General features: G+C 37.5%; 1 protein-coding gene and 1 pseudogene across 2 annotated transcripts; both read left to right on the forward strand.

Annotated features, from left to right (window-relative positions):
* The first annotated feature begins 29,739 nt into the window (after positions 1-29,739).
* Positions 29,740-54,425, forward strand: FAM174A (family with sequence similarity 174 member A). 2 transcript variants are annotated; one of them, XM_090279009.1, is made up of 3 exons: positions 29,740-30,382; positions 42,538-42,672; positions 54,079-54,425. In XM_090279009.1, the coding sequence occupies exons 1-3, from the start codon at positions 29,943-29,945 to the stop codon at positions 54,080-54,082; spliced, it is 579 nt and encodes a 192-aa protein (XP_090135135.1). In that variant the 5' UTR covers positions 29,740-29,942; the 3' UTR covers positions 54,083-54,425. The 2 variants fall into 2 exon arrangements, with proteins under 2 accessions (XP_090135135.1, XP_090135137.1); XM_090279011.1 differs by lacking the exon at positions 54,079-54,425 and having other exon boundaries at positions 42,538-42,676.
* Positions 54,426-67,911: 13,486 nt separating this feature from the next.
* On the forward strand, positions 67,912-68,648 carry LOC150008757 (sugar transporter SWEET1 pseudogene; annotated as a pseudogene).
* The last annotated feature ends 3,441 nt before the right edge of the window (positions 68,649-72,089 follow it).

Genomic DNA, 72,089 nt, shown 5'->3' on the forward strand with positions numbered 1-72,089 from the left:
GGCAAATATGTAGAAAAAAGAAAAGGAGGGCGAAAGGGAGGAAGAAAGAATTCACCATCTCATTTTGGTATTGGCTCTCAAGTCAAGCTTATAGCAACGAGAGCCAATGTGATTTCATTAATGCTCTGTTTAGTCCAGGGAACTGTTATTTTCTTCAAACAGAATATGGTTGAAAGTGATAGTAAATATCCAGAGTCCAGGAGCAGTCCTGTTTTCACAGGAACCTGGCAGGAGATATTCCCATCAGGGCCACTAGAGAACTGGAAATGGGCCTAGACTCTGCTCCAGTCTCACTCCCAGTCCCAGTTCTTGAACAGTCTTGCTGACCCAGGTCTTGCTGAGATGCATGCCTGCCAGTGCTCCAGGAGACCAGCGAGCCCACCCAAGGCCAACAGCAGATCCTACATGGACCTGTGTCATCTTCAGTCTCTCTCAACTCTATAGTTCACAAGCAGTTAGGCCCACCCAGAGACCCACCAGAAGACGTGCCCACCTACACCCTTAGAGGTTAGCCTGCCAACCTCGGTCTGACTGCATATCCTGGAATGGCCCTCTAAATCAGCTGCAACCCCTGCCAGCCTTGGTCAGGAAACACTCCTGTTCGTACAAAAGGTCTGGCAGGAGACAAGTGCATCTTGCTTGCCTCAAGAGCAATGTGTGCAGAACTCAACCCTGACTGTGGACCCCAAAAGAGCCTGGGACTCAGCTTCTGCCCCTCTCAGCCATAGTATGGATCTAGTCCTGCCCACCCAGGGACACAGGCATGGACCTGACAAGGAACCACACATGTATATACACCTAGTAAAGGCTAGCTGTCTGAAGACCTAACTGCAGACCCTGAAGTGGAACCTTCTCCCCGCACCACCCTATTGAATAAGATCCTGGGAGTGGTCCCTTGTTCCTAGGACCAGGCATGATACATGAAAGCCTGAGAACTCTGGAACAAGCCTGCCAACTGCACACTCCACTGCAGACACAACAGAAGCTTCATTGAATGCAAATATTAACTAAAGGGAGAACCGAGGGAACAAATAAACACCAATACAATAATAATAGGGGATTTCATTATCCCACTTTTAACACTGGGTAGACTATCCAGACAGAAAATCAATACGGAAACAGTCAACCTGAATAACACCATAGATCAAATCAACTAACAGACATATACATAACATTCCACTCAACAGCACCAGAATAAAAATTCCTCTTGGCACATGGAACATTATGAGATAGAGTATATGTTGGGTCACAAAGAAAGTCTTAACTCATTTAAAATGACTTCATATCAAGTATCTTTTCTAAGCACAATTATATGAAAGTAGAATCCAGAACAGGAGGAGAACTGTAGAATTCACAATACATGGAAATTAAGCAATATACTCCTAAACAGTCAATGAGTCCGAAAAGAAATTAAAAATACAGTAATGCGACAGAACCCCTGGGCTGCCCCGATTGAAACAGAACCCACGGGCTATTTAGTTAGGGGCCCGATGGCCCGCCGCCAGAATCATAACTCTCGATATCAGAGTTTGGTGAAAAGGAAAAAGAATTGTTTATTTACACATAGTCCTACCTCCCCCTCCCAGACCTGGCCAGTCTTAGGAAAGTCAGAAACACCGTTCCCCTACCTCCTAGGCACAGTTCAGCTTTACCAGTAGCTGCGAATCACTCAGTTCTGATTGGGGAGGTCCTTTCTGTGCTGTGGTGCCCTCCAGCTCTCAATGCAGGACCGCCTGGATTCTCAGCCTCCTTGCAAACTGCCTTCTTCCTGTAAACTGCATGAATCTCCTCAAAACTGCATGGCGAGAGCTTCTTCCTAAAGCAGCCTAGAGACCCCTTCTCCTCCAAGCCACATGGAGGGAGCCCACGAGAGCCAGAGCCAGCCTCTTAAAGCAGCCTGGAGACCCCTGCTCCTCCAAGTCACATGGAGGGAGCCCACGAGAGCCAGGGCCAGAGAGCCAGCGAGAGAGAGCCAGTTCCGGAGTGCTAGAGAGCAAGAGAGCCAGCCAGCCAAATGTCCACAGCTGCTTTTCTCTTCCTGACTGCCTCCTCTCCCTCACTGCGTCCTCTCACGCAGTGGGTGTTGCAAACAGTTCTGACCATTCACAGAACCCCGTGTAGGCTCTGTAGGCTTCTTCCGTACCAGCCCACAGTCCAAGATCCCTTCCATCTTCCTGACCCTTGGAAGTAAAGCGGATCTTTGCAACAATGTTGCCAGCCACTAGCCACAGGCATGCAAGGCATCCTGAAAGCTGCTTCCTTTTCCCTATCTCCCAGCCGCAAACTCTGGGGTTTGTTTTTGGACTCCCCTGTTTCTATAACAGTAAGACATACAAAAATTAAATAAAAACATAGCAAAACTTATGGAATGCAGCAAAAGCAGTTTTAAAAAGGTAGGCTATAGTGTTTTTTTGAAGAGCTAAACAAAATGGACAAAAAGATAGGCAAGAATAACCAGGAAAGAGAGGACACAGATAAATAAAATTAAAAATGAAAAAAGAGACATAAATATACTACATAAATCTTTTCTAATCTTATATCTGATAAGGGGTTAATATTCAAAATATATAAACAAATCCTACAATTCAATAGGAAAAAAACTCAAATAATTTAATTAGAAAATGGGAAAAGGATATCAATAGATAGTTTTCCTAAGAAGACATACAAGTGACCAACAGGTACATGAAAAGAGGCTCAATGTCACTTATCATCTGGAAAATGCTTATCAAAACCACACTGACATATACGTCACACCTGTGGGAATGGCTATTAAAGACACAAGCTATAACAAACATTAGCAAGGATGTGGAGAAAAGAAAACAGTGTGTACTATAGATGGGAATGTAAATTGATATAACCATAATGGAAAAAAGGTATTGACATTTCTCATAAAATTATAAACGCAACTACCATGTGACACAGCAACTCTACAGCTGGGATGTATCCAAAGGAAATGAAATCACTGACTGAAGAAATACCTGCACCCCCATGTTCCCTGCAGCATTCCTCACAACAGCCAGGAGATCAATAGATGAATGGATAAAGAAAATGTGGTATTCAGATATATCCATATATAAATATATATATATTTAGTTATTCAGTTATTTATTTACTATGTTATAACAAGGAAGAAAATCTTGCAGTTTGCAACCACATAGGAACAGACTAGACTGGTGGTTGCCAGGAGCTAAGGGGAAAGGAAAATGAGAAAATGTTGGTCACAGAGTATAGACTTGCAGTTATAGATGAATGAAACCTAAGGGTCTAGCATACGGCATGGTGACTATAGCTACCAACCTGTATTGTATAGTTGGATTTTGCTGACAGAATAAATCCAAAATATTCTTATCATACACACAAAAAGTAACTATGTGAAATGATACATATAGCTAAATTGCAGGGAGTTATATAAAGCAATTAGGATTTGGGGTAAGAGTTAAAATTGGCTTCATCTGCAGTTTAGAGGTTTTCTTACTACTAAAATATATATCATAAATCAATAATTCTAGCTTCAGAAGTATTATGCACGACCTTGTAAGATTGTTTTAAAAAGGTTAGAGTAGTTGAAAACTAATTATTGAGTTTTCCTTAAAGCTATAAATCTGACTTTATGCAAGTTATCATATCTTTAGAAAAAGAGATAGTAGATAAATGGACATAAGAACTCCAAGATTTTAACTGCTTTAACTGGCTTTCAGAGAAGAAGAAATTATCTCAAGAATAGAAATCAGGTGATTACTAAGAGGGAGGGGATGTTTCACTTGAGCAAAGGCCTTTGGAAAATGTATATTAAGAAAAAGTCTATCTAATGAGGTCTATCTGACCTTTATGACCATAATATTGGTTATAGCTGAATTTCAAATAGGTTTACTCTATATCTTTTTGTTTTGGATTTGATTAGTGTTCTATGGTTTGCTTCTGCAGTTAGTGAAAAGTAAAATGGAATAAAAATATTTTGAATAAAAAATATCTGATAGTAAATAGTTAATAATGGCCTGATGGTTAACACGTCTTGTTATGTATTTAGAACACTCTCTCTTTTAATTTTAGCAACAAAAATGACAATAGACAAGCATAGGGAGGAAAAATATTATTTGGGTGTTTTTACCTGAAGAATTATTGAGTACACGTTACTTTTCATATACATGAACTAGAAATAGCTAAAGTAAACTACTCCTCACTTAGTTATGACTCTAGGAAATAAAATTTTGTGGGGATATTTCCTGAATTCTGTTCAATGACGCATTAATCTCCTGGAAGTATGCTAGTAGTCATTTCTTAGAAGGGTCTATGATCAAACGAGTTTGGGAAACTTGAAATTAAATGAAAGTAAACATTTATTTCACAGCTGGTTTCGCAGAACCATTTCATGTAGTAATGTGCCTTGTGTCTCTCCAAGGTGTGATACAATGTGAAATGTTTCCTGATCTTTCACCCAAAATTGCCATTAACATGTGGCATAATACAGTCTTGGAAAACATATAATGGAAGGTTTCTGCTATTTCTTTGAAGGACATAATACTCTGCAACTGCTGGATTTTGCTCATTTTGTTTTACATTGTTTTGGTTCACCTTTTGAAATTTATATCCTCCAACATAAAATTAGCTTCCATTGTTTTCTTTTTGTTTTCGAGGGATCGAAACAATATATCCCTTTTACAAGCAATATGTTATCTTTATTCTTTCCCAATAAGAGATGTACAGAGCATTTGTTTATTTGTTAGTTTATTTTTTTATTATAAAATTTCCAGGCATGTAAGAAGGTCTAAAGATGATATTCTGAATCCTTGTGGAAGTACTAGCTTTAAGAAATTAAATAGCACAATAAATCTGAGTGTTCCTGGTCTTCTTTTATTCCTCATGCACTGAATGTAAGAGTTAGCATCTCTTGAATTTCGAAATTTCTAATGCCAATCTTTGACTTTGTGAGTCTTTTGTGTGAATGGTATGGTACTGCATATGTCCCTCTGAACTCTTTTTTCTCCCACCTTCATCTTGTGTTTGCGAGTTATGTTAATGCTTTCAAGGAAACCATGATTGAAAAACAAACTTGGGGTGACTGGCAAACTCATACTTGCTGATTTGGGAGTCTTTCCATTATTAAGGCTTAATTATGGCCTAATATGTGGTCAGTTATCATAAATGTCCCCTTTGTTCCTGAAACGTGTCTATTCTCCAATTTTTCAATGCTGTTCTCCAATTTTCAATGCTTTTATCTATTATAAGCTCACATACTTGTTTTGCCTACTTATTTCTCAGTTCCTAAAAAAGTTGTTTTAATATATTCTGCATCCAAGTACATTCAATTGCCTTGACTCACTTTGTCAATTTCTTTTGTAATTATTTCCCTTTTTGCTTTATGTCCATTTTGGCTTGTTTTTAGGCACAAAGTAATTTAGAATTATCGTGCTATGTATTCTTAGGGAATGAGAGTATTAAATTATGTTACAGGCTCCACTTTAGCAATGTCTTTCTCTTTTTTTAAACCTTTAAGTATATTTTGTTTGATAATAATATAGCTATACCTATGTTTAACAAACTGATTTTTAAACATATTTCTGGGTTCTTATGTGTTACAAGTCTCTTTAAACAATACAGCTAGGATATTTTAACACAATCTGAAAATATCTGCCTTGAACTGATCAATTACTTATATTTCTCATGGAGTTGTACTTTTTCCTAATAGTTACTTTTCGCTTTCAATTTACCCTGCTTTTTCTTCTTTTCTAATATTAGAGTGACTTATTTGGGAATGATTGAAATATTTTTACTTTGTGTTTTCTCTACTGACTTGGAAGTTATAGCTAATTCTATTGTTTTCTTTCTTTAAAGATTTTATTTATTTCCTTTTAGAGAGAGGGAAAAGGAGGGAGGAAAAGATGGAGAGAAACATCAGTGTGTAAGAGATACCTTGACCGATTTTACCTCTCGCATGCCCCCAAACGGGGACCTGTCCTGTAACGCAGGCATGTGTCCGGACTGGGAATTGAACCGGTGACCTTTTGCTTCACAGGGTGGCGCCCATTCCACTGAAACACACCAGCCAGGCTTCTGTTTTCATCTTAATAGTCGTTTTTAAACATTTCACATGTTTAACAAATTCTAAAGTTAATATATATGTATGTTCCTTCTGAGCAATTCAGTATGCTTTGATTTCCATTAGTTCCTTCCCTTTTTATTCATTAGTAATTCAGCACATTGGGTTTACACCCCTGCTAGCTGCCAGCTCTTTTCTGGGATGTCTCCAGGTGCAGCAGCCTGTTGGTTAGGGCTTTGTGTCCACTCCACCTCACAGTGTTTCACAGCTGACTGGTGAGGCTGGTGGCCAGGGCAGACATGGAGAAAGTGCACCTGCCTCGGGCTTCCAAGAGAAGCTGAAAAGGTCCCCTGAGGAGGTGGGCCATGTCCAGGAAGGAGCCGGGTGGCTCCCGTACTGACTTTGAGCAGGACCTGGCCCCTGGGACAACAGTGGGGCAGGCGCCAAAGCTCCCACAGAGCCAGTGGCCAGACACGGTGATGTCAGGCAGGTGGGGCCTCAGTGGTATGGGACAAAGGCCTCATGGAGGGCAAGGCAGGTGCCAAACACTTGCTACACAGAGATGCAGGTCCCAGGTGCTAGAAGGTCATGATGGGATTGGCCATTCAGGGAGGCCCCGCCCCTTCCTCTGTGACCTCTCAAGGTCCATTGATGTTTCCATGGAGACATCAGAAGGTCCTGGCTGAAGTCAGTTCAGTGCGTGCTAGAACCCCAGAGGAGGAGGAAGCAAAGGAGAGACTCTCCCTGTTTGCACTCTTATTTGAGTTCGTTTGGCGCACAACTGCCCCTACATGGGCAATTTCCTTTCTCGGATTCGCTTGTTCTTCTGCCGCCTCCGCCGCGGCCACCATCCCTTGCCTGGTGGCCATCACCCTGTCACCCGTGATTATGGCCCACCTGGCTGGGACCACCCTGCTGTCAGCCATTTCCACCCACTATTTCATTTCTGTCATGCTGCTGGTCCATCGGCCTTCGGCCTTGTCCCGAGAGGGCAGTGTCCTCTCCCACAGACAGTGCGTTTCCCTATGGAAGTCCACCGGTTGGTGAAATGGAAGGACCCCCCGCAGAAGCCTGTGCTTCCTGCTTGTACATCCGGGAGGTCTGGAAGCTTGAGACCGGGCCCTATTCGTCATTCAGGTCGCAGATCTTCTGGCCTGCGCTCACCACCTGAGCAGGCAGTCAAGGCTGAGGAGCCGGGACCCTCTATAATCGTCCCACTTCCTTTCCCAAAGGAGGTGGTGGGGAAGGTCCGGGAAGAGTCCCCAAAAGGCCCGGCACACAAGACCAGCCAGGTAGAGGAAAAAGGGCAGGATCATGGGGACAGCCCCCACAGCAGTGGGCATCTGCCCAGCACTCCAGATTCAGTATGTGTAGGGAAGGAGAAGCAATCCAGCAGCAATTCTCCCCCGGCCTCTGCCAGCAGGAGGCCCCGCAAAAGAAAGCAGTCTGGGCCGCTCTTGCTTCCACTGCCACCACTGCGGTGGGATCGAGGTGAGCTGCCCCCGCCTGCTAAACTTCCTTGCCTTGCCATGGACCCAAAGCTGCACACCATGGAAAGATATGAGGGTCCAAGGAAAAAGACTGCGGGGGACAAGACCCAGGTCACTCAGCCTGCTGCTTCTCTGCCTCCACCTGCCTCGGTGCCTACAGGAACCCTTCCCCTGGCCACTCAAATGGGGCAGGCCCCTGTTACTATCACTGCCAGAGCATCTACACGTTTGACCTCTCGGCCCGCTTTACAGGATGATGACACCGAAATGGACACGACTCCTCCGTACTATGCCACCACAGTCGTATCATCTCCAGGTGGCAGTGTAAGATCCATGGCAGTTCACCAAATCCCTGCCATGGACCCCGAGGAGCCTATGGACACCACTCCTGCTCCATAGGAAAACCACTGCCCCCTGTCCTTGCCCTTCCTAATTCTGACCACATACCACCCAGTGGCAACATTCCCTTGGCTAAAGTCACCACCTCTTTTCTTAACTGGGGATCCATCTGGCCACAGCATGGCTGCTGCAGGAGGAGGAACATCCACAACCTCATTGCAGAGTATAACACCTTCCCCATGATCACAGGCACTAGTGTTCACGCTTGCCACCAGTGCACCTGCAGTCCACCTGGCGTACAAGATCTCCGACACTTGCAACAGCCACCACCATGGAGAATACAGGTATGTCATGAGACATGTCTCTTTCCACCTTCTGTCAGACCACTGGGGGCATTTCTGGCTGCATCACAGCCATTATTGTTGCAAGTCTTAGCATCATCCCTGTGTTTAGACACACTTGTAGCTGCACTGTATTTCAAACCTGGAACCTACCTGTGCTGAATCTAGGTGATGCTATGGCAGGTTACAACTTCCCTCCCATGATGGGAGGGCGTGTTCTTCCCACTTTGCATTAGTACAACGGGGGCCCACCTGGCCATGGTGGCTGATTTTTTTAATGACAAAGTCAATAGAGTAATAATTTGTGGTATAATCAGTAGCTTCTAATTCTTTTGATTTGTCCAAAGTTTGTTTAGAGGAAGGTCGTGATGCTTTGGTCATGAGTTCAATCTCTGGGTCCTGCTTTCGGTTTAGAAATTATTGATGAGATAGTTTGATCTTTTATTTATTCAATTACTGAGAAGTTCTGTCACACAGAATCATCTTTGAATACCTATTTGTCTGTTTATTTTTTTAGACAAAAGCATTTCAAGTTGCTACCAACAACATTTTTAAAACCCATAAAATTGTACAATGGAATGTGTTGCTTCTTTGGATGATATCTTTCTTGGAATATATAGTTTTATGGCAAATGTCCTATAAGAAAATAGTTTCAATAAGACCGTTAAGTAATCTAAGTTTTAGTGAACATAAGCCATAACCTCTGATTTTAGTGATATTAATTACATTTGCAAATATAAATTTATGAACTTTTCTCATGAAAGTCAAATTTTGAGTATTGTAAGCTGATAAGGTTTGATTAGTCTCTTTGTGTTCTAGGCAGTAGGTTATGGAGCTTAGGCCATTCTGGGAAAGGAACTGTCTCTAGGGAGAAATTTAGTTTCACTTACATGGGAAATTTCATAGAGAAGAACTTGTTATTCCAATGAAGATTTTGTTTAGTAGTAGTGCATCATAAAACCGGGGGAGTGTTGTTTACCTAGAAGTTAAACTTTAGGAGCTGGCTTAATGTTTATGAGTAAACAAAGATGTACTTTTCTTTGCGTTTTCTCTATTTTGTTACTCCTTTAACATGTTATCTGAATTCCTCTTAGTGGGTTTTTTTTCCCTTTCAAAAAATGTTCTGTTATCCTATTACAGTTGTCCCAATTTTCCCCCCTTTGCCCTCCTGTGCGGAGCCCACCTCTGCTCCACAGTCAATCCCCACCCTGTTGTCCCTGTCCGTGCGTCATTCACATGTGTTCTTTGACAAGTCCCCTCCCCTTATTTCCACCATTATCTCCCTCCCCTCTCCCCTCTGACTGTTCCATGTTTTCATGTCTCTGGTTCTGCTGTGCTCATTCGTTTGTTTTTGCTAATTAGGTTCCTCTGATGGGTGAGATGGTATTTGTCTTTCATTGAATCGCTTATTTCACGTAGCGTATACTCTCCAGTCACATACATGCTGTTGCAAAAGTTAGGAGTTCTTTCTTTCTGCTGCATAGTGTTCCACTGTGTAAATGTACCACAGTTTTTTGATCCACTCATTTACTGATGGCCCCTCAGGCTGTTTCCAGCATTTGGCTATTGTCAATAATGCTGCTCTGGACATAGGGGTGCATAAGTTCTTTTGAATTGGTGTTTCAGGATTCTTCGGGTATAATCCCAGTAGTGGAATGTCTGGGTCAAAAGGCAGTTCCATTTTTTGTTTTTCGAGGAAATTCCATGCTATTTTTGACAGTGGTTGCACCAGTCTGCATTCCTGCCAACCGTGCACTAGGGTTCCCTTTTGTCCACATTCTCGCCAGCACTTGTTTGTTGATTTATTAATGGTGGCCATTCTGACATGTGTGAGGCACTTTCTCATTGTGATTTTAATTTGCATTTATCTGATGGCTAGTGATGTTGAACATCCTTTCATATGCCTATGGTCCCTCTGTATGTCCTCCTTGGAGAAGTATCTGTTTCCCAATAGTTCTGGTGTGTGTGAATTTATTTATTAATTATTATTTTAAAGTACATTTTATTGATTTTGTTGTTAAAATAGTTCCAATTTTTCCCCCTTTGCTCCCCTCTGCCCAGTCCCCCGCTTCCCCCAGCAGTCCCAGCCCTCTTAGTTCATGTCCACGGGTCGTGCATAGAAGTTCTTTGGCTTCACCCTTTCCTATATTATTCTCAACATCCCCCCTGTCTTATTTTGTACTGACCGATTTTGATTATGCTTCTTAGTCCCTGAATCATTTCCCCATTTCTCCAGCTAGCCGCTCCCAGCTGATATCCCTCCAAATGATCCCCATACCTATGATTCTGTTCCTATTCTGGTTTGCTCATTTGGATTTTGTTTTTATTTTTTAGATTCAGTTGTTGATAGTTGTGAGTTTGTTGTCATTTTAGTGTTCATAGTTTTGATCTTCTTTTCCTTAAGAAATCCCTTTGAGATTTCATATAATAATGGCTTGGTGATGATGAGCTCCTTTAGCTTCACCTTGTCTGGGAAGCACTTCATCTTCACTTCATCTTCCCTTGCATTTCAAATGATAGCTTTACTCGATAGAGTAATCCTGGTTGCAGGTTGCCTGTCATCACATCGATTACCGTTTGCCAGTCCCTTCCTGCCTGCAAAGTGTCCTGTGAGAAATCAGCTGATAGTCTTACAGGCAGTCCCCTGTAGGCAACTCTCTGTCTCTCTCTTGCTACCCCCAGGATTCTGTCTTTATCTTCCACCTTTGGCATCTCAATCATGATGCGTCCTGGTGGGGTCCAGTCGGGGTCCAGCTTGCCCAGGACCCTCTGTGCTTCCCGGACCCAGATGTGCATCTCCTTCGCAAAATGAGTTTTCCTCATTTTTTTCAATTCTTGCTTCCTCATTCTGCACCGGTTGACTGCTTTTTTCTGCCTTATATTCCAAATCATTGATTAGAACCTGGGTTTCCTTCCCTTCACCATTGGTTCTGTGTGGATTTTCCTTCGTTTCACTGAGCATAGCCTTCACTTGTTATGTGTTTGTTGTACCCAAGCATATCTGTCAAGCCTGTGAGCATCTTTATCACCAGTGTTTTGAACTCTACATCTGTTAGGTTGTCTATCTCCTCATCTGTTAGGTTGGCTATGTCCTCCTCAATTAGTTCTCCCACTGGAACCTTGATCCGTTTCCTTTTTGGGGCCATACTTCTCTGTCTCCTCATTCTGACAGGCTCCTGTGTTTGATTGCCTCTACATCCCGGCTAGAGCTGTTGCTCCTGTTATGTTGTAATGGGCGGAGCCTTAGGGGTTCTTCAGTCCAGGTCAACCTGTTTCACCACGTTGTGGCGCTGTATGTGGGGGAGGGGTCTGAGGGGGAACAATGCTGCCAGCCCAGCACTTGCCCCTTTTCCAGGCACCTCTCCCACACCCGCACCAGACTGGCGCCCCTCTAGCTGCTGCCCTGGCCATCATTCCCAGAGCGGGTGCATCTGAGGACATTCTAGGACCGCGCGGGCCCTTGAAACAAGCAGACTCTGCTGAGAGACTGGCAGTTTCTGCCTCCACCCCAATCCCGCTGCTCTACACAGTCAGAAACAATGAGGCTTGATTTTCCATGGTGCTGGGACCTTGATCTGTGAGGTCTGGTGAGGAGCTGGGAACGCTCTGCAGGTGTCCCTCCTTGCATTTTAAAACGTGAGTGTGCCCTTTCCGCTGACCCGCCTCTGCTGCCACCATTGCTACCACCACAGCGAGTCCTCTCCACCCGGGCTCTGCTTCTCCTGCGTGTCTGGGTGAGTGTTTAATTCTTCTTTATATCTTTGTTTGCTGGACTTTCCTGTAGTTTGATTTTTTGGAACTTCTGGTTGTTTCTAGTTCTGAAGTAGTTGTATTCCTCCTTTTTTTTTGTTTTTAATTTTTTTTTTTTTTTTTGGTTATTCAATTACAGTTGTCCCATTTTTCCCCCATTGCTCCCCCCTCCCAGCCCATCCCTTCTCCCACAATTATATCCCTCCCTGTTGTCCATGTCCATGAGTCATTCATATACGTTCCTTGACTAGTCCCTTCCCTTACTTATCCCCCCTTTCTCCCTCCCCCCCTCCCCCCTACTGACAACTATTCTAGTCTTTGCCTATTTAGTTCGTTTGTTTGTGTTGCTCTTTAGTTTCCTGTATTGGGTGATATCATATGGTATTTTGCTTTCTTTGCCTGGCTTATTTCACTAAGCATAATTCTCTCTAGTTCCATCCATGTTGTCGCAAATGGCAGGAGTTCCTTCTTTCTTTCTGCTACATAGTATTCCATTGTGTAGATGTACCACCGTTTTCTGATCCACTCATCTACAGATGGGCACTTAGGCTGTTTCCAGCACTTAGCTATTGTAAACAGGGCTGCTATGAACATAGGGGTGCATAAATTCTTTTGAATTAGGGTTTTGGGATTTTTCGGGTATAATCCTAGCAGTGGAATCACTGGTTCAAAAGGCAGTTCCATTTTTAGTTTTTTGAGGTAATTCTATACTGTTTTCCATAGTGGCAGCACCAGTCTGCATTCCCACCAACAGTGCAGTAGGGTTCCTGTTTCTCCACATCCTCGCCAGCACTTGTTGTTTGTTGATTTGTTGATGATGGCCATTCTGACAGGCGTAAGTTGGTATCTCATTGTGGTTTTTACTTGCATCTCTCTGATGGCCAATGATGTTGAGCATTTTTTCATGTGCCTATGGACCTTCTGTATGTCCTCTTCCGAGAAGTGTTTGTTCAGGTCCTTTGCCCATTTTTTAATTGGGTTGTTTGTTTTCTTGATGTTGAGTTGTATAAGCTCTTTATATATTTTGGAGATCAGTCCCCTGTCTCTGATATCATTGGCAAATATGTTTTCCCATATGGTTGGTTTCCTTTTCATCTTGCTGTTTTCTTTTGCTGAGCAGAAACTTTTTAGTTTGATGTAGTCCCATTTGTTTATTTTTTCCTTTATTTCTCTTGCCTTAGGAGATGTATCTGTGAAGATATTGTTACGTGTGATATCTGAAATTTTCTTGCCTATGTTTTCCTCTAGGACTTTTATGGTATCACGGCTTACATTTAAGTCTTTAATCCATCTTGAGTTTATTCTCGTGTGTGGTGTAAGTTGGTGTTCTAGTTTCATTTTTTTGCACGTCCCTGTCCAGTTCTCCCAGCACCATTTGTTAAAGAGGCTCCTCTCACTCCATTTTATGTTACTTCCTCCTTTATCAAAGATTAGTTGACCATAGAGGCCTGGCTTTATTTCTGGGCTTTCAATTCTGTTCCACTGATCTGTATGTCTGTTCTTATGCCAGTACCAGACTGTTTTGATCACAGTGGCTTTGTAGTATTGTTTGATGTCTGGTATCATGATTCCCCCTGCTGTGTTCTTCTGTTTCAAGATTGCTTTTGCTATTCGGGGTCTTTTTTGGTTCCATATGAATTTTTGGAGAATTTGTCCTAGGTCAGTGAAATATGTCATTGATATTTGAATACGGATTGCATTGAATCTGTAAAATGCTTTGGGTAGTATGGCCATTTTGATGATGTTGATTCTTCCCATCCAAGAACATGGTATTTGCCTCCATTTATTTGTATCTTCCTTAATTTCTTTCTTCAATGTTGCCTAATTTTCAATGTACAGGTCTTTTATCTCTTTGGTTAAGTTTATTCCTAGGTACTTTATTTTTCTTGTTGCTATAGTAAATGGTATTTTCTTTTTTGCTTCTGTCTCTGAGATTTTATTGTTGGTGTACAGAAATGCCTTAGATTTCTGTATATTTATTTTGTACCCTGCTATTTTGCCAAATTCACTTATTATATCGAGTAGTCTTTTAGTGGATTTTATAGGGTTTTCTAGGTATACTATCATGTCGTCTGCAGATAATTTTACTTCTTCTTTCCCAATTTGGATGTCTTTTATTTCTTTGTCTTGTCTGATTGCTGTGGCTAGGACTTCCAACACTATGTAGAATAGAAGTGGGGAGAGTGGACAGCCTTGTCTAGTTCCTGATTTCAGGGGGAATGCTTTCAGTTTTTGTCCATTGAGTATGATGTTGGCTTCAGGCTTCTCATATATAGCCTTAATTATGTTAAGGTATGCTCCCTCTATTCCCATTTTGCTGAGTGTTTTCAACATAAATGGGTGTTGTACTTTATCAAATGCTTTTTCTGCATCTATAGATATGATCATGTGATTTTTGTCTTTCATTTTGTTTAGGTGATGTATTATATTTATTGATTTGCGAATATTAAACCATCCTTGCATCCCTGGGATGAATCCCACTTGATCATGGTGTATGATCTTTTTGATGTATTGTTGGATCCTGTTTGCCAAAATTTTATTGAGGATTTTAGCGTCTATGTTCATCAGTGATATTGGCCTGTAGTTTTCTTTCTTTGCTGTGTCTTGACCTGGTTTTGGGATGAGGGTAATACTGGCTTCATAGAAAGAGTTTGGGATTTTTCCCTCTTCTGGGATTTTCTGGAATAGTTTGAGGAGGGTAGGAGTTAGTTCTTCCCTAAATGTTTTGTAAAATTCACCTGTGAAGCCATCCGGGCCAGGGCTTTTGTGTGCAGGGAGATTTTGGATTACTGTTTCAATTTCCTTCTTTGTTATTGGTCTGTTGAGACTTTCTACTTCTTCTTGATTCAGTTTGGGAAGGTTATATGTTTCTAGAAATCTGTCCATTTCTACTAGGTTGTCAAATTTCTTGCCATATAGTTTTTTGTAGTAATTTCTTATAATTGTTTGTATTTCTGAGGTATCAGTTGTGATTTCTTCTCTTTCATTTCTGATTTTGTTTGTTTGGGTCTTCTCTCTTTTTTTCTTAATGAGCCTGGCTAGAGGCTTGTCAATTTTGTTTATTTTTTCGAAGAACCAGCTCCTAGTTTTGTTGATTTTTTTGGATTGTTCGTTTGGTTTCTATGTCGTTTAATTCTGCTTTGATCTTGATGATTTCCTTTCTTGTTTTTGCCCTAGGCTTTGTTTGTTGTTGCTGTTCTAGTTCTTGTAGCTTTATGGTTAAGTTTTTTATTTGAGATTCTTCTATCCTTTTCAGATATGCCTGTATTGCTATGAACTTCCCTCTTAGGACTGCTTTTGCTGTGTCCCATAGGTTTTGGGCTGTTGTGTGTTCATTGCCATTAGTTTCTAGAAATTCCTTGATTTCCTCTTTGATGTCATTGTTAACCCATTTGTTATTTAAGAGCGTGTTATTCATTCTCCATGAGTTTGTGTGTCTTTGATTTTTTTCTCTGAGGTTGATTTTTAGTTTCAAGGCATTGTGATCTGAAAAGATGCTTGATATGATTTCAATTTTCTTGAATTTATTGAGGCTTGTTTTGTGTCCTATTATGTGGTCTATCTTTGAAAATGTCCCTTGTGCCTTTGAAAAGAATGTATATTTTGCTTCTTTGAGGTGAAAAGTTCTATATATATCAGTTAAGTCCATGTGGTTTAGTGTGTTGTTCAATGCCTGTATATCCTTGGTGTTTCTTTGCTTGGATGATCTGTCTATTGTTGATAATGGAGTGTTGAAGTCCCCTACTATGAGTGTGTTGTTGTTGATATCCTTCTTGTGGTCTTCTAGTATTTGCTTTATGTATTTGGGTGCTCCTATGTTGTGTGCATATATGTTTATCAGTGTTATATCTTCTTGATGAATTGTTCCTTTAAGTATTATGAAATGTCCTTCTTTGTCTCTTTTTATTGCCCTTGCTTTGAAATCCGTTTTGTCTGATATGAGGACTGCTACCCCAGCTTTTTTTTCAGGTCCATTTGCTAGGAATATTTTTTTATATCCCTTTACTTTCAGTCTATGTAAATCTTTTGTTTTGAGGTGTGTTTCTTGTAGACAGCAAATATGTGGGTCCTGTTTTCTTATCCATTCCATTACCCTATGTCTTTTAATGGGAGCATTTAATCCATTTACATTTAACGTTATTATTGACATCTATTTATTCATTTCCCTTTTGTATCTCTGTTCCTCTACTATTTTTTTGTTTTTTCTCTTCCTTTTTCTTAGAATATTCCCTTTAACATCTCTTGCAATGCTGGTTTTGTGGAGATGTATTCTTTTAGTCTTCCTTTGTCTGAGAAACTCCTTATTTCACCTTCTATTTTGAATGAGAGCCTTGCTGGGTAGAGTATTCTTGGTTGTAGGCCTTTGTTTTTCATTGCTTGAAATATTTTTGACCATTCCCTTCTGGCTTGTAATGTTTCTGTTGAGAAATCGGTCGATAGCCTTATTGGAGCTCCCTTGTTAAGTTATTTGCTGTTTTTCTCTTGCTGCTTTTAGGATTCTCTCTTTGTCTTGGAATGTTGCCATTTGAACTGTGATGTGCCTTGGAGTGGGTTTTTGGGGGTTCCTCTTGATTGGAACTCTCAGTGCTTCTTGGACTTGCATAACTTTTTCTCTCATCAGGTTCGGAAAATTTTCTGTCACTATTTCTCTTATCAGATTTTCAATTCCCTGCTCCTTTTCTTCTCCCTCTCTTATTCCGATGATCCTTAAATTATTTTTTCTAATGCTATCCTGTAATTCCCTTACATCTTGTTCATATTTTTTCAATCTTTTTTCTTCTTGCTGTATCATTTGAGAATTATTACCTACATTATCCTCTAACTCACTAATCCAATCCTCTACTTCATTTAGTCTGCTTTTGACTGATTCTACTGTGTTTTTCAGTTCAGAGATTGCATTCTTCATTTCTTCCTGGTTCTTGTTGATCGTTTCTATGTCTTTTTTTATGCTGGTGTAGTTCTCTGCAAGTTCCCTGTAATTTTCTTGGAGCTGTTGGTAACTTCCTTGGAGGTTGTCATAGTTGTTTTTGAGGTTTTCGAGCATATTGAGCTTCTTCACCACCATAGTTTTGAATTCCATATCTGACATTTGGGCTATGTCTATTCCATGTACCTCTCTTTCTGGGGATTCCTCTTTTCTTTTCATTGAGAGGTTGTTTCTGCGTCTTACCATGTTGGATTCTTCTTGTTTGTTTTTGTTATTTGGATTTGTCTGCTTTGCCTTCCCACCTTTGTGGTATGAGATTTTTTATGGTAGATCTAGGGGTTTCAGTGGTGCAGTCTCTTTGATCTTCTGAGCCTGATGTTCTTGAGGTACCTTTTATTTCGTTTGTTTATGCTGTCTGGTTATAGTTCAGATTTTATTTTTTGTTAGGATATTCCTTCTGGCTTGTTGATTGAGAGTCCCTCTATCCACTTTATCTCGAATTCTTTTGTGGAGATGCTGTTAAAAACATAAACACACAGCCCCGGCAGAAGATCCGCACCCTCAAAAATATCCCCCACCCTCTATCCTGCTATCATCAGCCAACGAGCCAGTATTAATATAGATGTAGAGAGATTAGAGCTTTTGCACTATAGGAAGAATAGATAAGAGTTGTTTTAGTGAAGGAAAAATATGGTTTTTGAGAGAGGGGATAATAGGTTAATAATAGTTGAGACTGTGCAAGACAGTAGGTAATATTTACGTTGTATGTTAAAAACTATAGAAAAAAAAGGGGGAAGAGTGCAGAATATAGTAGGAAAGTGGAATTATATAGTATTGGATTTATATAGTAGTGATAGTCTATTTATTTAGAGTGAAAGGGAGGCTAAACTAGGCCCACAAACAAATAGACAACAATTGAAAAACAGGGGTAAGAAGGAAAGATTATATAGAACAGATTAGAGATATAGTTTTTTTTTTCCTCTTTCCTTCCCCTCCTCCCTCCTCCCCTCCTCTTTCAAGAAGAAAAGAAAAAGGAAAAAGGGAAAAAGAAAAAAAAAAAAAAAAGGAATGTTTTTACTCAGTTCAGCCTTCTTGTGTCGTCTTCTTTTTCTGCGTCCACAGCTGGTCTAATGTGATGGGTCAGAGATTCCTATTCCTTGCAGCAGTGGTGTGCGCAAGGTGGCCGGCAGGGCACAATGCAAGGCAGCCAAGAGCCCACCTCAGGTCTGCCACGCCGCGCTCCAGGAAAGCAGGCCGCGCCAAGCTCCGGGAAAGCCCTGCAGGTGTTTTTTTGGCTCGAGCACAGGTGCGCGCCCAAAGGGTCCGGGGAACTAAGCTCCGGCCTGCCCCGCCGCGCTCCTAGAAAGCTGGCCGCGCTGTGCTCCGGGAAAGCCCTCAAGGTGTTTTTTTTGGCTCGAGCACCGGTGGGCGCCCAAGGTGTCCGGGGAACTAAGCTCTGGCCTGCCACGCCCCGCTCCTAGAAAGCTGGCCGCGCCGAGTATACCTCAATATTAGTTTAGATGATAGGGAAAATATCCAATCTTCTGAAAATTTGAAAAAAGTATTAGCAGTAGCACAGCAGTTATAATGACAAAATAATAATGGTTAATATTCCTTGCTATGTGCTTAGAACTAGCACTTCTGCATAGCTTTACTGAATCCTCACCAAACACACACACACACCCAAGGCTATATGTTATGTCCTTATATATTTAGTACAGATGGAGAAAACTAGAGGAGTACTGTACTTTTCAAGATCACATAGACAGTTAGCAGTGAAGCTGGAGTTTCATCCAAAGTCTTGCCCCAGAAAACAAACATTTAATCCTCTGTCTGTCCAAAGGCTGTATCTTTGAAAATAAATGGCAGAAAATATATAGATATTTTTTAAAAGCATGAATCTAGAGAAAAAATGATGACGGAAGAGTGAGGGGAAGCTATGTTTGCTTGCTCCCAAGACCTGTTTGTAGTTTAGGCTAATTGTGGACAGAGCATCTCAGTTAACATCTCGATACTGGCAGGAGTTGAACCTTGGCACTGCTTGCAGCAGAGGAGACCATCTCGGAGAGACCAGTCTGGTGAGGATCATGGAGGAGAAAGGGGTGAGACAAGTTCTGGCTGGCTTCATTCTTCGTGCTGTGGCTGGCAGTTCGCAAAGATTTTTTAGTGCCTCTAGGTTTTCCTTGAGAGGAATCAGGGCTGGACAGCAAGGCTCTGCCCACTGGCAGACCCAGTATGGGCCAGGTGGTGTCTGGCTCTGAGAGGCAAGGAACAGTGTATTATTATTACTTTTTGTGGGGGTGAGTGTGTGTGCTTTTGTTTCCCTTTTGATTGCTTTTTGCAGACGGGGAGGAAAGGCTAGGAGCGAGGCAAGATTCTTGAGAAATGCACGCACAGGAGAGCACTAGCCCACTTCCCACCCTAACTCTCATCCAGACCCGGGTGACACTTGGGAGCACCTAGGTCTGCCTTCCCTGGCAAGCAACCGGCCCACCCATGGGATGCCCACCTGCCCCAGCCTGTGCGACGGAGCACACTCGCCCCTGGCTGTGGCCAAATGAGGGTGAAGTGAACTAGAGGTGCTTTGAAAAAGTTTTGTGCGCAGGCTCTGGAGAAAGAGCTGGGGGAGCAGCGGACGATATCCCAGTGCAGAATCATCCCCAGTGCTATGGGAGAAATCTCTTAAGCAGACTATTCCCCTGCAAGTGGTGTCAGCTGGAAGCAGCAGCTCAACAACTGTATACGAGAAGGTCACACCACAAAGGCAGGAAATAAAAGCAGGTCAATCTAAGAAGCAGAAACAAACAGAAGAGCCACTTAAAATGGGCCAATGGAGAAACAACACCCCATCCAAAGGAAAGGAGGAATTCGCAGAAGGAGGGATAGATGAAATAGAGACAAGCAAATCATTAGACATGGAATTCAAAACAATGATAATAAGGAACCTCAATGAACTCAACAAACTCAGAGAAAACTTACAAAGAACTCCTGGGAAGCTACAAAGAACTCCACAAAAGCTGTAAATAATTCCAGGAGAACTACAAAGAACTCTTGGGAAGCTTCAAGTAACTTACTGAGAACTACACCAGCATGAAGAAGGACATAGAAACTATCCATAAGAGCCAGAAAGAAATGCAGAATATAATTTCTGAATTGAAGAACACAGTAGAAGGAATCAAAAGCAGGCTAAATGAAGCAGAGCATGGGATCAGTGAGTTAGAGGACAATGTAGAAAAAAATTCCCAGATAGTGTAACAAAATAAAAAAAGACAGAAAAAGAATGAAGAGGGTTTAAGAGAGCTGCAGAGCAACATGAAACATAACAATATCCATATTATAGGGATACCAGAAGGAGAAGAAGAGGAGCAAGGGATAGAAAGCCTGATTGAAAAAGTAATGACAGAAAACTTCCCAAACATGAGGAGAGAAAAAGTCTCACAAGTACAGGAATCACAGAGGGTCCCAGTGAAGATGAAGCCAAGGAGGCCCATTTTAAGGCACATCATAATTAAAATGGAAACATTGAAAGACAAAGAGAGAATCCTAAAGGCAGTAAGAGAAAAACAGCAAATGACGTACAAGGGAGCTCCGATAAGCCTATCAGCTGATTTCTCAACAGAAACACTACAAGCCAGAAAGGAATGGCAAAAAATATTTGAGCGATGATAAACAAAGGCCTACAACCAAGACTACTCTACCCAGCAAGACTATTTTTTCAGAATGGAAGGTGAAAAGGGAGTTTCCAAGACAAAGGAAGGCTAAAAGGATATATCATCACCAAACCAACACTGTAAGAGAAGCTAAAAAGAATGCTTTAAGAAAAAGAAGAAGAAGAGAAAGGGAGAGGAACACAGCTACAAAGGGAAATGAATAAATATCTGTCAGTAATAACCTTAAATATAAATGGATTAAAAGCTCCAATCAAAAGACCATAGGGTAGTGGAATGGATACGAAAACATAATCCATGTATATGCTGTCTACAAGAGACCCACCTCAAAACAAAAAATCTACACAGACTTAAAGGGAAGGGATGGAAAAAACTATTCCAAGCAAATGTATATGAAAAAAAGGTGATGTAGCAATACTTACAACAGCCAAAACAGATTTAACAGCAAAAGCTATAAAAAGAGACAAACAAGAACATTTCATAATACTTAAGGGAACAATCCATCAAGAAGATACAACTCTTGTAAACATATATGCACGCAACATAGGTGCATCCAAATATATAAGGAAAATATTGAAAGGCTACAAGAAGGATATCAACAGCAACACACTTATATTAGGGGACTTTAACATACCATTGTCAACAATGGACAGATCTTCAAAGCAAAGACACAAAGGATATTGAGGCAATGAACAACACTCTAGATCAAATGGACTTAATTGGTAGATATAGAACTTTTCTCCCCCAAGAAGCAAAATATACATTCTGTTCAAGTGCACATAGAACATTTTTTAAGATAGACCACATGGCAGGACACAAAAAAAGCCTCAACAAATTCAAGAAAATTGAAATTATATTAAGCATCTTCTCAGATCACAATGACTTGAAAATGGAAATCAACATCAAGGAGAAAACTTAAACACATTCAAACTCATAGAGAATGAATAACATGCTATTGAATAATAAATGGGTTAACAATGCCTTTAAGGAATGAGTCAAAAAGTTTCTGGAAACAAATGATAATGAATACCAACAGCCCAGAACCTATGGGACACAGCAAAAACAGTCCTGAGAGGAAAGTTCATAGCAATACAGACCTACCTAAAAAGGATAGAAGAATCTCAAATAAAAAACCTAACCCTACAGCTACAAGAACTAGAATAAAACAACAAACAAAGCTCAGAGTGAGTAGAAGGAAGGAAATCAAGATCAGAGCAGAATTAAACGACATAGAGACCAAACAAACAATTCAAAAGACCAATAAAACCAGGAGTTGGTTCTTTGAAAAAATAAAATTGACAAGCGTTTAGCCAGGCTCATCCAGAAAAAAAGAGGACCCAAATAAACAAAACCAGAAATGAAAGAGGAGAAATCACAACCATAGAACTGCAAAGCATTGTAAGAAATTACTAGAAACAACTGTATGGCAAGAAATTGGACAACCTTGATGAAATGGATCAATTTCTGGAAACATACAATCTTCCAAAGCTGAATCAGAAAGAAGCAGAAAGCCTGAATAGACCAATAACAACTAATGAAATTGAAGCAGTAATCAAAAAACCCCTGGCACACAAAAGCCCTGGACCGGATGGCTTTACAGGCAAATTTTACAAAACATTTACGGAAGAACTAATGCCTATCCTTAAACATTCCAAAAAATCCAGGAAGAAGGAAGATTCCCAAACTCTTTCTATGAAGCCAGTATTGCCCTAATTCCGAAACCAGGTAAAGGGACAACAAGAAAGAAAACTACAGGCCAATATTGCTAATGAACATAGATGCTAAAATCCTGAACATATTACAAAGTCCTATATCACGAACAAGTGGGACTTATCCCAGGGATTCAAGGATGGTTTAATATTCACAAATCAATAAGTGTAATATACCACATGCCCTGGCTGGTTTGGCTCAGTGGATTGAGCGTCGGCCTTGCGAGCTAAGTGTCACTGGTTTGATCTTCCAGTCAGGGCACATCAGAGAAGGAAAACACTGACTCCAAAAAAAACCTCCGCTGCCTTGCGGCATACCTCTTCAGGGGAAAGGCTAAGGGAGTAAACCCCGACAGAAAATCCGGAGCCGGAGTCCCTAAGGCGGTTTGACGTTGTAGTCAACACCGGCAACTCCTGCGGCGCACCTGAAGCCAAGCTGTATTGACTCCGTCTTTCCCTTGGACCCTTCAGCTGCGAAGAGAGGGGGGGTCTGCTGCATGGGCAACAGCAGACCCTCCATATCACCCTGCCCAGGCTCTGTAGCTTCAGCTTCACTGGAGAGGACACTCCAGCGTCATCACAAGATGTCGATTCAACACGGGAGGAGACAGATACCGTGTCACTCCCGAGTCGGACTGCACAGCCATTCTCGGCGGTGCAGATAGACTCTTAAGAAGCTACACCATCGTCTCTCGAGACGGACGGCTGCCGACGACGGCTGCCGACGATGTCAAGGTTTTCTATTTTGGACTCTGATATTTGTGACTCTTGTGTGACTCTGATATACCTAAATATAGTTTTCTTTGCATTTATCTTGCTTACTGCTTCCTGATCTTCTTGGAACTGTAGGTTGAAGTTTTCCAGCTATCATTTTTCAAAAATATTTCATTGCCAAATTATAGTCTGATTTTTCTTTGGGAGCTCCAATACATATATATTAAATTGTATAATATTGTCTTATACATTAATGGGGGTTCTGTTCATTTCTATTTAATATTTAAATTTTTGTTCTTGAGACTGAATCATTTCTCTTTATCTGTTTCACAAGCCACTCTAAATTGGCAAGATTCAATCTCCTAACTCTGTCATATCCAAGAATCTTGTTAGAACTTAATTTTAAGTTTTGTTCAAGTACTACAGGAGTGGGCCTTCCTTTGGATATGGCCTTTCTCATAGAGCAGTGGTTCAGCTTGATTCACACATTGTAAGGGAGTGTTAAGGAGGTCTCTTCAGTGTGTCTGGGTGTGTTTAATACCTCTATTCTGCTCTCACCTCTGAGAATTACTAAGCCTTGAATGGCCATGTCTGTGGTTGCACTGTCTCACTCTCCGGCAGGTTGAGGTAAATGCCCACATGAACTTGATCTTTACACACTCATTTTAATACCACATGGGTTCCAACCACTTCAAAAGTACAGAAATCTGATCTCTGCCTCTTTAGATAAGAGACTTCTGTATTCTGATGGAACTCTAGGTCACTGCATTGCAGCTGGAAAATTTCCCAGAGGCAGAGATCCAGAGAAACTGGGGCTGACCTTCTTTCTTTCCTCTCAGGAGCCATAGCCCAAGTGTAAGTTGTTTTCTTTTAATCCTACCCTTTACTTATGTTCCTACTTGATTATGCAGAGCCTATCCCAAAGGCACTGTTTCTTTTCTTTTTTTAAGTATATTTTATTGATTATGTTGTTATAGTAGTCCCAATTTTTCCCCTTTGCTCCCCTCTGCCCAGTACCCCACTTCCCTCTGCAATCCCACTCCCCTTAGTTCATGACCATGGGTCATGCATATAAGTTTTTTTGCTTCACCCTTTCCTATATTATTCTTAAATTACCCCTGTCTATTTTGTATCAACCGATTATGCCTCTTAGTCCCTGCACCATTTCCCCTTTTTTTCCCACTCCCCCCTCCCAGCTGATAACCCTCCAAATGATCCCCATACCTATGATTCTGTTCCTATTCTGGTTTGCTTAGTTGGATTTTGTTTTTATTTTTTAGAATCGTTTGTTGATAGTTGTGAGTTTGTTGTCATTTTAGTGTTCATAGTTTTGATCTTCTTTTTCTTAAGTAAGTCCCTTTGACATTTCATATAATAATGGCTTGTGATGATGAACTCCTTTAGCTTCACATTGTCTGGGAAGTACTTCATCTGCCCTTCCATTCCAAATGATAGCTTTGCTGGATAGAGTAATCCTGGTTATAGGTTGCCTTTTATCACATTGAATACTGCTTGCCAGTCCCTTCCTGCCTGCAAAGTGTCCTCTGAGAAATCAGCTGATAGTCCTATAGGCAACCCCTGTAGGCAACTCTCGGCCTCTCTCTTGCTGCTTTTAAGATTCTCTCTTTATCTTTCACCTTTGGCATCTCAGTCATGTTGCGTCCTGGCGTGGTCCCCTCTGGGTCCAGCTCACCCGGGACCCTTCGTGCTTCCTGGACCTGTATGTCCATCTCCTTCGCAAAATTTGGGAAGTTTTCCTCATTATTTTCAATTCTTGCTTCCTCATTCTGCACTGGTTGACTGTTTTTTCTTCCTTATGTTACAAATCATTGATTTGAACCCTGGTTTTCTTTCCTTCACCATTGGTTTTGTGTGAATTTTCCTTCGTTTCACTTAGCGTAGCCTTCAGTTCTTCTCATGCATTTGCCATACTCAAGCATATCTGTCAAGCCTGTGAGCATCTTTATTACCAGTGTTTTGTATTCTGCATCTGTTAGGTTGTCTATCTCCTCATCTATTAGGTTGGCTATCTCCTTGTTGCTTAGTTCTCCCACTGGAACCTTGATCCATTTCCCCTTTTGGGGCATACTTCTCTGTCTCCTCATTCTGACAGGCTCCTGTGTTTGTTTGACTCCACGTCCCAGGTAGACCTATCATTCCTCTTATGTTTTAAGAGGCAGAGCTGTAGGGATTTTTCAGTACAGGACGACCTGTTTCGCCACATTGTGGTGCTGTATGTCGGGGAGGGGTCCAAGAGGGAACAATGCTGCCAGCCCAGCACTCACCCCCTTTTCAGGCACCTCTCCCACTTTTGCACTGGACTGGCACCCCTCTAGCTGCTGCCCTGGCCATTGTTCCCAGAGTGGGTGGGTCTGCGGACATTCTAGGACCGTGTGCGCCCTTTAAACAAGTGGACTCTGCTGAGACTGGCAATTTCTGCCTCCAGCCCAACCCTCACTGGTCTGCACAGTCGGAAGCAATGAGGCTTGATTTTCCCGGGTTCTGGGACCATGAGCTGTGAGGTCCAGTGAGGAGCTGGGAACACTCCCCAGGTGTCCCTCCTCACTTTTTAAAACATGTGACTACACTTTCTGCCAGCCCGCCCTGCTGCCACAGCTGCTGCCACCACACCCCATCCTTTTCACCCTGGCTCCACCCCTCCTATCTGTCTGGATGAATATTTCTTCTTAATATCTTTGTTTGCTGGACTTCCATGTAGTTTGATTTTCTGGAACTTCTGGTTGTTTCTAGTTTTGAGGTAGTTGTATTCCTTCTTAGTTGTGGAGGGAGACGCAGTGTGTCTGTCTATGCTTCTATCTTGGCCGGAAGTCCCTGTTCCTTTCTTATTCTTGCTATTCAGTTGTCTCTTTGACACATCAGTTCTGCCTTCACATTCTAGCTTTTAGTATTCTTGGCCTCTTGGTTTTGTAATCAATTCATATTCTCTTTTATTAATTTCATTCCTTTTGGAATTCAAGATATAGACCGTTCCCTAATGTGAATGTTTCCTGCCACTTACAAAGAGTAAGAAATTCCTTCTGTCCAGTGTGACCATTATAGATGAATCAACCTCCTATCTTGGACAAGTAAGGGAATCTTGACACCAGATAATACTTACTGAGCCTTGTTTTCATGAAAATGAAATGCTTATCATTGTAAATTTTCTTATTTTTTTCTGGCTAACATAATTTGGCTAGAGACAGAATGTATTCATCTAAGTATTAAAAAGTCCGGGTTTTTAAGCTAGAAGCAGCCATGTGACATACCTGCCACTAATGAAATTCATGTTAAGGGTAAGGTTGGGCTTTTGTGTAACAGTTTTCACTGAGTTTTGTTTGTTTGTTTGTTTAAAAAAATGACACACATGGCTCCTCGTTTCTTTTTATACCTGGTCCCCGTTCCCCTTCCACTTACCCTGTCTGCACCAGGAAGTTCTGATCTTATACAGTACTTGATGTACATGACCCAGATAGAGTTGTCTGATCCCAGAAGAATGAGAAGTATCTGGTGTAAAACTGAACTTAATCTGTGGGACCAAGCCTAGACAGGGTCAACTTAAATCAGTCAATTGCAGCTTGACTAAAGACATCTGAGAAATAAATGCTTGTTTGCTGTATGACACTGAGATCTTTTGGGTTATTTTTTATGCTACATTATTCTAGCAATAGTTGACTGAGACTATAAGCTAGACTCAAATCATGAAAACTCTTAATTAGGGGAAGATAAAATGTAGCAGGGAATAGCTCATCACTGCTGCTAGCCTGTGTGGATTCACTGCCTCACTCTATTGTTTTCGCTCATGTGGATTTTCACCAAATTGATTACCCTGTATCTCAGTTTCCTTAATTGTAAAGCAGGAGTCATAATATGGGTTCATTTGTATCTTTTGATGAGGATAAAACAAAGATAGTTGTTTAACATTTGATAACACTATATCTGGTACCCATGCTTAATTAATATTCAACATTATCATTCAATACCACTGTGGAATTTAGATTTTACTCAGCAGGCCAGTGGTTTTTAACTATATTTCCATGAAAGACTGGTATGTTTCCTGATAAATTAGAATAAAGATGGTCTTTTTCCAGTATGTAACTTAAGTAAATTGATATAAATTTCATGTTCTAAGAATTTTTCTTCCCTATATGTTTTTAAATCTCAAATGCTTGGCACAATGTTTTCATAAGCCAATAAATAAATGTACAAGTATTATAAATAGAAAAAAATTAGGAACACCAATTATATTTAGTTTGAAAACTTGTCTTTTAAATAGACATTATGTTCCCAAAATTGTCATTTTATATTACACAAACCAAATACAATATTTTCTCCCAGGAAACCTGCTCCTAGTTCCTGTGATGGTATTGAAAATATGTTTCATGATGCCTTACAAATAATATGGTATTCTGAGAAAAGAAAGATAATTTGTGCCCTGGCCAGTGAGGCTCAATTGGTTAGGGCATTGCCCCATAAACTGAAAGGTTACAGGTGTGATTCCCAGTCAGGACATATACCTGGGGTGCTGGTTTGGTCCCAGTTATGGTTCTGGCACCTAAAGGGAGGCAACCCATTGATATTTTTCTTTCTCATTGATGTTTTTCTCTTTCTTCCTCTCTCCCAATGGAAAAATGTCCTCAGGTGAGGATAAAATAATTTGTGGTTCCTTTGCCTATTGTTGAGGATTGAGAATCTTTCGGGGTAAAATCTATTTGTTCATTCTTTGCTTGTCATTTTAAGAGAGACTTGAGCTTGAAAGTTTACCCTGATTGTAATGTATAGAGTTTAATTAAAAGTATATAGAAACGGGAGCTAAGCTGGCTAGTGGATAACCCTAGCAATATAAAAATGATTGTCAAAAGTAGGGAACACAAAATAGTTAATTAATAAAAAAGACATTAGGGAAGTGAAAAAGATTTGACAACACCTGGATGCAGTTAGTGAGGGAAAGGAAAGATTAGTGTAAATGAAAATTACCTTGAGAGTTTAAGAAAAATGCATACATAGTTCAGATTCTGACTTCCCAGATTTCTGGCTCAGACCTAGAACCTGCATTTTTAACAAATCCCATTTCTGATTCTGATTCAGGTGACTGAGAGTCACACTTGGAGAAACTTAGAACATGGCACACTCTAATCATTTGAAACCATGAGTTTGACTCCACTATTTCAGAATTACTTAGCACTTTTCATGTTCCAGTTACTGGCAAGGGTTCCTGCAGATGTGAAGCCAACAGGAAAGGATGATGTCAAGATTTAGGTCTGAGCATCCTATCAAAGAGTGATGCTAGTAATCAAGATAAGGGAAACAATCGTAAAATGTGATATTGTAAGGAATAAAAGATGATGCAGTTTTTTGTTTGTTTTTGTTTTTTTGATGTGTTGCGTACTGGACTTTTTTAAAGGGTGGAAGAGAATGGCATTAAATACCAACCCTATGCCATATGGCTCTGAATAAGGCTGTGAATAAGGGAGATAAGAAATCCAAAAACCCACCTTATTATTGATAAATGCTAGGCTGGAAGCTAAAATTAGAATATGTCAGCAGTGGTCTTCCTCACACTGGAACCCAGCATTAAGATGCCTAGTACCTGCAATTCTACCATGCAGTAGTAATTACATTAATCTGTTACTCCTAAGCAGCTCCAGATGGTACTCTGTCCACCCTACCTGTAATAGTACTTCAAAAAAACTGTTACTGTAGATCCTGTATTTGTCATTTATAACACACATGTCAGCATTCAAAATCAGTCCAATTGTTTATTTTGTTATCTCTATTTGAATCTAAGTGTTATGAAAGCAAAGATCACATCTTATTTGTCTACTCTCCAATAATCACACTTAAGCACAGTATTAAGCAAGTAGAAATTCTAAACAATTGTTGAGTAAGTTTTTTTTTTAAAAAGAACAAATATTAACTTTGGCTTCTTGTCAGGTTTTTTTGTTGGTGGAACTTTGGTTCTTTGTCAGGTGTTTGTTAGTATCTGCTCAGGCCAAAATTCCACGTTAGTGACATCAGACAGGCAAGAAAGACATTATTCAATATTATCATAACAGGGAACAGAACTCTGAGCTCAACAACCAAGAAAAAGTGCCAGGAAGAGATTTTAAGAGTTGAAGTAGGGAGCATCATAAGGTACTTGTGTTTATAAATTGGCCTTATTAAAAAGGAAAAGTTAACTTTTTTCTCCTAGCTGCATGACACAAGGTAGTTCTACAACTTGGAACAAGGTGCCTCCCACAGAAACTGAAAGATAGGGGTGCTGTCGCCTTTGTTGATTGAAGTTCAAAAGGATGATTTCCAGGTTCTTAAAGAGTCCTGAGTTGTAAAACTGACAAAAACTTTTTAAAAAGGTTTATATCTCAAGAGGGCAGAGAATGAGTTTACGATTACAAGTTTTCTAAAGTAAATGCTCTCAGGAAAGGAAGGTCAGGACGTAGAAGACAAGAAACTTGTCTAAAATTCGTACCTGAGCTGAGTGGAACGTCAACCCTGTCTTAATCATTGATTGGCTGTGTTTCTGCAGCTCTGCACCAAGTAACTCAAATTATGAGCTCGCAATCTCTTACGGTTTCCTTATACAAAGAGATGCTGAACACTGTCCCTTTTTTTTTTTTTTTTTGGTTTCCTTTTTTCACTGATGACCTATTGACAGACCTCGACCCCTCTCCTTCTGGCTAGGCACGTGCACAGAAAGACACTGCGCCCTGACGTCACCGAACGCGCCTGCCACTGCATGTTAGCAACCAAACGCGTCCGTAGTAGCAGTGGCTGCAGAGATGTACGAACTTCCGGTTTCTCGGCCGCTGCCGCTGCTGCAACTGCTGTTGTCTCTGCCACCTGCCGCTGCCGGGTCTCTTCCGGGGATTTGGTCACTTCTTCTTCGTTATCCATCGCGCTCATGGTCCCTCCTGGAGCCAGGACGGCGGTCCCGGCGGCTCCGGCGTGGTGAGAGGCTGGCACGGGGACGATGAAAGCCCTGCACTGCCGCTGCTGCCCCATCCGCCTTCTGGCCTCCGCCCTCCTGCTGTTGCTACTCCTACCAGGGTTAAGCGGGCCCTTGGCGGTACTGCTGCAGGCGGCAGAGGCCGCTCCGGACTCAGGACCTCCTGACAGTGGACCGCGGACCCTGCCCCCGCTTCCGCCTGGCCCCACTGCCGCCCAGTCCCGGGATCGCGCTCCAGCCGAAGCCGCGGTGCCGCGGAGCGCCGAGGGCAGCAATGGCAGCAGCCCCGGGGCGGTGCCTGCGGCGGGTAACCTAGCCGGGAAGGCGGGGAAAGGAGGCGCAGTGGGTGGCGACCCTTCCCAGAGCACCGACCCCGGCAAAATCCCCAACACCCAGCGGGCCCTGACCGTATTGATGGTGGTGAGCGGCGTGGTGCTGGTGTACTTCGTCGTCAGGACTGTCAGGTGAGGCGAAGCCTCGATAAGCCTCCCTCGCAGGCCTGAGATGGGCCGCCTGATGACCTTCTAGCAAGGCTGAGTTCTGTGACCTGGTGTTGCCACCTCCGCTCCCACTGTCAGAGGTGCCTGCCTGAGTGAGAGATGTGGAGATGACTCTCTTAACGGCCTGTGGTACCTATGGGAGATTTTAAACCACAAAGTAGTTGCTCCCTTTCATTTATAAATTGTAAATTCGTACCCGGCCTCCAAATCGCTTTACCATTCCTCAAAGGGTACTCTTGACGAGGTAGTAATCTCGTATTCAACCCCCAAATCATGTAATTCTTCTCCCTTTCTACTCTATGTACTGTGTACTTTGTCCTTTTGCCTATTAGAATGCAAACTTCTTAAGGGCAGCATTCCTATTTAGTAGCACTAGTTAAGTCCTGGAGTTCTTTGTGCAATATCACTACTTAATTGAAAATTAATGTTTGAGTGGGTTAGTACTACATATTGCAGAAGAACTTTATGATTATTTTATAAAATATTGTACTTTGTACAATATTGCCACTTAATAGGAAATTAATATTTATTTGACTGGATTAATAGTATTGCAGAAGGACCTTACGGTTATTTTATAAAAATATGAAAGAAGAAAATTTCTTCTTTAACAGTGGATTCTTAGCCTTTAATCTGCTACCTGAAGAATTAGATTGTACATTCCTACATTCCACTGGTTTTGACCTGGAAAAGTGACGATTTTGTATGGTTCAGTCTGTGTCACACTCCATACTAACCAGAAACGTTTAGCATTTCTTTCAATGCAAAGTGTTATCAGTTGCATGGTAAGATGGAAAATTGATAACCTATGCAGCAAAGGAAGAAATTGTCATAAATATGATCCAGTTTTAATATTAGCAAATGTTTAATATCTTAACGAACTAAGTACTGATTGACTTTAAATTTACGAATATTTTAATTAGTATATAGATAAATTTGATATTTCACACATAAAACCTTTCTAAAATGAACTTGTCTATAAATAATAATTCTAAGTCATTCAAAAAATTAAATTTATAAAATAAACTTTTCTTTTTAAATGTTAGAGAGAGAAACATCTATTTGTTGTTCCACTTATTCATGTACTATTCATTATTTGATTCTTTCATGTGCCCACCGGGAATCGAAGTCACAACCTTGGCGTATCAGGCAACGCTCTAACAAACTGAGCTACCCCACCAGGCCCAAAATGAACAATTTTTAAAGCCTTACTATAGGATGCTAGATTGTGTAGTTACTTAAATTTCAGATTTGAAACAGATATCACTTAAATGATACCTTTCCCTTTACATAGGAAGAAGCTGACCCAGAATGGTAGATTGATTTATCTGTTGTCCCATGGGTTCTAATGATAATCACTGATTGTACAGTTCATTGTTTGCTTTGCTTGAATTTTTTCCAGTTAATAAGATGTCTTTGTCCTGACCAATGATAACCTTCTGACTAAGTAAACCAGATAATTATGTTGTAAGCACCAGGTTAAGAATAAAAGTAGATGATTGCCACTTACTTTCCTACAACCCTTAATGCCTTATCAAGTAGAAAATGAATTATATAATCCAATTAGTGATTTTTTAATTTTTATTAGTAACCTCCATGTGATGCATTCCTTTGTTACTGACATAGATTTGTTTTATGGCATTAGCCATGATATTCAAATATTCCAACCATGTAATAAGATTGATTTGGAAAAATCTATAATAAAACCTCTTTGAGTTATTTGGGAACAACCTCGGAAGAGCTGTCATACAGAGTCAAGATATATGTCACTGTTAGGAAGAGCCAGCCAATAGAAGAGCTAAGGGAGTTTCCTCCTTTATGAAATAGAGTAGATGGTAGGTTTGTAGTAATGCACTGGTTTATTGTTTTCCAAACCCTTTGATATATTTTTCCTGTAATTACTTACCCTCCACTATGTTATGTTTCTTTAAATGTATTTATTTAAACTAAAAGTTTCCTTTAAAATTTTGTTTATTTTGTGAATGGAAAACCAACATCCCTTGTCTTAAATAGCTGATTTAAAAAGTACTGTGTAAGCCATTGGTTCTAGACCTGTAGTACAGGGAACCCTGGTGGGTGGCAGAAGAGGGTTCTCTGAGACCTCTTCAGGGGACCTGCAAGATCAAAACTATTTTCAAATAGTACATTCTCGTACAAGTTTATAGGGTACAAGAAGTTCACTATTATAGTTTCAAATTCCACATTGCAACTAACTTAAGAAACTACCTCTTGTTGAATTTTGGTGTGGTAGCAAAGAAGAATAAACACTAGCATCTGGAAAGGCCATTAAAATTCTCCTTTGTGGACCTGGATTTTCTTTGTATCTTTCATCCAAACAACTCATTGCAAATGATGGAATGCAGAAGCAAATATAAAAATTTAGCTGTTATCTATTTTTTATCTTTCCATTTTTGATTTCTTTTTTAGTTAATTCTATCTGTTTAACATTAAAGGGATTTGAAAAAATCTAAATCAGTACCATTTTTTCACCTTTTTTGGCTTTCTTTTTGATAATATATTTTTCATAAGAAAATACATTATCATGCAATGGATTTTTTAAATTAAGTGATAATAATTTAAAAGTTTTCTTATGTTTAATTAGCATAGTAAATATATCTTATATATTTATTCTATGGGGCCCTGAGTAATTTTTAAGAGTGTAAAGGAAACCCAAGACCAAATGTTTGAAATCAACAGTATAAACAATATTATTTGAGCTACATATTATTGACTCATGAAAGTCAGCAAATCCAGACCTACTTTCTTTTAAAGGGAAAGTTGGAAATATTTGTGAGGTATTAAAGTCATATTACCACCAAACTGAGACTTCATTCTTGATATAAAGAAGATTATAAGAAAACTGAGGCAAAAATTATTTTTTCACTCTATGATTGTTATTTAATGCTGTCTGTATACATTGGACACTTGAATAATGCTGGGGGTTTGGGGTACTGATCCTCATGCAGCGGAAAATCTGCACATAACTTTGTACTCCCCTAAAACATGACTATGGATAGCCTACTGTTGACTGGAAGTCTTACTAATAACATAGTCAATGAACACTTATTTTGTATGTTATGTGTATTATATACAGTAAATAAAGTAAGCTAGAAAAAGGAAAATGTTAGGGAATTATAATGAAAATATACTTATAGTTTTATTTTTTTTAATTCACATGTAAGTAGACCTGCACAGTTAAAACTGTGTTGTTCAAGGGTTAACAGTAGTTCCTATAAAGATAGAGTAGCCTGCATATTATGTTTTTTGTAAATTATGGGTCTGATAATAACTTTTTGGGGCTGATTTTTAATTTTTAATTTTGCTTTTACCTTATTTATAGTGGTATATATATGGACCTCCTAAAGTAGACAGTTTGATTGGCTTATCTTTGTAGGCTGAGCTACATCATAGGTCATAAATCCAATCTAGAGATTTATAGTCCTTGTTTAGAAAAGGTACCCATCCCAGGATCCTATTGGTTGTAGCTGAGAGTAGGGGAATTTCATGATAGGAGATAATTAACCATCCTTACCCATTCAGAAGAGTTTATAGATGGAGCTTATAGGACTAAGGACAGTGGACATGACAGGTCGCATGATAGCATGCCTTCTGCCTTTGTCTAGTGTTAGAGAATTCCATCTTTTTTTTAGGGGCAGGGCCCCAATATGTAAACTACCTAGCTAAAAGCAACACTACACTGATTGGCAACACTTCCATGGAAGCCTAGGACTCTGAGGAGTCCATATAAAAACAGGTGTTTTAATGAATTAGGGCTGCTGAAACTCTGAGGAGAGAAAAAGACAACAACTATATAATAATATAGATGGGGATGGGACCACTGAGCTAAGCTGAAAAAACAAGTAGAATGAAACAAGGAGAGAGAGGTTAATGGTTTGTGTGTGTGTGCATGTGGCACTTTGATTTTTTTTTTTGTTGTTGTTGAAAACTGCTGAGAAAAAAGAAACATGATTAATTTATTCAAGGTGGATGGATTGTTACTAGAACATGCCTGAAAGATTCTTGAAAAGAAGAGAATCAGAAGGAAATACATATCTGAGTGATGAAAGATTAACAACCTAGCTTAGAGAAGGTAGATGCTAAGTGCCCTTATCAGTTAGGAGGTTTTCACCTACAAGTAATAGAACTCCAATTAAAAGTGACTTCAATATAGGCATATTTTGTTGTTTTTGTTGTTATTTACTTATCATGAAGATGAGCAGGCTCAGGCTTTGTTCAGTGATTTTGTGAAATTAACAAGAGTTATGGCTTTTTTCATCCTTGCCTCTCCGTAGACTGGCTACTTCAGTTTTTAGCATTATGTTCTCACACCATCAGTGTCTCAACCAGGAAAGAAGGAAGGGACCCTGAACACAGGCTTTCTCTTCTATATTCTTTTTTTTTTTTAATCAGGGAGAAAAATCTTTTCCAGAAATCCTAATACTGGAGCCATCCCCTTCTATGTTATTTGTCTGAACTGCTTTATCTACCCAACCCTAGACAATAACTGGCGAAAGGAAAATTACATTTTCATGATCAGTTTACACCAATTATGATGATGGTTGTGTATCTGTTAGGGCTGGGCTCTATTGCTGTCTAAACAAAATCATGTTCCTGTTAAGGGACAAGATGGTTTTCTTTTGCATAAACAAAATGTACTTATTAATGCAAGTGGCTACCAAGTTATTTTTTTTAACCACAAAAGAATTAACCAAGAAATACAGTTTACCAGAAAAATATACCCAATCTGGTGTAATATAAGATCATTGTATTGAGGATCAGAAGACTTTTTTTGGTAGCCACTTCTGTGACCTTGATTGAAATTACTTTGATTCAGTAGGAATACAATATGGCTTAATGTTTAAGAACCCAGGCTTGGGAGTTGAATTGCTTGTATTTGAATCCTAGCTCTACCATGATTTTTTTTCCAAGCTCTGCTTTCTGTGTTTAAAATGAGGGTCCTTATAAAATTGTTATAAGGTTTATATCAGGTAATGCTTGTAAGCTCCTTAGCTTAGTGTTTGACACAGGTGCATACTCAGTAACTATTTTTAGTGACTTTTCTTTTGTATCTTGAATTGAAATCAGAATATATTTGGAGGGGTAGTTACTATATCTTTTCTAATACCTTCCCCATACCATACTATATATGGTATTTGACCTCTGAAACTATAATCAAGGAGAGGGTAGATCTAACAAGGTTGAGAGGGGAATAAATGAGATTATACGAGAAATTTGCTGGAGGGGTTGGTTAAAGAGTCAGTCAAAGGCCACCTGGGATGAATCTTGTGGGAGGGGTGGTGGAAGGTAGTAAATAGGACTTCAAAGCTGCTTAAGAAATAAACCCATGCTGAACTCTTAGAAGTGGAGGTCAGAAGAATTATCAAGCCTCACATCCCAAGGTTTGGGGCCTAAAAGAGAACATCAGGAAATACATGTACAAAGATCACAAGGTCACTATGTGCTATACATGCTCTTCATATAGGATACTTTATAGCTGAGCTCTGTAACAGTTACTTAGGATTTACTTCATGTGGAGGTATCCACCAGCATACTATCAAATGGGAGACAAATCTAAGCATAAGGATTGACAGTATGTGCTGCATTACAAGTATGTGGGTGAGAACAGGCTTTCAGAGAAAGCAAGATTGAAATATTTTAAACATAGATGAGCATGCATCTATCTTTTTTTAACTTCTGGGTGTTAGCAGTGAATGTTTACTGTCAATGACCAGTGGCAGGATATCGTATTGGAGGAATCTTTTATTTAGTGCTGCACTTGGTCAAGGTGGTGATAGTGACAAAGCTTGGTAAATAATAGGCCAATAGAGAGAATCCTAGAACAATTATGAAAAGAAACTAAAGGAATTTAAAATCACAGTAGTTTGAAAACTTTAGTATGGGATCAATAGTTCATAAGAGCACTGTTGCTTTACAGCAAAGTAGAATAATCATAATGATCCTGAGATATCAAAAACAGTCAATTTAACCCATTTTATCCTGTATAGTAAGGGAGGTATATCACTAACATTGGATGTGGCCTCCATGTAGAATGCTGAGAAATTTAAAGAGAAAAGCAAAAATTCAGTGTGGCTTTTGACAGGATAAACTTATTTAGCGAGTAGATGAAAGATAACTACATTTTATAATATAGTAAATTTTCATACCCAAAAGATAAAAATGAAACTCCACAGAACAGGATACAGGTTAAATATTGGGGCTCCTAATTTGGGTAGTATATGCGAATCACCTGGGCTCTATCTAAAACATCCTAAATGAGATCCTAGAGACCTGGAGTGAATGCATCTTTAATGTTTAATCATTCTAGTACAAAGGACTATTATCCATATTATGATTTAAAAATTGACTAGCTGCCCTAAATTTTGTTATGGTGTGTTCCTGGAGATAAATGTTCATTCAGGTTTCTCTTATCCCAAAAGTGATGATGTGTATATAAACTTATAGATATCTTTATTATACAGAGAAAATGCAAAATATATTGTGAATCCATATATTTCAGTTTATTAGGCATTTGCCTTATGCCAATGCCCGTGTTGTAGTATACTAGTGAACAAAAACAGATCTCTTCTGCTTCCATGAAACTAAGGTCTAATAGGAAAGAGAAATAATTACACAAATAAGTACTGTATACAAGACATCTTTGGTAAGTACTTTAAAGGAGATGTACATGGTGCTATGGAAGCCAGTAATAGGTGTTTGTAATGGAGCTAGGTTGATCAGGAAAGGCTTCCTTAAGGAAGTGATACTTGAGCTGGAGCTGAAAGATGAATAGGCGCTCACATAATATTGTAGTGGGTACGGAAGAATGTGAAGCCAATGAGAGAAAGCATGGCCATTCCAAGGGAATGAGAGAAGGTACTGGCTGGAGTGATGAAAGTGGAGTAGAATGTAAAGAGTCGGGTGAGGTGGGAAACCATTGTAGGTTTTAGAGGATGGAGAGGAGGTTAGTGGGTGACCTGAGTAGATAGTGGGAGACGGTATGAAGCTGTTTTAATAGTCCAGGCAATTGATAGCAGAGGTGAGCACTGCAAGGGAACTTCAATGAATCTCTGGAAGTACAATCAATAGGACTTCGTGTTTGCAACTTTATTTTAGCTTGACTGACTTCATGAAGACCCTGTCTTCAAATAAGTCATGTGCTAAAATTTTATCAAGCTTACTTTGTAGTGTAGTTTTATTTTTCCACTGTAGCTTCTACATGTTATTTTAACAGAAATAATTCTTACCAACCTGAGCATAATGAAACATTGAGGAATCTGCACCTCTATATAGGATAGCTACTTGAATAATAATCTGAATATCTAGAAGAGACCTGATCAAGATTATTTACCTGTGTATGCTATGTGATGAGTGAATGTAATTCATTATAAGGTTAGGATTTCAACATGTGAATTTTAGGGAATACAATTCAACCCATAATATACTCTTATTAGTGTCTACTTATTGAAAAACTTGAAATGACAACTGATGCACTGGATTTGGGGTATAAGCAATGAAGATGAGAGAAATAATTTTTACTATATGTTATTTATCCAATAGTGTTGGATTTCTTGATGAAAGTCATAGACAACTAATATTAGGGCTCACTAATTTTTATTTCCTTATGTCACAATAGCAAAAATAAAAAGTTTCAAAATCGTTATTGGTTACTAATTCACTGCTTTGCAAAGACAGTCAGAAAATATTTCAGTAGTTATACTTTTATTAAGATTTACTCTGCTTTATCATTATGCCTAATCACATAAGGGGAGTATATGTATCTAAAACATACAATAAAATAATCCTCAGTCTAGCTTTGAAAATAATATAGAATAAATAAGGGAATAATATCACTTATATTATTTCATAGTTAATAATACCCTACAGGTATTCAGTTCAAAGGAAACAAAAGAAAGAATAAAATCTGTTGGGTATAGCAAGTTACCTTGGTCGGTTGGTTTTCTTATTTTCAGAGTAGTAAAATGAAATGGAGTTTTATTCTTTTGTGTTTATTTTGTGTGGCATTATACATTTTTACATAAAATTTTATCAAGCTTACTGTACTAGTTTAGTTTTATTTTTGTACTGTAGTTTTCCCATATTATTTAAACAGAAATAATTCTTACTAACCTGAATATAATGGAACGAGGAGTGTGCATCTTTATAGGATAGCTATTTGAATAATATCTTGAATAACTACAAAAAATCTGATCAAAATCATTTACCTGTGCATGCCACCCGATGAGTGAGTATAATTCAATATAATAAACCATGTAGCATTTTCTTTTGCCCTTTTAGGCCTCCATATTTCTCTCTCTATGCATTTATAAAGTCCCTATTTTTTGTTAACCAATAGCCAACAAAATTTGTTTTCAGATTGTAATATGCACTTACTATATCAAGTAGGAAAGTGTGCATGTCTATAAATTACATGTATATAATTATCAACACACCTGGACAAATTTGGATTTCATGAGCTTAATGGAAACATTGATTTGTAGGAAAAGAACCATAGCTGTTAAAATTGCATGAATTTAAAGTATCCTTTACTTTTTTGATTAAAAGTAATGACAAAATTAACAAATAAAAGAGAAACAGACTCAGAGACACAGAACAGAGTGAAGGTTGTGAGATGGGATGGATGTTCAGGAGCTGGGTGAAAATGGTGAAGGGATTCAGAAGTACAAATCAACAAGTACAAAATAGTCACAGGGATGTAAAGTACAATGTAGGAATTATAGTCTAACATTGTAATAACTATGTATGGTGCCAGGTGGGTATTAAATTATAGGAGGGATAATTTCATAAATTATATAATTGACCATTATGCTGAACACCTGACACTAATAGAAATAATACTGAATGTCAACTGTAATTGAAATTTTTTTTTTTAAATAGAAAAGTTTAGGGCAAAAGTCTATCTAAAGTTTCCACCTCTTTGCCTTATTTTGGGGTTTCTGTTCTCTTGTACACTTACTGTAAAAAGCATAGTAAAAGTATAACTCTTTGAATATTAATTTAAAAATAAAAACAGGCTTCTTAAAAATAATGTATTCTGCACATTCAGTATATTTTTATTCGCATTGTATTTTACGCATAATGTTTGTTAGTATTTTAAGTAGATGGTTTATTGAATCAGCTCAGTAATTTTAAAGTTTTACAGGCATTTTTGACCTTCCTTGAGGAAAACCAATGCATATATGTCTTTTAAAACAATATATTTGATGTTTGCATGGCCGTGTAGCTGTCAAGACCATGTAGCCATCACTCCCTTTATGTTTGGATTTAGGAAAGACATTTTTAGGGAAGTTTATTTCAAGTTTAAATTCTATTAACTAGTATACAGTTTTTTTTTATTTGACTTATTCTTGTATAAAGTAGTAACATTGACTAAAATACTAAAATACTAAATTAATTTCAATTGCTCTGCATTCCCCCATTTATTTGGTACATAACAATTCAATCACTATCTCTGTATTTAAAGTAGTTTCTTGTTTTTTCAAGAGTTTGGAATTTTGTTTAGAAGATATTTTTATACATGATTAAAGGACAATACAAGCTAGAATAAATAATAAAGTACTCACAAAATCCAGTCAAATATTTACATTGTACACAGATAGAGAAAATAGTGTTATTAAGCAGATTTGTTTAGCCACTTATTGAACAATTAGGAATTCATTCAAGGTATGATGAATACCTTGACAGTCGAGAAGAGTGGCAGCTGAGATAAATTTTAAAAGCCCTTAAGCTCTCTGTTCATTTTATTCTAAGGTATCTTATGACCAGCAGTGACCAGGTTATTAACACATTGACTTTTTGATATATAATATATATTCTGGAATAATCTGGGTTATTTCTAAAAATGATTTCCTGTGACATTAATTTCTTTTTTGTTGACTGAAGATGAATGCTTAGAAATCCATGTGGTTTAGAAAATTGAGCAACAGACCGGCAAAAGGAAAGAGGAGAGATTATAACTCTGAATATCCTTCAGTTTTGCTGCAAAATGACTTTCTTTACTTTTCAAATCAAAGCAATACATAAAAATGTTTTAAATCATGTGGTTCAAAAGGACCAATAGTGAACTATAACATCATTGTACTTTATCTCCAATTCTAGTCATTACTTTTTTCTGTGAATTACTTTCATAAGTCTAAATCAGTGGTTGGCAAACTACGATCCATAATGCAAATTCAGTCCAGTGAACTTTATTTTAAGGCCTATGAGCCAGGAATTTTTAAAAAATATTTTAAAATATTATTAGAAATAAAAAAATAATAATATGAATATGTGACAGAGACTGTGTGTGATCTACAGAGTCTAAAATATTTACTGTCCGATCCTTTACAGAAAAAGTTTAAACCTCTGGTCTACATGGCTGTGTCTGAGTGTGTGTGTGTGTGCACAGACACCCATACATACAAACATTCACACAAATATAACTGCTTGTTAATTTAATAATCTAAACCTTTAATTTTTCACTATATAAGAAAGACTAGCTTATACTACTACCAATTTACCTCATATTGCTAGTTCTTATATTAGCATTAACTTTTTCTTTGGTTACATTTGTAACTTTAAATACTGTACTATTCTTAAATCTCTGTTTTCTGTTTCTGCACCTCTGGGTGGGCATAAGGGTAGATCTATAGATAGTGATTAGTGGAAATTATATTGGCTTTTATCCAAGAATATTCATATTTTTCAAATTTTTATCACTGATTCCAGGTACTGTATACCCAGAAGCTAGCACAATTTGCCTGATACTTAGTAAGACTCTAATATTTCTTGAGTATATGTTTGTGTGTATGTTTGTATGTGTAGGACAGTTTGTTTCTCAGGGATCCCCATTGTCATATTTGCAGAGGTTTGTATTGCTTTTTATAGGTGATGCCATAGTCATAGTATTTCTTGTCATACTTAATTACATCCAACAAAGTGAATCAGAATTTAAGTAAACTTACTGGTCATTACTTGCCGAAATATCTTCTGTTTTGTTTTTAAAATGCCATAGATACTTGTGTGACACATTTTCCTTTGTGTGGAGATAAGGTTGTTGCATAAAAAATGACTTAGGCACTCAGACACTCAACAAATACTTAAAGAGCATCTTAATCAGTTCCACACTGTGCTACGAAGTATTGTAGAAGTACAGTGGTGAACAGGACAGTCCCGGTTGCTGCCCTCAGGGAATTGAGTGGGAAAGACAGGCAAATTAACAGTTATATACATAATAATGATGCATAAATGCAAATTGATGTAAATAATTTGAAGGAAAAGTTATTTGATAGAAGCAGAGAATATGGTTCCAAGTCATGAGACCTTTTAATATATATACAGATGTTTAGCATCCTCAAATATTTTCATTTCTCTAGGGCCGTAGCTCTCAACACTTGCATGTTTCAAATTCACATGGAGTGTTTGTTGAAACGTGTGTTTTGGGGTTTCAAGTTCAAAATTTCTTATTTACTAGGTGGGGATGGGTATGAGGATTTACATTTCTAATAGTTCTAGATGTTTGTCATTCTTCTGGCCCTGGGAACCACACTTCAAGAACCAGTGATCTAGGATGGTGGTTTTCAGTGCTTTGGAGTCACTTGTAGAACTTGAACAAATATCGATGCTTGATTTCTGTATTTGGAAATTCTGACCTAATTGTGTGGAGGTATGGCCTGAATATGGAGCTTTTTAAAATGCCCAAGGGGGTTCTGATGTGCAGCCAGGGTTGTAAGATACCTAGCCTACAATTGAGTACATACACACATACCATTTCTTAGCGGGGCTGAAAGTGTATAATCCTGTACTGTGGTAAGAATGCATGGAAAAGGTGGGGAGAAGGTTGGACTAGATGGCTTCAGTAAAAATATGGTACCTGAACTAAGGCTTACAGGCGTTATCAGTCAACAGAGAGTTGAGAGTATGTCAGACAGACGCGGTGAGGAGGAGTAGGTTTTGTTTCATGAATAACTTAAGCTGAATTTCTGAAATGTAGTCATTCTGATAGTGAGAGTCTCCTGCGTCAGAAAAAGAGGGGATGATTTATTTTTAATTTACAGAATAAATATAAAATAAGGATCACCTGCACCATATGCAGATGATTTTTATTCATATGTTGTATTTAATAGGATGAGAAGAAGAAACCGAAAGACCAGGAGATACGGAGTTCTGGACACCAACATAGAAAACATGGAACTGACGCCTTTAGAACAAGATGACGAGGATGATGATAACACGTTGTTTGATGCCAGTCATCCTCGAAGGTAAGTGTTGAGCAGTTTAATTTCATGAATCAGGAGGTAAGTCCTTGACAAGTACGTAAATTGAAAAAATGAAGTAGAATTTCATTTACTATTTAGTTTTTACGCTAAAAGATTTTACTCAGTTCTGTTTAATGAAGTTCCTTGTACTCTTCAACCAATAGCTCACATTCACATTGCTTTACTAAAATAAACATAAACAATAGAATACCATCCCCCAAAGAAATCTTTATTGTAGATCTACTTGCAGAGACTTGTTTTTTTAACTACTGTATACTGGTAATATGTATTAACTCCGTGTGTGTGAGGGGAGTAGTAAAGTTGATTTTATTATTGCATTCTGAAGGTATTTTGGATTACTCTACAAACTGTTTCCTGGCAGAATTGTGGGAGGGACCAATGGTGTATTGGCCGGGTAGTGTGGCTATATCTTTTCTCAGATGGAGCCCCACTGAGTGTTAAGACCTTTCCTAGAAGGTTTTCATAAGTGAAATTACATGAATAGAGAATTTCTTCTAGTGCAAATGAATTAAGGAAGGAGGCAATAAAGATTTCTTTCAATAGGGAATGACATTTGGATAGAAGGGTAATTATTTCAATAAGTGAAAACTAGACTCCATAATCAGGTACAAATACAGAGTACAGAACAATAATATGTCTACTAAATTATATCTGTATGACCTTTTATTTGCTGATAATTCATTTAATAAAAATACATACTTGAAATGCCCGTTGTACAGTTAGAATAGTATTAGAGACTGGATATATAAATATTAATGAAACAACTGCATCTGTTCACTAGAGACTCAGTCTCTCTCTTTTTTTTTTAAATGCATTATTATTATTTTTTTAAAACTTTATTTATTTGTTTGTTTATTTTATTTTATTTTTAGAAAGAGGGGAAAGGAGAAAGAGAGGGAGAGAAACATCACTGTGTGGTTGCCTCTCACTCGCGCCCCCAACTGGGGACCTGGCATGCAATCTAGTCATGTGCCCTGACTGGGAATCGAACCAGCGACACTTGGCTCCCAGGCCGACACTCAATCCACTGAGCCACAGCAGCCAGGGCGAGACTCTGTCTCTTAATGAATACAAACATGAATAAAATGCCTGACATAAAAATTTAGTATATTTTAATGTACATTCCAAAAAACCCTTGAATTGCCTATGAAGTATTATTCAATTCCCATTAAGTCGAATATCACGAGTGGTTCACTGTTTCTGTAGTGTGAACTAGATAAGTTGCTGGCATGCATTTAAGAGCTATTGTTAACAGAGACTTATCCTGATACATTAGAAAGCACAGTAAGAATGCTGTGAAATACAGTTGGAAACTGAGACTGACAGAGGGAAAGGCACATTCTTTCTGTGATGTTGGGCTCACCCTACAGAAGGTGCTCATTGAATAGGATGGTGGGGTGGTGGTGAAGTCTCACTTATATATAATTATTTTCTTTTAATTTTTTACAAATTTTTTGCAGTATTTAAAAAGTATTTGCAGTATTCTTAAAAACAGAGTGCCTGTGAGGCACCTCTTCTGTACAGAAAGGGAAGATCAAAAAGGAAGTTGTTAACTTAGGAAGTCAGGGTTGTATCCAAACAGGAACTGAATTTAAACCCTGGTTAATATATTTGACTGAAGACAAACTTTGTAGGCAGAAGCAACTGTTTAGTTTAGTAGTTGTGAAGGATGGTAGTTCAAGGAATGCAGCAGAAAATATCCAGAATACAGCCTGTTGTGTGTGCACATGTGTTTATACAGGCAAGGTTGGGAGGACCAGCTGTGAAATATGCAGTTTTGTAATCTGCTAAGGAGTTTGGTATTACCTTCCTGTCCTTGGAGAACTATTGATGCTGTTTGTCTAAGTGTATGTAATCAGATTATCAGATTTGTGTTGAAGAATCACTTTTTTTTTTTCAGCCCTCACCTGAGGATATGTTTTTCATTGATTTTTAGAGAGAGAGGAAGGGAAGTGCGGGGGAGGGAGAAGGGGGAAAGGAAAGAGGGAAAGAGGGCGGGGGAGAAAGAGAGAGAGAGAGAGAGAGAGAGAGAGAAACATTGATCGGCTGCCTCCCATACATGCACTGACCAGGGATTGAACCCGCAACCAGGTGTGTGCCCTGATCGAGAATCAAATCCACCACCTTTGGTATACAGGACGATGCTCCAGCTAGCTGAGCCACCTGGCCAGGGCAGAATAATACCTCTTATAGTAGTAGGGAAGGTGGCCTAGGAAAGATGAAGAGAGGGGAGGCATAAAGAAGGGGATAGTTTCAATGAGATATAATTACCTATAGCTACCTTTTAGTTTGTATCCTGCCTTATCACAGACCTTCCTCTCGTGTTTATCCCACTCTTATACTGCACTCTTCATGAATCTTGCGTTCTGTTGGGAAGCTAGACATTAAACAGAGTTGCATAAATGGAGAAAGAATAAGTATAGGGTGGTATGAGAACTTACAGCAGGGGCATAGAACATTTACCCAAAAGCTAATAGTCCAGAAAAGCCTCTTGGAAGTGATACATAAATCGAGACCTGAAAAAGTTAGTAGAAATTAGCAAAATTAAAAGTGGATATTTGGGTGGGGATTGGAAAGAGAATAGCAAGTACAAAGAGAGTATAGAATATTTAAGGGATTAAAAGAAGTTAAATAGATGCTGTATTACCATTGTGACAGTGAATGAATGAATGGATGAGTGAATAATTTTTGAGCTTCAAACACAAAAGAAAGTGATAGATAATGCAGAACAAAGACACAAAAGGTAGATTGTGATCCATATTAATCAGTTAGGAATTATCCTACAAGTTATGAAAGCCACTTGGAAAATTTTAAGACAAATGCAATCAAAGGTATATTTCAAAATTTATTCTGCAATGCATTGCAGAAGAATTAAGATAAGGAGCCAGGTGACCAGGAAGACCATTTAGATGGTGCAGGTATGTGGGGTGGCCAGTACTAGAATGATAGCAGGAGAAGTGAAGAGGAGTAAGTTATTCAAGAGGCTTTGACAATGTTATCAACAAGATTTAGGTACTGTGTTTTGAGGAAGAAGAAGGGACAAATGGTAATAATAATAGAGAAGCAAATTTCAGGGGTTCTGAATCAGTCATCTTGAGTTTTTTTAGTAGTATGTGCCCATTTACTTAAAAAATAATACCATAGGGGGGAAAAAAAACTTTAATGTGCAGATGCCTAGATAATGTATAAACACCAAATTATTACTTCTTTTCTATTCATTCATTCACTTATTTATTTATCCAATAAATGAATGATGTAGCAGCTATTTATATTACAACTATTCAGTGCCACGTACTGGTCTAGGTGCTTGGGACACATTAGAGCAACAAAACAAGAGAAAAAGAAAAGAAAACCTGACTTTGTTACACTTAGCTTCTAGTGAGGAAGAAATGAGATTGGGGGGGTTGACCATTCATTTTTATTTTCACTTTTATTTCTGCATTCTTCTATGTTGTTCAATTTTTGTTTCTTCAAAGAACATATCATGTGTTACTTAAAAAAAAAAAAACTTTTGTTTGAAAATAATTAAAAGTCTTAAGAAAAGTTACAGGAATAAGAGTAGAACAAAGAATGTCCTATAATTTTTTGTGTAGACTCACCTATTCTTAACATTTTACTTAATTTATTCTCATGTATCTTCTCTCTTTACTTCATAATACAGATACAAAAGAACACATCTCCCTTATTTTATATTTATCTGATGTTCTGGTGTTTCATCATACTTACATTCAGGTTTTGCATTCTTAGCTGAAATATTATATACATCATCTATCTCCTCAGGATACCATATCTGAAGACACATGATGTTCATCTGTCCTTCATTAGCAGTGATAATTTTGATGCACCTGTTCAAAAGAAATTTGTTCAATTTCTTTAGCATGTTATTGCTTTTTTCCCCTTTGCAACTAACAAGGAGTCATTTAAAATCATGACCATATTTTTCTCATTAAAATTTCCCTCTGGGTTTAGCACTCATTCATCATGATTTTTGCCTGTTCTAATCTTCACTTATATAGTTGCAAAATGACTTTCCAACTTCAGTATTTACTCCATATTTATCAATGACCCTCATCCTCTGTGACTTAGAGATTATTTTCTGTGAGAGGATATACAGTCCAAACTCCTTCATTTGAAGCTGATTCAGTGAGTAGCTCTTTCTGACCTTCTAATGTTGGTATTAGCGATTAAGCAAACATTATGACATCAATTTATTTAAGAGTTCACATTTATCTTAAGGGAAAGATGCATATAGATCTTATTGTGACTCACTTTAATAACACATTGTAGTCATGCATAATGCCATTTGTTTCTTCCAATAAAGGTGAAAAATCAATACTTATATGGAGCCTGGATTATAAGGTCTTTTGGGGCTCTTGAAAGAGGACTTTTACCAGGGCTTCCCAGAACTAATAAATGGTAGGAGAAACCATGGAATGGATGATAGTGGTCAAATGTCTTTAGAGGGGTACGATCAGGGGTCCTGTTACTGAGACCAGGAGAAACCTGGAGAGAGCCAGGTAATAGAACCACAATAGGGTGACTTAATAGTCACTTGTTAGTAAATACCTCCTTCAGTGCAGGATGTACCAGACACTGTACTGGGTTTCTTACATGTACTACATGAAATCCAGAGTCTTGCAAAGTATTTCCTGTTGCTTTCATTTTAAACATAGGAAAACTGAGGCTCAGAGAGATTAAATGAGTTAAGACTTATCTTCCTGCTGCAATCTCATTCCATTTATTAAATGCTTATGTGATTTATACTTGTGAAGAGAATGATTATAAATTCTGTTCGTTTTGTTATATATACCAGTAGTTGCTGTTACTCATTTTCAAATGAAGACCCTAAAAATGAGGAATATAAATAGTTTGTTTTGCCTACCTTGCCAGTTGCAATATAGAAGAATCATATTAGTCTACAGTATAACTGCTGGTAATTCTTGTTGGATTATCTTTTATGGATGCTGCCTGCATTGTTTTAAGTGCTTTCTAAAATTAGTTCCTCCTCATTTTCTAAATTCTATCCACAAAATAACAGGAAGCAAGTCATTTCCAGAGAGGTAAATGGATTTCCTTGCTTACAATTTTATCACAGTATAAAATTATCCTTTTGTAGTCAGCTCTTTCTGAGAGGGATGATTTTAATGTGCCTTTTAGTATATCAACATTTTAATAATGATTGTAGTTGATAGTTACGATTGGAGGTAATTATTTTCACTGTTTCTTTGTATTATGTTGGACAACATGAAACTGCCAGTATATGGTTTAATGTAATTTTCCTAAAGAGGATGTGTTATTTCATATAGAAGGATGTCACAGAGAGGCTGACTCCAGCCACATTATTTCAGGAGTCTTGCTCCTTTTCTCCATGAAACCCTTGGTTCTGCCCATTTTCATGTGTTGGCTTCACTTTTAGGCTAATAATAGGATGATGCCAGTAGTTCTATAATTGCACCCAGAATGCTACTTTCAGTAGAAGTTAGGGACTAGTTCTCTTATGTCTCTTAGAAATGAGAAAAATTTCTGCAAAAGCTTAACAGACTTGTTTTCTGGAAATAACTTGCTTCCTGTTATTTGTTTTTGTTTTCCATGTCATTGGTCATGTGATCTTTTCTGAAATAAACCCTGGGAAGAAAAATCAAAGTACCATCATTAGCTCATAATTATCTTTTGGGATTGAATGAATATTAACGAGTTAACAACCACTATTACCACTATATCTAGTAATTTAAACATTGAGGTTAATACAGTCAGATTGGGAACATTTGTAGGTTGTGGAAAAAAATAACTTGAACAGCTTGGTTAATATAACTTCCCTTGAATTTGCTATTGATGTTCTGATTTTGTATTTCTTTTGTTTAGTTACAGAAACATTTTACACAAAGGAGTTATAAAACTAAAATGCCAATATCAATTCTTTAATTGTTTCAGCCCTCTCAGATAGAAAATTTGATGAGGAATCTGAGAGCATATACTGACTAAAAATCACCCTAATTTTCCTCAAGTGAAACAATGTATTTTATATATTTAATACAATTCAAAAATATTAGAAACAAATACTCATTACTAGTCTCAAAAACGCATTTTGAAACAGGGCTTTACAACACAAAACAGGAAAGGGAACAATGCCTTCTTGCTATTTTGTTTGATTTCTACTGAACAGTAAAATTATTAAGCTAGTAATTTTATCACTTCAAAACTATTTTAATAATTTTTTCCAAGTTTATAATTTAAAAAGAAAACCCTAAATTTGCTTTTTAGCTACTTCTGTTTCACTAAATTTCATGTCATATCGTACATGTTTATTACATTTGTACTCAATGTTTGTTACTTAGCCAGAAAATATTTTCTGGTTTTTAACACCAGCATATCAGAATCAGAAAGCAGAGTCAATTTAAGTGTTTAACCAGAAAGCCTCATTAGAAAGATCTTATTTAGACAGCTATCAATTTTAAATAGTTTTAATTTCTAAAACACTACTTTTAATGTGGAGCATAACATTATTAGAATAAATACTAAGATTATTCAAATGTACTTGGCCCACTTAGAGGGAACAGTGCTGTCTGTCATTACTTAACCAGGTAATAAAGGGAACCTTCATGTAGGTTTTTTAGTATGTTTTACCTTTTCTGCGGACATTAAATCTTAGAAGAAAATCTGCCTTTCTCCATTAATAATTAGACATCACAGTGTGCTTATTGGTTAGAAACATGAATCATTTGTATATTATTTTAACAAATGCCATTAACATCAAATTCTTTATTTTCAAGTATAGTTTGTAGTTTAGAACCATTTTATTTTTATTTTTTTACTTCTATTGACTTTTTTGGGGTGACATTGGTTAATAAAATGATACAGGATTCAAGTGTACAATTCTATAATACATCATCTCTATATTGCATTGCGTGTTCACCACTTCCAGTCAAGTCTCCTTCTATTAAATTCTGATTGGTAATGCCTTTACCTCATCTCAGTGCATGGTCTAGAGTTGCCCTTTCTAATTCGATAGCCCCTAGCCATATGTGGCCCTGAACATTTGAAATGTGGCTACTGTGACTGAGGAACTTAATTTTTAATTTTATTGAATTTTAATGAATTAAAATTGTAATTTAAATCACCAGTTGTGGCTAGTGGCTATTGTGTAAGACAGCACAGACCTAGAGCAAAAGTGTTTAATTGATCTGGTTTAAACTAATTCTGTTAAATGAAAACTCTTATACAACAGTTTAATTATAGTGTCCTGTTTATATAGCAGTTGATTTATTTAATAAAATGCTTACTATTTTTGGTTCAGGATTTCTATTCTACTGTGATTGTTGGGATTGCAGACTCTCTAAGGAATATAGTGGGAGAGATGGGCATGGCTGGCAGAGCATAGCCACCGGAAGGTTGATCTATGAGAATGGGGTTAGGACAATACAGAAACAAGGACCTCAGTTTTATGGACAGGAAAAGTCCTAAGCTCAGTTATTAAGGCATTAATCTTTCCCAGTTCTCTGAGATAGTGCTCATTCTCAAAAACCCACAGACAGTATATCTATTTTAAGAACACCTGGGAAGAGAAAAAGCTCTAGGAATCTAGTATTTGCAAATTTATTTAAATGAAAAGATAATAATAACAATGCTCTTAACTGCACTAGGACAAATTATCCTTTCAGATTTGATTTAAATTTATAACCATTTTGATAGTTTCAGATTCTCAAGTTGGCTTTTAAGTTTTCTTGAAAAGAATGTCTTTTTAAAATTATTATATCATTGTAGAATGTGTAGAGACAGTATTCTTGAAGCTTGGAAATTATTCAAACTTATATTTCTGTAAAGTGTATTAATACTATACACTTCCTTTATTTCATAGAAAGCATGGCGATTTTTTTTGTTGTTGTTGTGAGAAGAATATTTAACATGAGATCTACCCTCTTAAAATTTTAGGTGCACAATAAGTATTGTTAATTATAGGCACAATATTGTACGACAGGTCTCTAAAATTTATTCATCTTGCATTAACCGTTACTTTATAACAGCTGAATAGCAACTTCCTGTTTTCTTCTGCCCTCAGCTCCTGGCAACCACCAGTCAAATCTTTACTGCTAGTAATAGAGAACCTGGAAATACAAAGACTCAAAATTTTTTCCCACATTGTTAGAAGTCTTCAGTAGCTGGCTCCTGGCATCAATTCAATGGCTATTCAATGGCAGGGCCTACATCTGTATAATTGCCTTATTTTGTTATGCTTGTCTTATCTTGGTTTATGTGGCTGTGGAACATATATATATCCATGTTCCAGGCAACAAGATGGTGGTGGGCAAGAACCCGTGCCATGTCTACCTCTATCAGGAAATCAAAATTTCTCAGTACTGTCCCCTTTCTCCCAACAGACTTTAACACCCCTTTTTCCTGCCCTCCTTCGCTCACCAAAAAAAAAAAAAACAAGAAAGAAAAAAAATTGTTTTATTAGCCAACTATAAGGAGTGAATAAATGTTGAGTAGATAGCCCTGGTTATTCAAAGTATTTTCTAAGGTTAAATTAGGTAACCGGCAGGAGAGTTACGTTTGGGTTTTGGTGGAAGTTCCTAAACACAATGAAGGCATGACTTACGAGGAATTATTGTTCATGAGTAGCCGTTTTGCAGAGAAATAAGAGGTATCCAGGAAAAGAGGATTATAAAGATAGAGCATAGAGCTTCTGCCGTTTGATCTTTAGGTTTCAGTGATTTGGAAGCCATCAAGGCATTAAGTGTTGAGGTTATGTCTGTTTTCTCGCATCACTATATATTTGAAGTAGATTTGTTTGTACTGGTTCCACATGTCACTATCAAAGAATGTGACTAAGCAAGGCTGTAACATTCGTAATTTTATTTTATTTTTTGCATCTTAAATTCTAATGGTGAAAAACTTGAACTTGTCAATTCAGTAGTTATTTCCAGCTTAAACATTGTCAATTCAAGATTTAAACATTATTAATTAAAGATTCTCCACACTCCTTTCCCCCTCCTTTCACTCCAAGTTGATCTAAGTTCTGTGGAGATTTGTACCATTAGTCATTTAATCTAAGACATTAAATTTCAGCTGTAGCACTAAGAAATAAAAAATACCGTCAATTTAATCATGAAACAATATAATGGTATTTTACCTAATGTGGAAATCATGCACAGCAGCCTTTCAATACAACTGCATTCTTCATCCCTCCTAAAGAATTTTGCAATTTCTTCTGCTCTCAATTGCATTTCTTGTTGTATAATAGTCTCATAGAACAGAAGTTAACAGAATTATGTCTACCTGAACTATCTTCCCATTTAAAATACATGGTTGCTTTTTTGGCAAAATTATTGACTTTACCCCATTGTGTTAGTGACAAACATTTACTTATTGAAATCAAATTATAGGCTACTATTATATTTCATCTATTTCTACATACATGATAACTTTTGCTTCAGTGATAATTTATGATACTATGTATTGAAGGCATTTTAAACGTTACTAAACTCATTCCTTGCAACACTAACAATTCAGTTGAAATAATAATACAAAGAGCTTCAATCAATTTTATACACATATAGGCAATACCTATCTGACAGCGGGTCTAAGATGCCATCAGTTGGAAGATGAATTCCAAATTCAAAGATGTTGAAATATGAGATATGTGTTTTAGAAACTGTGAAATATAGTACTATCCATAGGAGAGGGTACACTTGCAATCCTGCTTGGTTTTGGGGCTTTAGCCTCTATCCCTTCTTCTTTTGCCAAAAGCCTCTTGTTAACAGGTTCACCTAAATTATACTATGTATTCATGGTTCTGTCTCCAGTCTTCTCTACCAGTCCACTATATATATGCACATACACTCCAGGCAGCAGGAACTTGGGTTTTTTACCTTGTGCCATGCTAATAAATGCCTGGCATTTTTCAAATTGCCATGAGATCTCTGAGAAACTGAGTTAGAGATAGAAATACAGGAGATTTCATTGAGGAAGTGATAATTGAGTTGTAGTTATTTTTTAAAAATATGTAACAGATTCAAGTAAGAGTCTTCTTTCAAGCAGAGTTGAAGACATGAGTCAAGGAATGTCCTGGCAAGAGTGTGGGCATGTTGTGAGCCTCTACAGATCACATGATCTGTGAAAGGATCACAGCATCAGACAGGTCTGCGACCAAATCAAGAAGAACGTTTTAAAAAGCAACATATTAAGGATTTGGATTTTGCTATTTGTGAAAATGGTCACAAATCATCCACTGCTTTGGAGCAAAGGAGTAATAGCGTGAAATTTATTTCTCTAGGAAAACAATTTTGTTGATATTGTGAAAGATAAATTAGAATCAGGAATAAACTAAGGTCCAATCTTTTGAAGTTGTTTCATTTGTTCAGTTGAGAATTGTCAAAGCAGAACTAAAGGCTAAAAGGAAAGGAAAAAGGTACTATGCAATGAGGACTACATATTACCTTGTTTTTTAATGACCTTCAACATCTCTTTGAAAAAGCTTGAATTAACCCCAGATTAACAGATATTAGAACCTCATCAGCCTATAACAATCTAGAGATTTATTATAGATAGCTTACTAAAGATTTGAATAAAACAGCAAGTTGGAAGAGAGCATTACTCATTCTCATACATACCTCCCATGAAGTTCTAAATGTTGAGGATTGTAAAGGAAGATTAAGTTAGCGTAATTAGCATACCTTTGGCTATTCTTTTTAGTTTGACTAAATGCCTTTGGTTGTAGTGGCTCTTATTAGCAGAAGTTTCTTAGAAGCTATGATTTGGATTAATTAACAATAAAGCCTAGTATATAATTAGAATTAAGGTCTATAAAAATGTGTGTGATGAAAGTAGGACCTCTTTTTACAATAAACTAGTTAATAAAATAAGAAAATGAACAAACTTGCCCTATTATATGTTATCTTCTGTTTGGATGAATTCTCTTACTGTGTTATAAATATTAGAATCAATTTTTTGTTTTGTAGAGTATACTTCCAGGCCTGCAGCTTGATTAATTCTTGTTTCTAAAGATTTAGAAATAGAATCAGTTAATAATTATATTTTTAGAAATTATAGAAACAAATAACTATTATATACTTAAGTCAGTTAAAGTCACTTATGAATATTATATGATGGTGTAACTTGGTAAAAATATGAACTATTCTTTAATTACCCACACTAGTTACATATAAAATCCCTTTGAACAAGTTAGAATTATAATGTAAAATATAGTATCTGATATAATTAATACTGACAAAGTCATCATTTGTTTTATCAGTGCCATTCATTATAATTCCCTTAGATTAAAGTACTTTCATTATCTTCTTGCCACTCCAAACCTTTGGGAATATTTTAAAATATGTTTAAATTTATTCCAGGATGAGCATTTATAGTATTTTTTTTTTTTTTTTGCAGATAAGACTGTGCCTTTTGATGAGAAGATATCATCTTTCTACAATGAAGAGCAGAATTTTTTATGTTTAAGGAATAAGAAGCCACTTTATCAATGGGGGGGGTATTTAAGTTACATTTATTATGACAACTTTTACTTTGTTATTGCCATAAATACTGTATCATTTTACTATGTCTTTGTATATATAGAAGTGCTCTTAATGGGCTTAGAGTTATTTGGAGTAAATTGTACTATAATAGAAATATGTTTGAAAATTATTTTAAAGCAGCGTGTTTTCTGATCATTTTTTGTTTTCTGTTTACTATATTATTGAACTGTTTTATATACTCAAGATATTTTTGTTTTGTTTTGTTTTTGCTGGCTCTTTTTTTTTCCCTGGAACTAAATTCCAACAACTAACTGGTGTATAAAAAAATTAAAAGATTTCCTTATCAAGATATATATCCCATTTTTGTGGGAAAAAGAAGTCAAATTTATTACTTTGCTTTTCAGTCTTTTAAATATTGATAAATGTCTGACTTGTATGGAAAAAAATAAATATGATTTAAAATTATTTTTAAGTGGTGCAGACAGAATGTGTTTATAAAATAAACCCAGACTATTGAATTATATATTAACATACATATTATATAATTTCTAGAAAAATCTGTCAAAAAAGGGTTATTACATTTTAGCAAATTTCTTATTAAATTAAGATATCTACTTTGATTAGATATTTGAGAAACCAGTGAATTTCAAAACCAATTTTTTTTATTAATAGTGTTGAGAAAAATAGAAATAATGCACAAACATTTTTGTCATATTATGGTGTAGGAGACTAAGGAATTAAAGTAAGTGCATGAAGTAGGAGTCAGACAGACCTGGGTGCAAAAAGTGACTTCATTATCTCTGAACAAATTACTCAACCTCATTGAGCTGCAGTTTTTCACATTCTAAAAATTAGAGGAGAAATTATAGGAAAAGCATGGGTCACAAACTCAGTTGCTTAACAGGGCCAGGAAGGTAATTTAAATGTTTGTCAGTCAGGATAGGCTAGAACATGTAGTAGTAACAGATGGTTCCCAAATCACAGCGGGTTTCAACCTAGATGTTTTTTTCTCACTTACGCTGCCCATTTGTTATGGACTGTGATTCCTCTCTTCGTTGTCTTTTCTCCAGAGCCAAAGTCAACCTTTGCCTGGAATATTACCTCATAGCTGATGTTCAGACCTGGTGGGGCATACTCATTCATAAGTGTCTGCAGTAAAGAGATACATTTCACTTGCATCTACATTTTATTGGTCAAAACAAACCTTTAGGCCATTTCAGAGTTCCACAAGGTCAAGATAGGTAATCCTCTAGCAATGAGATGAGTTGGAGATTTGGCCATGAAAATGCCTTCGTTTTACTGTACGCTAACTCGCATACCACAGTGAGTCAAACCCACTGATGTCAGCACATTTGTGTATATGTATTTTGTAAGCAGAGATTAAAGCAAAAGTACGTTTCCTCTTCTAAAGGGATCAGCCTTTGTTCAGTTCTCACTAATAGGTGCTAAGAGGGAATACTTGCCTAATGTTGCTAAATCTTTTAGTTTAAATTTCAAGAGAAGCTCGAATCCATATTTCCTATATGAAGTTTTCCTCATTTTAAAATATTAGAACATATTATTGCATTAAATTGTAGCCCCATACCTACCATTTTGTGATATTTGAAAAGAATACACTATAGCATCTTAGAATAGTGATCATTTATATCATTCATTTCATAATTGCTGTTATTTATAAACTAAATTTTATATTAAAGGTAATGGAGATAAGAATTAAATCTACTGGAAAATAAAAATTCTAATTATTAAGAAAACTTAAAATAATGAGTATTTTAATAAATGACTTTTAAATTGGTTTTAAAGGGGCTGTTACCAAAATGTTTTAAGCAGTGGTGGCAACTTTATTAGAAATATACAATTTCTCTTGATGACTACTTTAAAGAGATTATTTTGCAGCTAAATTCTGGCATATTTGTTGAAAATGCTTTTATTTCATTACTTTTAGATAGTCATTCTTAAACTGCAAATCTATTATAATCATCATAATAAGCCATACTTTAATTAAAGTGCTAGATAGTATGCCAAATTTTATCTTCATTAGATATGTTGATGAATATGTAGGATTTTCACATGCAGATTTTCACCTACAAAGTTATATGTACATTATGAAATAGCTGCTGTTATCTTAGATGTCGTGAAAACATGCTCCTATTCTCCTTTCCCATTTTATACTCCCTTTAGACTGTTTTATTGGCAAGAGCCTAACCTAGGAATTAGAGGTCAATAGACACTGGTATAATTCGGTTCTAGCTCAGGAGACAAGAAAATGGAGAGAAAGGATAGTTCTGAAGTAATTTACAGATATTCTACACTGGAAGTTTCTGACCAACCACTGTGCAGGGCTACAAGAGCAAGTTGCTCTTTTCACCCTAATTTCTCTCGATTATTAGGTAGGTAACCACTATGATGAAAATTGAACCCTTGAGCTGGGTGGGTGCTCAACTTTCACCTTGTCAGCTTCTAGCTGGTTTGGGGGTTTAGTTGCTCTACCAAGAATATAATCTATTACCTTTTGTCACTTATCCTCTCTTTAAAAATATTTTGTTGCTACTTTAAGTTTATTCATTTTCACTTATTTGGTATAGCTTTACCTAATTTACTTTTCTAGGTGAAGCAGTAAAGGAAAGAGAGCTATTTTCTGTCATGTTAGGAGGTAAAAAGATTGAAGGAATGAATGTAGTGAAATAGTCCATTTCATTAACATGTGATTGGAATACTTATTTCCCTGAATAGCCCTCTGGCTACTACATCACTTTCAAGGATGGCTCTCATAAACAGCTTTACCTTCAGTGCCTTATAAGAACCAAGCAGAAATGATTCCAAATACAGGTGCTATGATTGCTTTACCAAGATAGATCCTTCATTTTTCCTTTCATTCATAGTATCGGTCCTTATATCAGAAGTTGAATGTTTTAAAGCCACAGTTTTCAATATATTTTGCCTGCCCATGACAATGTCTCATTACAAGAAAGGGATAAAGGTAAGGTAGAAGGGAAGAAATTAGGGGACTTAATTTCATGTCTGGCTGGCTGAGAAAGCAATAATGCTGCATGTGCCATGAAAAGATCCTAATACAGAGCCACAGTGTAGTGTCTATAGCCAGGTTTCTGGCTCTATTTTTGCATCTGGCTCTAACTATCTTTTTATTTGGGTTTCTCTGCATTCTTACAATACAGGCTCCTTCAATACCCATGCTGTATCACCAGAGAGAAGGCAAAATTACTCAGATGTTTTTCTTAAATAGGCATTTGAAGCAAACTAAACCAAACATCTCTGATAGTTATTTCTCTTAATCTGCCATGCTCACCCTCTTACCTGAAGAAAGTTCTTGACATAGAGGAGGGCAACTCAGGCAGTTTTTTCCCTCCCTTCTTCCTTTCCTCCTTCCTTCCTTCCTTTCTTCCCATCCTTCCCTCCTTTTTTCCCCTACCTCTTTCCCCCTTCTTCCCCCTCCCTCTCCCCCTCTCTTTCTTTCATTCCTTACCTCCAAAACAGAAAGGATGGCAATCTTTAAGTTTTAGACTTTAGCTCTTATCTTTTTGTTTTATGCATTTTCCCCACTAAATCTGTTATTACTATTTACCCATGCAGAGTCTAACCTCCTTTCCTAAAATAGAACATGCTCTGTACACACACACACACTTTTTTTTTTTTTTCCTACTGGATTGATTGTGCCTCCTACCCAGCCTCCTAAATACTATGTCTTTTAAACTTCTTCAGCTGGACCCTCAGACAAATTTTCCAATTATATTTTACCCGGTAAGTTCTTCAGGACCAATAGCTTTTTCTGGATAAATCAGCTAAATTGTTGTTAGACTAGTGCCAATATAGTCAAAGAGGCCTATGAAGCCTACGCATTTCCAAGCAACAGACATGTGACTAATTAGTTGCCCTTGGATTGTCATATTTGCAATACACCGTAGAGCTCTGGATTTCACAAATCCTAAGACCTAAGGTAAAATCAATAGGTACAGTCTTTCAGAAATGACAAACCAGACATTTCTGCTGGCAAGTGCTTTTTCTTAGAATATGGCAAGCTAGGTTCCAGAAGTAATCATCCCAATTCTGTATTTTGTACTTTCTAATAGATTTCAATTTTTGTTTTCAACATATGTGAATTTTATTTAACAATATTTCATAGGTTTTTGTTTTGTTTCGTCTTCTCTGACTCTGCGGTAAAATAGGCTTTAACAGGTAGGGGTGAATTAATTTAATTATTTCTCACATCCACAGCAGTCTGCTACTTATTGCTCCTGAATTAGTTGCCTCTCATGGTACTTAATATTCCTAGCAAAAGCACCTTTTCTGGGTATATACGTAGTTTTATTTACTCTTAACTTCATTATGAGGTATGTGGTATAAAAAAATTTGGAACTTGAAACCTGACAGTGTTAGCAGGACCAGATAAACTCTTCTAGACATAGGAGCAAAAGAGTTCTTTTTGGAAGGAAGTGTGATGGTTCCTAGTCTATGGAAATGTTTAAAATATATATATATATATATATGTGTGTGTGTGTGCTTGTCCCACATTCAAGAATTCATATTATTTTGGCATAGGGAGTGGCCTAAGTATCTGTGTTGTTAGAAAGCTCCAAAAATGATTCTGTTGTGACCTCAGAAGGCAATCCTCTGCCAGTCTGAAGATTACCCACATCATGATTAAGAGCAGTTTCAGAGACTAACAAACCTTGTATTGAATTCTCACTTCATCATTTTTCTCAACTTAGATATCTTCAATATTTCTTCTTTTAAGCTTATTCTCCACTAACTAATAATCCAGTCTAATTCAACAGTAATGTACTAAAAGCTTTATATTTGTTAATTCATAATCCTTACACTAACTTTTCAAAAGAGAGATTATTCTCATTTTGCAAATAAGGACACTGAGGCCGAAAAAGATTAAAGAATTTTCCCCAAATCAAACAGCTAGTCGTAGCAGAATGGCCTGTTGAATGTTCATGAAATTTATTTTTACTAATGTAGATTTTACTTTGTTTCCAAAGAAAGGATAAGGTTGTTTATAGATGTACTTATAATGAAAAGATAAAATCACCTTGAGGAAGTGAGGAAATTGAGGCACAGAGAAACAAAAAGTAGGAAACTAAGGTCATACTATGATTTTATTGTCTCACATCTATACTATGAAATTCCACACACTTGCTATAAATGTGCCATAAATGTCACTCAAGAGAAATGAAAGTTATTCCGTTATTACTAGTGCAGAGACTACAGGGAAATTTCTTTCACCGGGTTCTCAAGGAGTAATGTAACTGAAGTCTGATCTAACAGTAGTGCACACTTTTTTCAACATGTTTACATTAAACCTGCAAAGTATATCATGCACATCTTATAATGTCTCTTAATGTAAACTAGTAACATCACACTACAATATAATTAAGTAAAATTAATTTCATAGGAAAGCAAAATCTGTATATAACCATCTATACTGATTTATATTAACTAAAGGGTAAATTTTAATAGCATCTAAGGTAGTCTTTCCCCAAATAGCTATAAAACAACTTATAAAAAAGAATCACTGTTTCTCCTTGGCTTCCCTGATACCCTTTATTTGTTTGCTTTTCCTCCTCTCTCTTTTTGATTATAGCTCTTTACTTTGGTTTCACCTCTTCACACTCCGATCTCTCCCTGCACACAACTACTTATGATTTAAGTTGTATATATAGACAGTAGGGAATCAAAACTTGCACTAGGTAAAGTAAAACAGACAAAGACTTTATTCAAGGCTATTGCACTAGTGGAGAGAGCCCAGAACTAAATTTTAACTCAACTCCACTGAAACAAAGAGGAGAAAGTTGTTTAAGTACTGGAGCTAGTTGGAAATGGAAAGTACTGGAGGGTGCTGGGGGAAGTCATGTCATCTGTTTTCTAATTAGCTTGATCCAAGAAAAATTAAACTTGCATCTTTGTGATAGGGGATAGTTTTGCAATTTGATCCCTTCAATGTTAGGCTCTACTCTCCCATTAAAACTGGGAGTTATGGGTACAGTCTCCCTTGAAATTTATTTATGCTTCCAACAGTTGGCATTCAGGTCCCTAAGAAAGATATTCCTGGATTGTAAAACTGTCAAGAGTTGTTTTAAAAAGATTTACATCTCAAAAGGGCGAGGAGAACCTACAAATAAAAGTTTTCTAAAGTAAATGCTTTAAAAAATGTAGATGGGTAAGGGATCTTAAAGTAGGAAATAAGCCAAAGGGAATGGCACGTTAAGGGCATTTGGTCAGCAGATTACTCATAAACGTATATTTCCTTAGTTTTTCTCTGATGCTTAAGATCTGTATATCAAACTGCCATATATACTTACTATATATGCTTCTCACCGCCACATGGAGCGTCCATAGATCCCTCAAATTAATGATCATTCTCATATAAACTAGGCCTTATTTGTTCTACGTTCCCAGTCTCAGTGATGGGTAGCAACAATCATTGAAGTATACAAGCCTGAAGTTGTGAATCTTCCTTAGTATCTTTACCTCACATATCCAAACCAACTCTATGTTCATATATACACAGAGTCAAAGAGGGCATTTGGAATTACCCAATTTAATTTTTTCCAAGTTAAATTATTGGGTATACACTCTATTGGCTAAATTGTTAGCATCTCAGATTTTATAAAATGAACAGAAATGTTCTTTTATAAAATCCTTGCTTTGTTACTGGCTGCTATCTCAGCCAACCACCAGATTAAATTAGAGTCTTCCATCCAGGCAATATTCTAATTAGGCTTTTCTGGTTCCATAAAAGGATGCTAACTTGTTCTTATCAGCGTTTGAGTTCATCTTTAATTAAATGATATATTTACACTTCTGGATTTTATCAGCTTGATTTATCAAAAGCTTACTAGCAAGATGTTTTTATAAAGATTGGTAGTAGCAATCACTGGCCACCAATTCCTCTATATTCTGTATTTTATTCTTTGATTACTGGTAATTCAGACTAGCAACATCTGTAAAACTAGACTTCATTGTTTTTGATTTTGAAGAATTGCTTTGGACTGTCTGGCATTATGCCTTTGCTGAAAAGATGTTATAAAATATATAGCTGTGAAAGATAAGGTTGTATTTGTTAACAATGGGTAAACTATACTACATCATCTATGTCTTTTTTACATGTATCTCTGAAGTACGTATTTACTTTAATTTGGTATCAGAAATGTTTGTCTTCCCATTGAGCAGCTAATATGATTGTGATTTTATATTCCATGACAGTTTTATAATCGTGGGACTGATTTTTTTCTCTCCACAAAACTCAAAGCTGAACCAGCTTTCTCTGTTTGGTGAAGTACAACACTTTATGGTATTATTTTGTACATTTCCCTCATCCCTGGAGTATCAGTTTGGTGACATGCTGTGTGTGACCAAAAACACAAATCCAGGAGATTATTTTTTCCATCTCTTGAAGTTAAGAAGTTCGTGATTGCTAGCTTCTTTTGTAGTTTAAGGAATTCAGGGTCACAGTCCCTTAAAATGTCCTGATATTTCCCTCAAGATCTCAAGATGATTGTTCCAGCTGTAGGCATCATGCGTTTGTTTGAAAAAGGAAGGCGGAAAGGACCAGAAGAAAAATATTCCTGATCACATGTATTCTTGCCATCTATTATTTCATATCAAAATTCCTCAAAATTTAGTAGCCTAAAACAGTTCATTATCGTCACATATCATTGTGTATTGACTAGGCTCAGCTGGATGTCCTTATTGGGATCTCTCATGTGCAGTCAGATTGTGTCTGGGGTTGGAGGTCCTTCAGGTTTAACTGGGCTGAAAGTCCAAGGTGACTCACTCCGTGGCTGACTTGATGCTGGTTGTCGGCTGGAAGCTCAGATGAAATGCCTACATGTGGCTTTGGTTTCTCCTAGCATGATAGCTGGGTGCTGAGAGGGAGCGTCCCAGGAGTAAATGTTACAAATGAAAGTGGGAAAGCTTTCTATGACCTGGTCTTAGATATTTGAGAATATTGCTCCTCACATTTCTGTTGGTCAAGAAAATAACTAAAGTGTAGTCAGGTTCAAGGGAAGGAAATTAAGAGTACCTTGTCACGTGACAAACAAGGATTCAATGGTGGCCATTTTGGGAGACTATCTACCACAATCCGCTCTCTGGCTACTGATACCCATGTCCCTTCCACATGCAAAATAGACTAACCTCTTTCCAATATCCCTCAGATTGCATTATGGCTTTGATGTAAGTCTAGGATTCATAATTTGAGTCAGGTTCAAGGGAAAATGAGGATCCAATTTTTCAGATGCAGTTTCTCAAGCATGTATTTCTCTAATGAAAGATTTTTGAACTAAAGAGAAAATTCATCTGCTCAATAAACTCAAACACTCAGCATGACAATAGTGATACAAGAGTATAAAATTTGGAAAAAGAAACCCTCCTATTTTATAAAGGTGTGGTATCTGAGAGGAGGCACGCAATGGCCACTCACCCACAGGAAGTCTTAAGTCTAGCCGAGCACGGGGCACCAGTTTCTGACTGGAGCTGAGTTCTGCTCCCTAAGAATGAGTTTCTTTGCCACGTGCCTCTGTCTTCTAGTTTCTGACTCTGCTCTAAAACTTCTTTTAATTAAGAAACGGCCTGAGTTTGCTGCTAAGTAGCTTCTAAGCCTACTTTCTGCCTTCGTAAATTTGGAGTTGCCAAGGATTCTTTTTTTATTTTGAACTGCTTCTATCTCCTTTAGTCTAGTCTTATTGGTTGGGGTTCACTTCATTAGATAAAGTCACTGCACAATTTTTTTTTCCCCGGAGAGACTCTCTCTATTTTGGCTTGAGAGTCTTGATAGCGTGGGATTACATCCTTAAGATTCTTTGGAACCCTGTTTCCTAGTTTTATATCTATGTCAGCCTGCATGTAAGTCACTCTGACATGCAGAAATCTTTTGGTCAGGTTGAAACCCTGCCATAAAAGTTTCTGAGGTGTTAGTAAAGGGTTCTCTACATGCACCATTGAACTTGACCCACTTGTTGTAAGGTACTGGAAATACTAGAGTTTAAGTTTTGCCCTAAGGCCATTTCTTATTTTGAGAAAACTTGCTGCCTGGGAAGATCAAAGGTGATAAATACTTTTATTTTTGAGCCCAATAAGTCCTAACTCTTCTTTTTCCTCTAAATTCTTCTGTAAAACTGAATATTATCTTTAAAAAAAAACTTATTCTTTCTCTATTTGTATCTGATCCTATGCATCTAACAAAAAACAACAGACACTTTCAACATTCTTCCTGGAAATATCCACAACCTAATACATCAGTTCATTAGGACCATTTTCTATTTTCTATATTCCTTCAGTATGTCATTACTAACTGTTCTGCCACTAAAAGATTTCATATGACCCGGTTTGAAAAATTTTTATGTATCACTTCTGCTATATTCTATCAGTCAGGAAAAGAGGAATTAGACTTCACCTCTTGATATATGAAAGAGCATGTGAGTAAATAAAAGAAAGAAATTTATATGGTGGCCAGCTTTGGGGATTATCTACCACATAAGGAAAGGAAAGTTTCTGGAAATCCTGAGCACACTTTAACTTTTCTCATTTGCCAGAGTTGTTTCAGAATTTATTAAAGGAATAGCACATAGACTAGAAAGTGCCTCCCCCCCCCCCCACCAAGTTCATTGCCAACTCACAAAAAAAATAGGAGTTCCCTTAGTGAGGAAGATGGGAATGGTTATTTGGTGGAAAACTAACAATATTTTCTGTAGTCCATACCTTGCCTTCTTAATATTTTTTATATGCTATTCTTTGGAGACTGCTCAAATTATCTGCTTGTTATTACACCCAACTCAAAGTTCAAGGTATGTAACCTTGATGATGGGTACTTTCAACAATAGGACCGCTTATAGTTCCTGGCTCTCTGGTAGTCTAACTAAAAGACAAATTATATCTCCAAAACAGGCACAATGCTGGAGAAGACAGATGAACTGTTATGAAAACTTTCATTTGGGAAAGAGAGGATTCAGAAAATAAAGAGAAGTAACATTCATAGCAATTTTCAAACTCTGCTGATCAGGAATAGCAAGGAATCCCTGAACCAGTAGCAGAGTAGCTCTGGGTCAGCCAGTCTTTTACTCTCTTATTCCATTTCAGTGGTCTCTGGCTCTGCCCTCTGAGACTCTGCATAGATCTGTTTTCAAAAGCAATTGTCTGTGATTATGTGTTGAGGGATCCTAGGAATTATGCCATAACTATTTTAGTGGAACATGACATCCCAGGATTTTGCAATCCAGACTAGGTGTTGGGTTACCATACAGCTCGGTCAGAATGTTAGTGAGTTACTGTGTTTAGTCAGTATCCTGCAGGTGTAACTATAGCTGGCCTTTTCATGCTTCCCTATCTCCTTCCCTAATCTTAATGGCCATTACTTTGGGGTGATTTAAAGTAATATATTTCGGGGAAGGCCAAACCTTTCAGCTTATTTTGCCATCAGACGGGCTGCATTTGCCTGGCTTGCTTTAGCAGCAGTTTATCTCTTAAGATTGCTGCTTTTGCTGCCTTTCCAATGGTTTCTATTTAAGGTAGGAAATTTGTTTTTATTTTTTAACCCTTTAAGACGCCAAATTGTAGGATTCTATGACACTGTAGACATCAGACTTTAGGGAGAGAGTACTACTTTTACCAAAGTGGCATTCCCTCCCATTTGTGCTTCCATGCTTTCTACATCTCACCTGGGTTCATCTAGGTCTTGTAAAGTTTTCCAAAAGGTAGCAACAGAGCCAGCACTTTCCCACATCCTGCTCAGTCTCCACCCTTTCCAACAAACAGTACAGCCTCTGTCAGTGTAAAATTTGCTTCATGAAGTTCATTAGGGGATGGTTTGACCAGGTATATTTTCTTGTATGTAGAGATGTGTCCAGTTTTCCAGTGTCAGGTATCTAAGACCTGAATTTTCATCTCTCCCCTTTCTCCATGAGGTCAATTCCACATTTTAGTTTCTGCCACTTATCACAGCCTATTTCTAGTAACAGTTACTGAATCAATTGTGGTGTTTATGTACAAGAACAATGCATTTTTTACTAATTTAAGTAGCAACAGTTCATAAAATCTGCGGAAGTGCCAGAGAAAAAATTGTTCAAAGGAAACATCAATGACTCCATGCTTATCACCTAACATTGATGACTCTAGGAACTGGGCAACAGAAAGTACAACCTGCACCAGAAAAACAGACCTCTGTGATTATGTATGCCAGGACATCAGGTCTCCCTGCCAAAGGCTGACTCATTTTCTCCATTGTAGTGACAGACTTCTGCTTAGTATTGCAATGCAGTCTGGGCATTGCAGTTTTTAACTTTACAACCTCCATTTTACAGAAGGGCAAACTAAAAAGGATGCAAGAATGGACATTGGATAAGTGACTCTCTAGACTCTGCCACACATAATTTTTATTCTGTTTTCCTTCCTGTTGAGAAATTACATAGCATAGTGGCAAATCCAATACATAACTCTCAGACTTTAGTGGCATTCATACTATATTATTTGTGTGGCCTTGGATATTACTTACTTAATTTTTCTCTACCTCAGTATCCCCATTTCAAGAAACTAGGATAATACCATAACATGGGCTTAGTGTGATAATTTTATGCGATAGTTATTACCATAGTATCTACTTAAATTCTTACTAAGCAATAATTATTATCTCCACTTTGAAAGGGTCTCTCTAAGTTAGCTTTTGTCTCAGTTTGAAATTTATACTCTTATTTATTCTAAAGAGGTAATTCATAGTTTTGAAGTTTCTTTTGGATTGAGACATTGCTTAAATAAACATAAGTAATTCTGAATATTACAATATTTAAAAGCTGGCATGAAAATGTAAGAAAAAAAATTAGAAAGTATCTCAGGCCTTCTGTGTAAATGTTTTTCAGCTCACATTCCTCTTTGAATTATGGATAATGTTATTGACTCTTAATATTTAGACACTAATTCCACAAAATTTTGTTAAGCACCTACTATGTGCTAGTGTCTGCACATAAAAGTTAGAAGACTTGACAAAACTTCCACCCACATAGAGTATATTTAAAAAAATAGTAAATCAGTACACAAATATGGTGAAATGATTACTGATTGTAATAACTACTATGAAATAAATACCTACTTGCTATTCTAGAAGAGTATTGGTAGGGTCATGGTAAGCTACCTAACATAGAATTCAAGAAATGTTTCTCCAAAGGGGTAGATTTAAAATGAGACCTAGAGGAATGAAAAGAGACATATGTGTGAAAAATCATCAGGAAACCATTCCAGGGATTTAGAATGTCAAAGTTCCCTTAATGGAAAGTAATTTGAACAGTTATAGAAACTGAGAGAACAACATGGTGCCTGGAGTTTATTGAGCTAGTGGGAAAGACTAGTGCAAACTGAGAAAGCCAACATGGCCCAGATATGCAGAACTATAAAGACCTGGCAAGAAGATTGAGTTTTATAATAACTGAAATGCAAATGGGAAGCTATGGAGAGGTTTAAACTAGGGAAGGAGACTCCTTTGAGTTTTAGAAGATCCTCTGGCTATTATATAGAAAATAGACTAGGGTGGGTTAAGAAAAAAATTAGAGCAACCACTTAGGAAGTTTATGAAATAAATAGATAGTATATTAGGGTAAGGCAGTGGCAGATGAAATGGATCTAAGTGGATGATACCTGACAAAATTTAGACACACAAATACCTGACAAAATTAGACACACAACCAACCAAGTGAACCTATTGATGGATTAGATGAGGGAGATGATAAAGGAAGGAGTCAAATGACTCCCAGCTTTCTCACTACAGTAATTGGGTCAGTTGTACTATTCTGAGATAGAGAAGATTAACAGAAGTTTAGATTTGAGGTATTTTCTTGGGATAACCAACAAATCAACATTTTCATTTTACTCATATGTAATTAAGATTTCAATGAGGTAGACAAGCAAGGAGATCAGGTGGATAATTGAGTATGAGTCAGAAACACTGAGGGAGTAAGATATATATTTGAGTATCACCAAAATGCAATGGTATTTAAATTCGTGGCCCTTCCCTGGAGATTAAAAAAAAATGTGCATAATTAACAAACAACAGTATTTATCATGGAGTAAAAAATGACCCAGAGAGATTGTATAGATGTAACGAACTCACTGTCGGAGGAACCCCAATGTATTGCTTGTGAAGAATTATGAGTGTTCTTGGCTTTTTATATTACAGAGCACAGAAAAAGTATATATATATATATATATATATATATATATATATATATGTTTGTGTGAGTAATAGTTAATTAAAAAAAAAAAGGCATGGAATGGATGAGGTCACTGGTCACCTAGAGAGAATATATAGATTTAGAAGGCCCCAGATTGAACTATGAGAAACTTGAACTTGTAAAGAGTTAATGAAGAAGGATGCACAAAAGAATTTTAAAAATGATAAGAAGGAACGAGAGGGAGAAAGGAAGAGAGAGAGGGAGAAGAAGAGGAAGAAAAGGAAAGCATACCACTGAAATACGAGAAAAACCATGACCAGGAGAGGAAACTGTTTTAGGAAAGCTGGAGTGAGTAGTCCACTGTATCAGATGCTGTTGGAAGTTTTAATAAATTGCATAAAAGTATATACTGAGTTTGGAAACATGAAATTTATTGGTGGCTTTACAAGATTAGTATGAATAAAAATGACAGACTTAAGCCAGAGAAAGTAAGTTGAAGACTGAATTTGAGATGAAGTAGGAGCAATATAGAAAACACTTAATTTTTTTCTCTGCACACGAGGGAAGAAATGGGGCCCAGAACCTGCTCCGCATGCCCGGCGCGGAAGCCGACCTTGGGAGGGACAGAGGCGGGCTGCGTGGCAGACCTACTCCTTTCAGGAGCTTGCGTGTTCTTCCCTGTGGGCGTGTTCTCCACTGGCCGGGAGAGCACTGCCGTGCCAGGGAGACAGGAAAGGAGCCAGAGGGGACTGAGAGGTGACTGCAGCCCCACGCTGCAGCTGGAACCTGGAGTCAAAGGGACTGGGTATTAAGGCGAGGCTGGCCATTTGACTGAAAAGCTCTGACCTCAGGCACATGCACATGACCCAGAAAGTAAACAATGTCCAGTTCCTGCCCTTTCTCACCGCGGATGTCAACAACCTGAGCTGGCTAAGTTATGGGACCTCGAAGGGAGACAGGACTCTAATCATCGTCACCACCATGCGCACTGTGCTGCAGACCATAATATCTGGTGTACTTGCACTGTTACCCTGGGATGCGTGCTATGCTCCTACTGACAGCAACGCGGCTGGGGGCCCGCTCGCCTGGGTTTTTGGCTGCTTTTGGCTTCTAGTACCCAACATTGAGGCCAGGCTTCAGCAGCTGGGCCTCTTCTGTAGCATCTTCACCATTAGTATGTACCTCTCACCACTGGCTGACTTGGTCCAAGTTATTCAGACTAAATCAACCCAACATCTCTCTTTCTCACTGACCCATTGCCTCCCTCTAAACCTCTATCTCCTGGACTTTTGACTCAGCTATCCCTGTGTCATGGTGCCCAACCTTACAGGAATCCTCATCAGCTTCTTTAGCCTCTAGTTTTTCTGGAAGCAACATCAGGAGCAAGATAAGAACTGTCTACAAACCAGAAGCAATTCACCTGACCACTGAGCACCTTAATACCAACATGTTACCAAAGAGGTTCAGACTAACAGTTCAAACCAACCTATTTCAACTGTTCCTGCTGACCAGCTCCACCGGTGCTGTGGGTTGTGGGAAAGAGAGACAACTTGGAGAATCTGGAGACCAAAGGAAGAGCTTCAGTTAGAAGATTAGGTCAGACCTGGGAAATGAAACACTTATTTTTAGAGATTATATATTTTTAAATTTTGGAGGTTGGAGTGAAATCTTTAGAATGTGCCTTAAAATAAACTGTTCCCTATGCCTGTTCATTCTCTATTCAGTGATTCTCGACTGCCTTGTTTGGTGAAGGGTAGGGCCATAATGCCGGATCCAGAGTTGTTTTGGGGCTGGTAGGATTGGCCCACAAAAGGTATCTAAAAGAACCAAAGCAATATAGGGAAGACATTTAAAAGGACAGAGCTTGGGTGTTATGAAGAATGTAAGCTAGGCTTCAAGAAGTACTGCCTGACAGGGTTAAAATGACCAGAAGAGTAAAACATTTCTATCCTGGTAGATCTTGAGAGCACGCCTTTGCCTCCTTTGGAGCAAAAAGGAGAAACACCAGCGGGATGCACAGATAAAGGCTCAGATAATCTCAGGAAGGTGGTTTGTCTGCCTCTCACTTCTCGACAGCTGGTATACACACAGTCCCCAATTCCTATTCTCCATTTAAAAAGAAGAAGAAGAAATAAATGAAAAGAAAAGAAAAGAAAAGAAAAAGAAAAAAGAAAGAAATGAAACCCAGAGAAGGAATCAGAATTCTTTAGAAAGCAAGAATGATGGGTATCTAGAATTCAAGAGAAGGATTTGGTATTTTATAAGAGCACAAAAAGTTTTCTTCAGATGTAACAAGAGGAAAGGAAAAGTTAGATGCAGACACTGATAGGATTGAAAAGTTAGTAATAGAAAAATGAGGATTTCATATCTGGTTTTGATAAGGTTATCAGTTAGAGTGGAGCTAAGAAAATGATAAGAAAATCTTTTTTAAAAAGATGGTATATAATAGCAATTTGAGTCACTAGAGGAGAAAAATTAGAAGGAAAGACATGGAATTGCTCAGTGCTCAGGAGTACACAGTGATTATTCAAAGTTATTGTCCATAATTTGCAAGGAAAATGAGGTACATAATTACTTACTAATTAGTATCTCAGGTTCCTCAGAATGCTTTGGGCCACAAATAAGACAAAATGAAAAATCATCCAGTGAGGGAGACTTATTTTTTCAAGTGAGAAATGAAATATCCTAAAACTGCATTGTTCCAGAGTTCAAGTCAATGGTTCGCAGAAACTCAAGTTAATGAAACCTTCTCTTGGCTATTCTTAAAGTGTTAGCCCTTTCTCTGACTAGCTCCCCTCATGGATGCAAAATAGCTGGTATAGTTTTAGTAGCCAAATGTAGATGTCTAATCAAAGATGATAGGCCATAACACCACTATCTCTGTAAATGTGAAGAAATTGTTCCTAGGAGCCACTTAGGAAACAGACTTTTATCAACCTAGATTCTGTCATTCTTTCACGCTTAAACCATTTCCCAGCAAGTAGAAAACATGGTTGGCTTGGTGTAATCAGGATCTCCATCTGGGGTTGAGTCAGACTCCCCTGTATTATCTGGTTATGAAAAATAGAATGGCTATAAGACAATAATAATAATAATAATAACAAAAACAATAACAATAATAAGAAGAAGAGAATAGACTTCTGTCTGAAAGGAAATGGGGAATGACTTCTGTGTACACATTAAGATATTTATGTTAAGTGGGGTGGAACTAGGTTTAGGTTTTGCCAAATTAGTGCAAAAGAAAGAATGGAAGAAGACATTTAGGAATATTTGCAAATTAAAATTAAAATAATTAACATTGGAATCTAAGAGAAATGAAAACATAACAGTCTTGATGAATCATGAGAAAATGAAGAAATGAATGGTTTGGTGGTCTTAAATGAATTAAAATATTGCAGAACTAATGGGGATATTATTAAAAGTAAGCTTTCTAAATGGAAATGGTTTGGGTTTGTGAGGTATTTGAAATTGTGATTATGAAGACAGTCTACTTTATGGAGTTAATTCTGGTTAATTTTTAATATTTCTTATTATGATAAAATGTGGTTTTTAAAAATTGTTCATAAGACCCAAGACTTTATTTTTCAAAAATTGGGCTTGAAGACATATTTCCACTCTTATAGAGTAGAGATGACTTTCAAAATGCAGTTAAGGTTTTTGAGGCATCTCAGTTAATAATGGTGGGAAATAAATATATATTTCATGAGAATGCTAAACAGGACATAAACTACATAATATATAGAATATATGGAAAAATGTTTATCTATGCAGACCTAAAACTATAGTATATAAATAAATCACCTTGGACTTAATTGACCCCTCTGTAGTTTGTCACCAATATGATGCCTTTAAAATATTAAAAATCATTATCCCAAAATTTTTATTTTTAAAGAGAATTAGAAATAGTGAGAATTTTTTATGTATTAGGTACCAGGAAGGGATCTTTAATAAATTGTATTCCTTAGTGGAGATCCACATTTTGTTTTCTGTTCATTTCTTTCTTTTGTCTTTGTACCCTAGCAGCTTTTGGTCCTTAGCATACTCTCTTGCAGAGTGAATATATATGTATATTAGCTGAAGCAATAGGAAAACGGCCAGACTCTACATTACAGCTGTGTTTGACCATCAAAGTTGGGTGACCAACATGCTTTAGGTTTATGTTTTCATGGTTAGCAGGCCTTGTTTTATGCAAAAATATCTGTTAGCTGAGCATCAAAGTTCATAAACATAGCTGCCCCCTACTTGGAGGTTTGCTTTTCCTCATTCTCTTCATCTAAAAAGTTTTTTTTGTTTTTTTTTTAAACTATTATTGTGTTTAAAGCTTAGGGAAAAGTCAGCTTCATTGGGTAGGCCATCTCTTGTGCATATCAGTTAAATTTTATGCCAAGATGCATTAATTATTTATGAACTTTGAATTTTTAAAATGCTTCACTGTGAACAAAAATATCCATTTCTACTCCCACTGTCCTTATACTTAAAACAAGAAAGAGTAAGTAACTGGCACAGGAAAAATTAAAGCAAGGATAAATCTAAAACCCAAGAATTTTTTAAAGGGTAGTTTCATAAAGAAATATTAAATAAAGAATAAGATATTTATATCAAAAAAAAAGGATAGGTTTTCTGAAATCAATCTTGTCATTTTTCATATTTATATAATTGGTTTTATTACTCTTACTTTTGGAAGTTTCAATCAATTTAACTCGTTAGTGATTTAATGATCACTCATTACATGAAGAAGAGTAGGATG

The sequence above is a fragment of the Furipterus horrens genome, unplaced genomic scaffold (assembly GCF_987537825.1).
Source record: "Furipterus horrens unplaced genomic scaffold, mFurHor1.1.pri manual_scaffold_5, whole genome shotgun sequence".
In the NCBI taxonomy this organism is placed as follows: Eukaryota; Metazoa; Chordata; class Mammalia; order Chiroptera; family Furipteridae; genus Furipterus; species Furipterus horrens.

Bases quoted from the DNA above. Each gene is read 5' to 3' on its own strand.
- FAM174A (XM_090279009.1), top strand. From the start codon at position 29,943: ATGAAAGCCCTGCACTGCCGCTGCTGCCCCATCCGCCTTCTGGCCTCC. The intron at 30,383-42,537 runs GTGAGGCGAAGC...TGTATTTAATAG, and splicing joins TTCGTCGTCAGGACTGTCAG to GATGAGAAGAAGAAACCGAA.